The 69,071-nt window shown below is 50.4% G+C and overlaps 1 protein-coding gene across 1 annotated transcript; it reads left to right on the top strand.

The window, feature by feature from the left end:
* The first annotated feature begins 37,137 nt into the window (after positions 1-37,137).
* LOC141918942 (hydrocephalus-inducing protein homolog) lies at positions 37,138-47,164 on the top strand. Its single transcript, XM_074813909.1, has 12 exons — positions 37,138-37,227; positions 37,755-37,967; positions 38,649-38,858; positions 38,921-39,082; positions 39,854-40,061; positions 40,325-40,543; positions 41,017-41,270; positions 41,454-41,652; positions 43,327-43,607; positions 43,954-44,173; positions 45,012-45,204; positions 47,028-47,164. The coding sequence occupies exons 1-11, from the start codon at positions 37,175-37,177 to the stop codon at positions 45,108-45,110; spliced, it is 2,118 nt and encodes a 705-aa protein (XP_074670010.1). The 5' UTR covers positions 37,138-37,174; the 3' UTR covers positions 45,111-45,204; positions 47,028-47,164.
* Positions 47,165-69,071: the final 21,907 nt, after the last annotated feature.

The following is a 69,071-nucleotide window of genomic DNA, read 5'->3' as shown; positions in this document are numbered from 1 at the left end:
GCTTTACAGGAGAAAAAAAATCCTGGGTATCTTCCTTGGAGGAGTCTGGGGTTGCAACCCAGGATTAGGCCTGCCTTAAAGCTGGGGTCAAAGCACTGCAGGACATGCCTGAGAGGAGTCTTGGGTGGGTTCTGGAGCAAACCTCTTGCTTTACAGGAGAAAAAAAATCCTGGGTATCTTCCTTGGAGGAGTCTGGGGTTGCAACCCAGGATTAGGCCTGCCTTAAAGCTGGGGTCAAAGCACTGCAGGACATGCCTGAGAGAAGTCTTGGGTGGGTTCTGGAGCAAAACTCTTGCTTTACAGGAGAAAAAAAATCCTGGGTATCTTCCTTGGAGGAGTCTGGGGTTGCAACCCAGGATTAGGCCTGCCTTGAAGCTGGGGTCAAAGCACTGCAGGACATGCCTGAGAGGAGTCTTGGGTGGGTTCTGGAGCAAACCTCTTGCTTTACAGGAGAAAAAAAATCCTGGGTATCTTCCTTGGAGGAGTCTGGGGTTGCAACCCAGGATTAGGCCTGCCTTAAAGCTGGGGTCAAAGCACTGCAGGACATGCCTGAGAGGACTCTTGGGTGGGTTCTGGAGCAAAACTCTTGCTTTACAGGAGAAAAAAAATCCTGGGTATCTTCCTTGGAGGAGTCTGGGGTTGCAACCCAGGATTAGGCCTGCCTTAAAGCTGGGGTCAAAGTACTCCAGGACATGCCTGAGAGGAGTCTTGGGTGAGTCCTGGAGCAAAACTTTTCCTTTTCAGGAGAAAAGACATCCCAGGAAGCTTCCTTGGGGGAGTCTAGTGCTGCTACCTGAGACCTCAGGTCCCTAAAGCAGAGTCGGAAGATACTGGGAGCTGCCTGGGAGGAGTGTGGTGTGGATGTTGGAGGTAAGAGCTTTCCCCAATACTAAAAAATATTCCATGTGTCTTCCTTGGAGGAGTCTAAGAGTTTTACCTGGGATCTCAGGTCCCTGAAGCAGGGCTCAAGACAGTGTGGGACATGTCTGTGAGGAATCTTGGGCAGATGCCAGAGAAGAGAGCGTCCTTAGAGGGAAAAAATCCTTTTGGGTATCTTCCTTGGAGGAGTCTGGGGTTGCAACCCAGGATTAGGCCTGCCTTAAAGCTGGGGTCAAAGCACTGCAGGACATGCCTGAGAGGAGTCTTGGGTGGGTTCTGGAGCAAACCTCTTGCTTTACAGGAGAAAAAAAATCCTGGGTATCTTCCTTGGAGGAGTCTGGGTTTGCAACCCAGGATTAGGCCTGCCTTGAAGCTGGGGTCAAAGCACTGCAGGACGTGCCTGAGAGGAGTCTTGGGTGGGTTCTGGAGCAAAACTCTTGCTTTGCAGGAGAAAAAAAATCCTGGGTATCTTCCTTGGAGGAGTCTGGGGTTGCAACCCAGGATTAGGCCTGCCTTAAAGCTGGGGTCAAAGCACTGCAGGACATGCCTGAGAGGAGTCTTGGGTGGGTTCTGGAGCAAAACTCTTGCTTTACAGGAGAAAAAAAATCCTGGGTATCTTCCTTGGAGGAGTCTGGGGTTGCAACCCAGGATTAGGCCTGCCTTAAAGCTGGGGTCAAAGCACTGCAGGACATGCCTGAGAGGAGTCTTGGGTGGGTTCTGGAGCAAACCTCTTGCTTTACAGGAGAAAAAAAATCCTGGGTATCTTCCTTGGAGGAGTCTGGGGTTGCAACCCAGGATTAGGCCTGCCTTAAAGCTGGGGTCAAAGCACTGCAGGACATGCCTGAGAGGAGTCTTGGGTGGGTTCTGGAGCAAACCTCTTGCTTTACAGGAGAAAAAAAATCCTGGGTATCTTCCTTGGAGGAGTCTGGGGTTGCAACCCAGGATTAGGCCTGCCTTAAAGCTGGGGTCAAAGCACTGCAGGACATGCCTGAGAGGAGTCTTGGGTGGGTTCTGGAGCAAACCTCTTGCTTTACAGGAGAAAAAAAATCCTGGGTATCTTCCTTGGAGGAGTCTGGGGTTGCAACCCAGGATTAGGCCTGCCTTGAAGCTGGGGTCAAAGCACTGCAGGACATGCCTGAGAGGAGTCTTGGGTGGGTTCTGGAGCAAACCTCTTGCTTTACAGGAGAAAAAAAATCCTGGGTATCTTCCTTGGAGGAGTCTGGGGTTGCAACCCAGGATTAGGCCTGCCTTAAAGCTGGGGTCAAAGCACTGCAGGACATGCCTGAGAGGAGTCTTGGGTGGGTTCTGGAGCAAAACTCTTGCTTTACAGGAGAAAAAAAATCCTGGGTATCTTCCTTGGAGGAGTCTGGGGTTGCAACCCAGGATTAGGCCTGCCTTAAAGCTGGGGTCAAAGCACTGCAGGACATGCCTGAGAGGAGTCTTGGGTGGGTTCTGGAGCAAACCTCTTGCTTTACAGGAGAAAAAAAATCCTGGGTATCTTCCTTGGAGGAGTCTGGGGTTGCAACCCAGGATTAGGCCTGCCTTAAAGCTGGGGTCAAAGCACTGCAGGACATGCCTGAGAGGAGTCTTGGGTGGGTTCTGGAGCAAACCTCTTGCTTTACAGGAGAAAAAAAATCCTGGGTATCTTCCTTGGAGGAGTCTGGGGTTGCAACCCAGGATTAGGCCTGCCTTAAAGCTGGGGTCAAAGCACTGCAGGACATGCCTGAGAGGAGTCTTGGGTGGGTTCTGGAGCAAACCTCTTGCTTTACAGGAGAAAAAAAATCCTGGGTATCTTCCTTGGAGGAGTCTGGGGTTGCAACCCAGGATTAGGCCTGCCTTAAAGCTGGGGTCAAAGCACTGCAGGACATGCCTGAGAGGAGTCTTGGGTGGGTTCTGGAGCAAACCTCTTGCTTTACAGGAGAAAAAAAATCCTGGGTATCTTCCTTGGAGGAGTCTGGGGTTGCAACCCAGGATTAGGCCTGCCTTAAAGCTGGGGTCAAAGCACTGCAGGACATGCCTGAGAGGAGTCTTGGGTGGGTTCTGGAGCAAACCTCTTGCTTTACAGGAGAAAAAAAATCCTGGGTATCTTCCTTGGAGGAGTCTGGGGTTGCAACCCAGGATTAGGCCTGCCTTAAAGCTGGGGTCAAAGCACTGCAGGACATGCCTGAGAGGAGTCTTGGGTGGGTTCTGGAGCAAACCTCTTGCTTTACAGGAGAAAAAAAATCCTGGGCATCTTCCTTGGAGGAGTCTGGGGTTGCAACCCAGGATTAGGCCTGCCTTAAAGCTGGGGTCAAAGCACTGCAGGACATGCCTGAGAGGAGTCTTGGTTGGTTCTGGAGCAACAATTCTTGCTTTACAGGAGAAAAAAAATCCTGGGTATCTTCCTTGGAGGAGTCTGGGGTTGCAACCCAGGATTAGGCCTGCCTTGAAGCTGGGGTCAAAGCACTGCAGGACATGCCTGAGAGGAGTCTTGGGTGGGTTCTGGAGCAAAACTCTTGCTTTACAGGAGAAAAAAAATCCTGGGTATCTTCCTTGGAGGAGTCTGGGGTTGCAACCCAGGATTAGGCCTGCCTTAAAGCTGGGGTCAAAGCACTGCAGGACATGCCTGAGAGGAGTCTTGGGTGGGTTCTGGAGCAAAACTCTTGCTTTACAGGAGAAAAAAAATCCTGGGTATCTTCCTTGGAGGAGTCTGGGGTTGCAACCCAGGATTAGGCGTGCCTTAAAGCTGGGGTCAAAGCACTGCAGGACATGCCTGAGAGGAGTCTTGGGTGGGTTCTGGAGCAAAACTCTTGCTTTACAGGAGAAAAAAAATCCTGGGTATCTTCCTTGGAGGAGTCTGGGGTTGCAACCCAGGATTAGGCCTGCCTTAAAGCTGGGGTCAAAGCACTGCAGGACATGCCTGAGAGGAGTCTTGGGTGGGTTCTGGAGCAAAACTCTTGCTTTACAGGAGAAAAAAAATCCTGGGTATCTTCCTTGGAGGAGTCTGGGGTTGCAACCCAGGATTAGGCCTGCCTTAAAGCTGGGGTCAAAGCACTGCAGGACATGCCTGAGAGGAGTCTTGGTTGGTTCTGGAGCAACAATTCTTGCTTTACAGGAGAAAAAAAATCCTGGGTATCTTCCTTGGAGGAGTCTGGGCTTGCAACCCAGGATTAGGCCTGCCTTAAAGCTGGGGTCAAAGCACTGCAGGACATGCCTGAGAGGAGTCTTGGGTGGGTTCTGGAGCAAACCTCTTGCTTTACAGGAGAAAAAAAATCCTGGGTATCTTCCTTGGAGGAGTCTGGGGTTGCAACCCAGGATTAGGCCTGCCTTAAAGCTGGGGTCAAAGCACTGCAGGACATGCCTGAGAGAAGTCTTGGGTGGGTTCTGGAGCAAAACTCTTGCTTTACAGGAGAAAAAAAATCCTGGGTATCTTCCTTGGAGGAGTCTGGGGTTGCAACCCAGGATTAGGCCTGCCTTGAAGCTGGGGTCAAAGCACTGCAGGACATGCCTGAGAGGAGTCTTGGGTGGGTTCTGGAGCAAACCTCTTGCTTTACAGGAGAAAAAAAATCCTGGGTATCTTCCTTGGAGGAGTCTGGGGTTGCAACCCAGGATTAGGCGTGCCTTAAAGCTGGGGTCAAAGCACTGCAGGACATGCCTGAGAGGAGTCTTGGGTGGGTTCTGGAGCAAAACTCTTGCTTTACAGGAGAAAAAAAATCCTGGGTATCTTCCTTGGAGGAGTCTGGGGTTGCAACCCAGGATTAGGCCTGCCTTAAAGCTGGGGTCAAAGCACTGCAGGACATGCCTGAGAGGAGTCTTGGGTGGGTTCTGGAGCAAACCTCTTGCTTTACAGGAGAAAAAAAATCCTGGGTATCTTCCTTGGAGGAGTCTGGGGTTGCAACCCAGGATTAGGCCTGCCTTAAAGCTGGCGTCAAAGCACTGCAGGACATGCCTGAGAGGAGTCTTGGGTGGGTTCTGGAGCAAACCTATTGCTTTACAGGAGAAAAAAAATCCTGGGTATCTTCCTTGGAGGAGTCTGGGGTTGCAACCCAGGATTAGGCCTGCCTTGAAGCTGGGGTCAAAGCACTGCAGGACATGCCTGAGAGGAGTCTTGGGTGGGTTCTGGAGCAAAACTCTTGCTTTGCAGGAGAAAAAAAATCCTGGGTATCTTCCTTGGAGGAGTCTGGGGTTGCAACCCAGGATTAGGCCTGCCTTAAAGCTGGGGTCAAAGCACTGCAGGACATGCCTGAGAGGAGTCTTGGGTGGGTTCTGGAGCAAACCTCTTGCTTTACAGGAGAAAAAAAATCCTGGGTATCTTCCTTGGAGGAGTCTGGGGTTGCAACCCAGGATTAGGCCTGCCTTAAAGCTGGGGTCAAAGCACTGCAGGACATGCCTGAGAGAAGTCTTGGGTGGGTTCTGGAGCAAAACTCTTGCTTTACAGGAGAAAAAAAATCCTGGGTATCTTCCTTGGAGGAGTCTGGGGTTGCAACCCAGGATTAGGCCTGCCTTGAAGCTGGGGTCAAAGCACTGCAGGACATGCCTGAGAGGAGTCTTGGGTGGGTTCTGGAGCAAACCTCTTGCTTTACAGGAGAAAAAAAATCCTGGGTATCTTCCTTGGAGGAGTCTGGGGTTGCAACCCAGGATTAGGCCTGCCTTAAAGCTGGGGTCAAAGTACTCCAGGACATGCCTGAGAGGAGTCTTGGGTGAGTCCTGGAGCAAAACTTTTCCTTTTCAGGAGAAAAGACATCCCAGGAAGCTTCCTTGGGGGAGTCTAGTGCTGCTACCTGAGACCTCAGGTCCCTAAAGCAGAGTCGGAAGATACTGGGAGCTGCCTGGGAGGAGTGTGGTGTGGATGTTGGAGGTAAGAGCTTTCCCCAATACTAAAAAATATTCCATGTGTCTTCCTTGGAGGAGTCTAAGAGTTTTACCTGGGATCTCAGGTCCCTGAAGCAGGGCTCAAGACAGTGTGGGACATGTCTGTGAGGAATCTTGGGCAGATGCCAGAGAAGAGAGCGTCCTTAGAGGGAAAAAATCCTTTTGGGTATCTTCCTTGGAGGAGTCTGGGGTTGCAACCCAGGATTAGGCCTGCCTTAAAGCTGGGGTCAAAGCACTGCAGGACATGCCTGAGAGGAGTCTTGGGTGGGTTCTGGAGCAAACCTCTTGCTTTACAGGAGAAAAAAAATCCTGGGTATCTTCCTTGGAGGAGTCTGGGTTTGCAACCCAGGATTAGGCCTGCCTTGAAGCTGGGGTCAAAGCACTGCAGGACATGCCTGAGAGGAGTCTTGGGTGGGTTCTGGAGCAAAACTCTTGCTTTGCAGGAGAAAAAAAATCCTGGGTATCTTCCTTGGAGGAGTCTGGGGTTGCAACCCAGGATTAGGCCTGCCTTAAAGCTGGGGTCAAAGCACTGCAGGACATGCCTGAGAGGACTCTTGGGTGGGTTCTGGAGCAAAACTCTTGCTTTACAGGAGAAAAAAAATCCTGGGTATCTTCCTTGGAGGAGTCTGGGGTTGCAACCCAGGATTAGGCCTGCCTTAAAGCTGGGGTCAAAGCACTGCAGGACATGCCTGAGAGGAGTCTTGGGTGGGTTCTGGAGCAAAACTCTTGCTTTACAGGAGAAAAAAAATCCTGGGTATCTTCCTTGGAGGAGTCTGGGGTTGCAACCCAGGATTAGGCCTGCCTTAAAGCTGGGGTCAAAGCACTGCAGGACATGCCTGAGAGGAGTCTTGGGTGGGTTCTGGAGCAAAACTCTTGCTTTACAGGAGAAAAAAAATCCTGGGTATCTTCCTTGGAGGAGTCTGGGGTTGCAACCCAGGATTAGGCCTGCCTTAAAGCTGGGGTCAAAGCACTGCAGGACATGCCTGAGAGGAGTCTTGGGTGGGTTCTGGAGCAAAACTCTTGCTTTACAGGAGAAAAAAAATCCTGGGTATCTTCCTTGGAGGAGTCTGGGGTTGCAACCCAGGATTAGGCCTGCCTTAAAGCTGGCGTCAAAGCACTGCAGGACATGCCTGAGAGGAGTCTTGGGTGGGTTCTGGAGCAAAACTCTTGCTTTACAGGAGAAAAAAAATCCTGGGTATCTTCCTTGGAGGAGTCTGGGGTTGCAACCCAGGATTAGGCCTGCCTTGAAGCTGGGGTCAAAGCACTGCAGGACATGCCTGAGAGGAGTCTTGGGTGGGTTCTGGAGCAAAACTCTTGCTTTACAGGAGAAAAAAAATCCTGGGTATCTTCCTTGGAGGAGTCTGGGGTTGCAACCCAGGATTAGGCCTGCCTTGAAGCTGGGGTCAAAGCACTGCAGGACATGCCTGAGAGGAGTCTTGGGTGGGTTCTGGAGCAAACCTCTTGCTTTACAGGAGAAAAAAAATCCTGGGTATCTTCCTTGGAGGAGTCTGGGGTTGCAACCCAGGATTAGGCCTGCCTTAAAGCTGGGGTCAAAGCACTGCAGGACATGCCTGAGAGGAGTCTTGGGTGGGTTCTGGAGCAAACCTCTTGCTTTACAGGAGAAAAAAAATCCTGGGTATCTTCCTTGGAGGAGTCTGGGGTTGCAACCCAGGATTAGGCCTGCCTTAAAGCTGGGGTCAAAGCACTGCAGGACATGCCTGAGAGGAGTCTTGGGTGGGTTCTGGAGCAAACCTCTTGCTTTACAGGAGAAAAAAAATCCTGGGCATCTTCCTTGGAGGAGTCTGGGGTTGCAACCCAGGATTAGGCCTGCCTTAAAGCTGGGGTCAAAGCACTGCAGGACATGCCTGAGAGGAGTCTTGGGTGGGTTCTGGAGCAAACCTCTTGCTTTACAGGAGAAAAAAAATCCTGGGTATCTTCCTTGGAGGAGTCTGGGGTTGCAACCCAGGATTAGGCCTGCCTTAAAGCTGGGGTCAAAGCACTGCAGGACATGCCTGAGAGGAGTCTTGGGTGGGTTCTGGAGCAAAACTCTTGCTTTACAGGAGAAAAAAAATCCTGGGTATCTTCCTTGGAGGAGTCTGGGGTTGCAACCCAGGATTAGGCCTGCCTTAAAGCTGGGGTCAAAGCACTGCAGGACATGCCTGAGAGGAGTCTTGGGTGGGTTCTGGAGCAAAACTCTTGCTTTACAGGAGAAAAAAAATCCTGGGTATCTTCCTTGGAGGAGTCTGGGGTTGCAACCCAGGATTAGGCCTGCCTTAAAGCTGGGGTCAAAGCACTGCAGGACATGCCTGAGAGGAGTCTTGGGTGGGTTCTGGAGCAAAACTCTTGCTTTACAGGAGAAAAAAAATCCTGGGTATCTTCCTTGGAGGAGTCTGGGGTTGCAACCCAGGATTAGGCCTGCCTTAAAGCTGGGGTCAAAGCACTGCAGGACATGCCTGAGAGGAGTCTTGGGTGGGTTCTGGAGCAAACCTCTTGCTTTACAGGAGAAAAAAAATCCTGGGTATCTTCCTTGGAGGAGTCTGGGGTTGCAACCCAGGATTAGGCCTGCCTTAAAGCTGGCGTCAAAGCACTGCAGGACATGCCTGAGAGGAGTCTTGGGTGGGTTCTGGAGCAAACCTATTGCTTTACAGGAGAAAAAAAATCCTGGGTATCTTCCTTGGAGGAGTCTGGGGTTGCAACCCAGGATTAGGCCTGCCTTGAAGCTGGGGTCAAAGCACTGCAGGACATGCCTGAGAGGAGTCTTGGGTGGGTTCTGGAGCAAAACTCTTGCTTTGCAGGAGAAAAAAAATCCTGGGTATCTTCCTTGGAGGAGTCTGGGGTTGCAACCCAGGATTAGGCCTGCCTTAAAGCTGGGGTCAAAGCACTGCAGGACATGCCTGAGAGGAGTCTTGGGTGGGTTCTGGAGCAAACCTCTTGCTTTACAGGAGAAAAAAAATCCTGGGTATCTTCCTTGGAGGAGTCTGGGGTTGCAACCCAGGATTAGGCCTGCCTTAAAGCTGGGGTCAAAGCACTGCAGGACATGCCTGAGAGAAGTCTTAGGTGGGTTCTGGAGCAAAACTCTTGCTTTACAGGAGAAAAAAAATCCTGGGTATCTTCCTTGGAGGAGTCTGGGGTTGCAACCCAGGATTAGGCCTGCCTTGAAGCTGGGGTCAAAGCACTGCAGGACATGCCTGAGAGGAGTCTTGGGTGGGTTCTGGAGCAAACCTCTTGCTTTACAGGAGAAAAAAAATCCTGGGTATCTTCCTTGGAGGAGTCTGGGGTTGCAACCCAGGATTAGGCCTGCCTTAAAGCTGGGGTCAAAGCACTGCAGGACATGCCTGAGAGGACTCTTGGGTGGGTTCTGGAGCAAAACTCTTGCTTTACAGGAGAAAAAAAATCCTGGGTATCTTCCTTGGAGGAGTCTGGGGTTGCAACCCAGGATTAGGCCTGCCTTAAAGCTGGGGTCAAAGCACTGCAGGACATGCCTGAGAGGAGTCTTGGTTGGTTCTGGAGCAACAATTCTTGCTTTACAGGAGAAAAAAAATCCTGGGTATCTTCCTTGGAGGAGTCTGGGGTTGCAACCCAGGATTAGGCCTGCCTTGAAGCTGGGGTCAAAGCACTGCAGGACATGCCTGAGAGGAGTCTTGGGTGGGTTCTGGAGCAAAACTCTTGCTTTACAGGAGAAAAAAAATCCTGGGTATCTTCCTTGGAGGAGTCTGGGGTTGCAACCCAGGATTAGGCCTGCCTTAAAGCTGGGGTCAAAGCACTGCAGGACATGCCTGAGAGGAGTCTTGGGTGGGTTCTGGAGCAAAACTCTTGCTTTACAGGAGAAAAAAAATCCTGGGTATCTTCCTTGGAGGAGTCTGGGGTTGCAACCCAGGATTAGGCGTGCCTTAAAGCTGGGGTCAAAGCACTGCAGGACATGCCTGAGAGGAGTCTTGGGTGGGTTCTGGAGCAAAACTCTTGCTTTACAGGAGAAAAAAAATCCTGGGTATCTTCCTTGGAGGAGTCTGGGGTTGCAACCCAGGATTAGGCCTGCCTTAAAGCTGGGGTCAAAGCACTGCAGGACATGCCTGAGAGGAGTCTTGGGTGGGTTCTGGAGCAAAACTCTTGCTTTACAGGAGAAAAAAAATCCTGGGTATCTTCCTTGGAGGAGTCTGGGGTTGCAACCCAGGATTAGGCCTGCCTTAAAGCTGGGGTCAAAGCACTGCAGGACATGCCTGAGAGGAGTCTTGGTTGGTTCTGGAGCAACAATTCTTGCTTTACAGGAGAAAAAAAATCCTGGGTATCTTCCTTGGAGGAGTCTGGGCTTGCAACCCAGGATTAGGCCTGCCTTAAAGCTGGGGTCAAAGCACTGCAGGACATGCCTGAGAGGAGTCTTGGGTGGGTTCTGGAGCAAAACTCTTGCTTTACAGGAGAAAAAAAATCCTGGGTATCTTCCTTGGAGGAGTCTGGGGTTGCAACCCAGGATTAGGCCTGCCTTAAAGCTGGGGTCAAAGCACTGCAGGACATGCCTGAGAGGAGTCTTGGGTGGGTTCTGGAGCAAACCTCTTGCTTTACAGGAGAAAAAAAATCCTGGGTATCTTCCTTGGAGGAGTCTGGGGTTGCAACCCAGGATTAGGCCTGCCTTGAAGCTGGGGTCAAAGCACTGCAGGACATGCCTGAGAGGAGTCTTGGGTGGGTTCTGGAGCAAACCTCTTGCTTTACAGGAGAAAAAAAATCCTGGGTATCTTCCTTGGAGGAGTCTGGGGTTGCAACCCAGGATTAGGCCTGCCTTAAAGCTGGGGTCAAAGCACTGCAGGACATGCCTGAGAGGAGTCTTGGGTGGGTTCTGGAGCAAAACTCTTGCTTTACAGGAGAAAAAAAATCCTGGGTATCTTCCTTGGAGGAGTCTGGGTTTGCAACCCAGGATTAGGCCTGCCTTAAAGCTGGGGTCAAAGCACTGCAGGACATGCCTGAGAGGAGTCTTGGGTGGGTTCTGGAGCAAAACTCTTGCTTTACAGGAGAAAAAAAATCCTGGGTATCTTCCTTGGAGGAGTCTGGGGTTGCAACCCAGGATTAGGCCTGCCTTAAAGCTGGGGTCAAAGCACTGCAGGACATGCCTGAGAGGAGTCTTGGGTGGGTTCTGGAGCAAAACTCTTGCTTTACAGGAGAAAAAAAATCCTGGGTATCTTCCTTGGAGGAGTCTGGGGTTGCAACCCAGGATTAGGCCTGCCTTAAAGCTGGGGTCAAAGCACTGCAGGACATGCCTGAGAGGAGTCTTGGGTGGGTTCTGGAGCAAACCTCTTGCTTTACAGGAGAAAAAAAATCCTGGGTATCTTCCTTGGAGGAGTCTGGGGTTGCAACCCAGGATTAGGCCTGCCTTAAAGCTGGCGTCAAAGCACTGCAGGACATGCCTGAGAGGAGTCTTGGGTGGGTTCTGGAGCAAACCTATTGCTTTACAGGAGAAAAAAAATCCTGGGTATCTTCCTTGGAGGAGTCTGGGGTTGCAACCCAGGATTAGGCCTGCCTTGAAGCTGGGGTCAAAGCACTGCAGGACATGCCTGAGAGGAGTCTTGGGTGGGTTCTGGAGCAAAACTCTTGCTTTGCAGGAGAAAAAAAATCCTGGGTATCTTCCTTGGAGGAGTCTGGGGTTGCAACCCAGGATTAGGCCTGCCTTAAAGCTGGGGTCAAAGCACTGCAGGACATGCCTGAGAGGAGTCTTGGGTGGGTTCTGGAGCAAACCTCTTGCTTTACAGGAGAAAAAAAATCCTGGGTATCTTCCTTGGAGGAGTCTGGGGTTGCAACCCAGGATTAGGCCTGCCTTAAAGCTGGGGTCAAAGCACTGCAGGACATGCCTGAGAGAAGTCTTGGGTGGGTTCTGGAGCAAAACTCTTGCTTTACAGGAGAAAAAAAATCCTGGGTATCTTCCTTGGAGGAGTCTGGGGTTGCAACCCAGGATTAGGCCTGCCTTGAAGCTGGGGTCAAAGCACTGCAGGACATGCCTGAGAGGAGTCTTGGGTGGGTTCTGGAGCAAACCTCTTGCTTTACAGGAGAAAAAAAATCCTGGGTATCTTCCTTGGAGGAGTCTGGGGTTGCAACCCAGGATTAGGCCTGCCTTAAAGCTGGGGTCAAAGCACTGCAGGACATGCCTGAGAGGAGTCTTGGGTGGGTTCTGGAGCAAAACTCTTGCTTTACAGGAGAAAAAAAATCCTGGGTATCTTCCTTGGAGGAGTCTGGGGTTGCAACCCAGGATTAGGCCTGCCTTAAAGCTGGGGTCAAAGTACTCCAGGACATGCCTGAGAGGAGTCTTGGGTGAGTCCTGGAGCAAAACTTTTCCTTTTCAGGAGAAAAGACATCCCAGGAAGCTTCCTTGGGGGAGTCTAGTGCTGCTACCTGAGACCTCAGGTCCCTAAAGCAGAGTCGGAAGATACTGGGAGCTGCCTGGGAGGAGTGTGGTGTGGATGTTGGAGGTAAGAGCTTTCCCCAATACTAAAAAATATTCCATGTGTCTTCCTTGGAGGAGTCTAAGAGTTTTACCTGGGATCTCAGGTCCCTGAAGCAGGGCTCAAGACAGTGTGGGACATGTCTGTGAGGAATCTTGGGCAGATGCCAGAGAAGAGAGCGTCCTTAGAGGGAAAAAATCCTTTTGGGTATCTTCCTTGGAGGAGTCTGGGGTTGCAACCCAGGATTAGGCCTGCCTTAAAGCTGGGGTCAAAGCACTGCAGGACATGCCTGAGAGGAGTCTTGGGTGGGTTCTGGAGCAAACCTCTTGCTTTACAGGAGAAAAAAAATCCTGGGTATCTTCCTTGGAGGAGTCTGGGTTTGCAACCCAGGATTAGGCCTGCCTTGAAGCTGGGGTCAAAGCACTGCAGGACATGCCTGAGAGGAGTCTTGGGTGGGTTCTGGAGCAAAACTCTTGCTTTGCAGGAGAAAAAAAATCCTGGGTATCTTCCTTGGAGGAGTCTGGGGTTGCAACCCAGGATTAGGCCTGCCTTAAAGCTGGGGTCAAAGCACTGCAGGACATGCCTGAGAGGAGTCTTGGGTGGGTTCTGGAGCAAAACTCTTGCTTTACAGGAGAAAAAAAATCCTGGGTATCTTCCTTGGAGGAGTCTGGGGTTGCAACCCAGGATTAGGCCTGCCTTAAAGCTGGGGTCAAAGCACTGCAGGACATGCCTGAGAGGAGTCTTGGGTGGGTTCTGGAGCAAAACTCTTGCTTTACAGGAGAAAAAAAATCCTGGGTATCTTCCTTGGAGGAGTCTGGGGTTGCAACCCAGGATTAGGCCTGCCTTAAAGCTGGGGTCAAAGCACTGCAGGACATGCCTGAGAGGAGTCTTGGGTGGGTTCTGGAGCAAAACTCTTGCTTTACAGGAGAAAAAAAATCCTGGGTATCTTCCTTGGAGGAGTCTGGGGTTGCAACCCAGGATTAGGCCTGCCTTAAAGCTGGGGTCAAAGCACTGCAGGACATGCCTGAGAGGAGTCTTGGGTGGGTTCTGGAGCAAACCTCTTGCTTTACAGGAGAAAAAAAATCCTGGGTATCTTCCTTGGAGGAGTCTGGGCTTGCAACCCAGGATTAGGCCTGCCTTAAAGCTGGGGTCAAAGCACTGCAGGACATGCCTGAGAGGAGTCTTGGGTGGGTTCTGGAGCAAACCTCTTGCTTTACAGGAGAAAAAAAATCCTGGGTATCTTCCTTGGAGGAGTCTGGGGTTGCAACCCAGGATTAGGCCTGCCTTAAAGCTGGGGTCAAAGCACTGCAGGACATGCCTGAGAGGAGTCTTGGGTGGGTTCTGGAGCAAAACTCTTGCTTTACAGGAGAAAAAAAATCCTGGGCATCTTCCTTGGAGGAGTCTGGGGTTGCAACCCAGGATTAGGCCTGCCTTAAAGCTGGGGTCAAAGCACTGCAGGACATGCCTGAGAGGAGTCTTGGGTGGGTTCTGGAGCAAACCTCTTGCTTTACAGGAGAAAAAAAATCCTGGGTATCTTCCTTGGAGGAGTCTGGGGTTGCAACCCAGGATTAGGCCTGCCTTGAAGCTGGGGTCAAAGCACTGCAGGACATGCCTGAGAGGAGTCTTGGGTGGGTTCTGGAGCAAAACTCTTGCTTTACAGGAGAAAAAAAATCCTGGGTATCTTCCTTGGAGGAGTCTGGGGTTGCAACCCAGGATTAGGCCTGCCTTGAAGCTGGGGTCAAAGCACTGCAGGACATGCCTGAGAGGAGTCTTGGGTGGGTTCTGGAGCAAAACTCTTGCTTTACAGGAGAAAAAAAATCCTGGGTATCTTCCTTGGAGGAGTCTGGGGTTGCAACCCAGGATTAGGCCTGCCTTGAAGCTGGGGTCAAAGCACTGCAGGACATGCCTGAGAGGAGTCTTGGGTGGGTTCTGGAGCAAACCTCTTGCTTTACAGGAGAAAAAAAATCCTGGGTATCTTCCTTGGAGGAGTCTGGGGTTGCAACCCAGGATTAGGCCTGCCTTAAAGCTGGGGTCAAAGCACTGCAGGACATGCCTGAGAGGAGTCTTGGGTGGGTTCTGGAGCAAACCTCTTGCTTTACAGGAGAAAAAAAATCCTGGGTATCTTCCTTGGAGGAGTCTGGGGTTGCAACCCAGGATTAGGCCTGCCTTAAAGCTGGGGTCAAAGCACTGCAGGACATGCCTGAGAGGAGTCTTGGGTGGGTTCTGGAGCAAACCTCTTGCTTTACAGGAGAAAAAAAATCCTGGGCATCTTCCTTGGAGGAGTCTGGGGTTGCAACCCAGGATTAGGCCTGCCTTAAAGCTGGGGTCAAAGCACTGCAGGACATGCCTGAGAGGAGTCTTGGGTGGGTTCTGGAGCAAACCTCTTGCTTTACAGGAGAAAAAAAATCCTGGGTATCTTCCTTGGAGGAGTCTGGGGTTGCAACCCAGGATTAGGCCTGCCTTAAAGCTGGGGTCAAAGCACTGCAGGACATGCCTGAGAGGAGTCTTGGGTGGGTTCTGGAGCAAAACTCTTGCTTTACAGGAGAAAAAAAATCCTGGGTATCTTCCTTGGAGGAGTCTGGGTTTGCAACCCAGGATTAGGCCTGCCTTAAAGCTGGGGTCAAAGCACTGCAGGACATGCCTGAGAGGAGTCTTGGGTGGGTTCTGGAGCAAAACTCTTGCTTTACAGGAGAAAAAAAATCCTGGGTATCTTCCTTGGAGGAGTCTGGGGTTGCAACCCAGGATTAGGCCTGCCTTAAAGCTGGCGTCAAAGCACTGCAGGACATGCCTGAGAGGAGTCTTGGGTGGGTTCTGGAGCAAACCTCTTGCTTTACAGGAGAAAAAAAATCCTGGGTATCTTCCTTGGAGGAGTCTGGGGTTGCAACCCAGGATTAGGCCTGCCTTAAAGCTGGGGTCAAAGCACTGCAGGACATGCCTGAGAGAAGTCTTGGGTGGGTTCTGGAGCAAAACTCTTGCTTTACAGGAGAAAAAAAATCCTGGGTATCTTCCTTGGAGGAGTCTGGGGTTGCAACCCAGGATTAGGCCTGCCTTGAAGCTGGGGTCAAAGCACTGCAGGACATGCCTGAGAGGAGTCTTGGGTGGGTTCTGGAGCAAACCTCTTGCTTTACAGGAGAAAAAAAATCCTGGGTATCTTCCTTGGAGGAGTCTGGGGTTGCAACCCAGGATTAGGCCTGCCTTAAAGCTGGGGTCAAAGCACTGCAGGACATGCCTGAGAGGAGTCTTGGGTGGGTTCTGGAGCAAACCTCTTGCTTTACAGGAGAAAAAAAATCCTGGGTATCTTCCTTGGAGGAGTCTGGGGTTGCAACCCAGGATTAGGCCTGCCTTAAAGCTGGGGTCAAAGCACTGCAGGACATGCCTGAGAGGAGTCTTGGGTGAGTCCTGGAGCAAAACTTTTCCTTTTCAGGAGAAAAGACATCCCAGGAAGCTTCCTTGGGGGAGTCTAGTGCTGCTACCTGAGACCTCAGGTCCCTAAAGCAGAGTCGGAAGATACTGGGAGCTGCCTGGGAGGAGTGTGGTGTGGATGTTGGAGGTAAGAGCTTTCCCCAATACTAAAAAATATTCCATGTGTCTTCCTTGGAGGAGTCTAAGAGTTTTACCTGGGATCTCAGGTCCCTGAAGCAGGGCTCAAGACAGTGTGGGACATGTCTGTGAGGAATCTTGGGCAGATGCCAGAGAAGAGAGCGTCCTTTGAGGGAAAAAATCCTTTTGGGTATCTTCCTTGGAGGAGTCTGGGGTTGCAACCCAGGATTAGGCCTGCCTTAAAGCTGGGGTCAAAGCACTGCAGGACATGCCTGAGAGGAGTCTTGGGTGGGTTCTGGAGCAAACCTCTTGCTTTACAGGAGAAAAAAAATCCTGGGTATCTTCCTTGGAGGAGTCTGGGTTTGCAACCCAGGATTAGGCCTGCCTTGAAGCTGGGGTCAAAGCACTGCAGGACATGCCTGAGAGGAGTCTTGGGTGGGTTCTGGAGCAAAACTCTTGCTTTGCAGGAGAAAAGAAATCCTGGGTATCTTCCTTGGAGGAGTCTGGGGTTGCAACCCAGGATTAGGCCTGCCTTAAAGCTGGGGTCAAAGCACTGCAGGACATGCCTGAGAGGAGTCTTGGGTGGGTTCTGGAGCAAAACTCTTGCTTTACAGGAGAAAAAAAATCCTGGGTATCTTCCTTGGAGGAGTCTGGGGTTGCAACCCAGGATTAGGCCTGCCTTAAAGCTGGGGTCAAAGCACTGCAGGACATGCCTGAGAGGAGTCTTGGGTGGGTTCTGGAGCAAAACTCTTGCTTTACAGGAGAAAAAAAATCCTGGGTATCTTCCTTGGAGGAGTCTGGGGTTGCAACCCAGGATTAGGCCTGCCTTAAAGCTGGGGTCAAAGCACTGCAGGACATGCCTGAGAGGAGTCTTGGGTGGGTTCTGGAGCAAAACTCTTGCTTTACAGGAGAAAAAAAATCCTGGGTATCTTCCTTGGAGGAGTCTGGGGTTGCAACCCAGGATTAGGCCTGCCTTAAAGCTGGGGTCAAAGCACTGCAGGACATGCCTGAGAGGAGTCTTGGGTGGGTTCTGGAGCAAACCTCTTGCTTTACAGGAGAAAAAAAATCCTGGGTATCTTCCTTGGAGGAGTCGGGTTGCAACCCAGGATTAGGCCTGCCTTAAAGCTGGGGTCAAAGCACTGCAGGACATGCCTGAGAGGAGTCTTGGGTGGGTTCTGGAGCAAACCTCTTGCTTTACAGGAGAAAAAAAATCCTGGGTATCTTCCTTGGAGGAGTCTGGGGTTGCAACCCAGGATTAGGCCTGCCTTAAAGCTGGGGTCAAAGCACTGCAGGACATGCCTGAGAGGAGTCTTGGGTGGGTTCTGGAGCAAAACTCTTGCTTTACAGGAGAAAAAAAATCCTGGGCATCTTCCTTGGAGGAGTCTGGGGTTGCAACCCAGGATTAGGCCTGCCTTAAAGCTGGGGTCAAAGCACTGCAGGACATGCCTGAGAGGAGTCTTGGGTGGGTTCTGGAGCAAACCTCTTGCTTTACAGGAGAAAAAAAATCCTGGGTATCTTCCTTGGAGGAGTCTGGGGTTGCAACCCAGGATTAGGCCTGCCTTAAAGCTGGGGTCAAAGCACTGCAGGACATGCCTGAGAGGAGTCTTGGGTGGGTTCTGGAGCAAACCTCTTGCTTTACAGGAGAAAAAAAATCCTGGGTATCTTCCTTGGAGGAGTCTGGGGTTGCAACCCAGGATTAGGCCTGCCTTAAAGCTGGGGTCAAAGCACTGCAGGACATGCCTGAGAGGAGTCTTGGGTGGGTTCTGGAGCAAAACTCTTGCTTTACAGGAGAAAAAAAATCCTGGGTATCTTCCTTGGAGGAGTCTGGGTTTGCAACCCAGGATTAGGCCTGCCTTAAAGCTGGGGTCAAAGCACTGCAGGACATGCCTGAGAGGAGTCTTGGGTGGGTTCTGGAGCAAACCTCTTGCTTTACAGGAGAAAAAAAATCCTGGGTATCTTCCTTGGAGGAGTCTGGGGTTGCAACCCAGGATTAGGCGTGCCTTAAAGCTGGGGTCAAAGCACTGCAGGACATGCCTGAGAGGAGTCTTGGGTGGGTTCTGGAGCAAACCTCTTGCTTTACAGGAGAAAAAAAATCCTGGGTATCTTCCTTGGAGGAGTCTGGGGTTGCAACCCAGGATTAGGCCTGCCTTAAAGCTGGGGTCAAAGCACTGCAGGACATGCCTTAAGAGGAGTCTTGGGTGGGTTCTGGAGCAAACCTCTTGCTTTACAGGAGAAAAAAAATCCTGGGTATCTTCCTTGGAGGAGTCTGGGGTTGCAACCCAGGATTAGGCCTGCCTTAAAGCTGGGGTCAAAGCACTGCAGGACATGCCTGAGAGGAGTCTTGGGTGGGTTCTGGAGCAAAACTCTTGCTTTACAGGAGAAAAAAAATCCTGGGTATCTTCCTTGGAGGAGTCTGGGGTTGCAACCCAGGATTAGGCCTGCCTTAAAGCTGGGGTCAAAGCACTGCAGGACATGCCTGAGAGGAGTCTTGGGTGGGTTCTGGAGCAAAACTCTTGCTTTACAGGAGAAAAAAAATCCTGGGTATCTTCCTTGGAGGAGTCGGGTTGCAACCCAGGATTAGGCCTGCCTTAAAGCTGGGGTCAAAGCACTGCAGGACATGCCTGAGAGGAGTCTTGGGTGGGTTCTGGAGCAAACCTCTTGCTTTACAGGAGAAAAAAAATCCTGGGTATCTTCCTTGGAGGAGTCTGGGGTTGCAACCCAGGATTAGGCCTGCCTTAAAGCTGGGGTCAAAGCACTGCAGGACATGCCTGAGAGGAGTCTTGGGTGGGTTCTGGAGCAAAACTCTTGCTTTACAGGAGAAAAAAAATCCTGGGCATCTTCCTTGGAGGAGTCTGGGGTTGCAACCCAGGATTAGGCGTGCCTTAAAGCTGGGGTCAAAGCACTGCAGGACATGCCTGAGAGGAGTCTTGGGTGGGTTCTGGAGCAAAACTCTTGCTTTACAGGAGAAAAAAAATCCTGGGTATCTTCCTTGGAGGAGTCTGGGGTTGCAACCCAGGATTAGGCCTGCCTTAAAGCTGGGGTCAAAGCACTGCAGGACATGCCTGAGAGGAGTCTTGGGTGGGTTCTGGAGCAAACCTCTTGCTTTACAGGAGAAAAAAAATCCTGGGTATCTTCCTTGGAGGAGTCTGGGGTTGCAACCCAGGATTAGGCCTGCCTTAAAGCTGGGGTCAAAGCACTGCAGGACATGCCTGAGAGGAGTCTTGGGTGGGTTCTGGAGCAAAACCTCTTGCTTTACAGGAGAAAAAAAATCCTGGGTATCTTCCTTGGAGGAGTCTGGGGTTGCAACCCAGGATTAGGCCTGCCTTAAAGCTGGGGTCAAAGCACTGCAGGACATGCCTGAGAGGAGTCTTGGGTGGGTTCTGGAGCAAACCTCTTGCTTTACAGGAGAAAAAAAATCCTGGGTATCTTCCTTGGAGGAGTCTGGGGTTGCAACCCAGGATTAGGCCTGCCTTAAAGCTGGGGTCAAAGCACTGCAGGACATGCCTGAGAGGAGTCTTGGGTGGGTTCTGGAGCAAACCTCTTGCTTTACAGGAGAAAAAAAATCCTGGGTATCTTCCTTGGAGGAGTCTGGGGTTGCAACCCAGGATTAGGCCTGCCTTAAAGCTGGGGTCAAAGCACTGCAGGACATGCCTGAGAGGAGTCTTGGGTGGGTTCTGGAGCAAACCTCTTGCTTTACAGGAGAAAAAAAATCCTGGGTATCTTCCTTGGAGGAGTCTGGGGTTGCAACCCAGGATTAGGCCTGCCTTAAAGCTGGGGTCAAAGCACTGCAGGACATGCCTGAGAGGAGTCTTGGGTGGGTTCTGGAGCAAAACTCTTGCTTTACAGGAGAAAAAAAATCCTGGGTATCTTCCTTGGAGGAGTCTGGGGTTGCAACCCAGGATTAGGCCTGCCTTAAAGCTGGGGTCAAAGCACTGCAGGACATGCCTGAGAGGAGTCTTGGGTGGGTTCTGGAGCAAAACTCTTGCTTTACAGGAGAAAAAAAATCCTGGGTATCTTCCTTGGAGGAGTCTGGGGTTGCAACCCAGGATTAGGCCTGCCTTAAAGCTGGGGTCAAAGCACTGCAGGACATGCCTGAGAGGAGTCTTGGGTGGGTTCTGGAGCAAAACTCTTGCTTTACAGGAGAAAAAAAATCCTGGGTATCTTCCTTGGAGGAGTCTGGGGTTGCAACCCAGGATTAGGCCTGCCTTAAAGCTGGGGTCAAAGCACTGCAGGACATGCCTGAGAGGAGTCTTGGGTGGGTTCTGGAGCAAACCTCTTGCTTTACAGGAGAAAAAAAATCCTGGGTATCTTCCTTGGAGGAGTCTGGGGTTGCAACCCAGGATTAGGCCTGCCTTAAAGCTGGGGTCAAAGCACTGCAGGACATGCCTGAGAGGAGTCTTGGGTGGGTTCTGGAGCAAAACTCTTGCTTTACAGGAGAAAAAAAATCCTGGGTATCTTCCTTGGAGGAGTCTGGGGTTGCAACCCAGGATTAGGCCTGCCTTAAAGCTGGGGTCAAAGCACTGCAGGACATGCCTGAGAGGAGTCTTGGGTGGGTTCTGGAGCAAACCTCTTGCTTTACAGGAGAAAAAAAATCCTGGGTATCTTCCTTGGAGGAGTCTGGGGTTGCAACCCAGGATTAGGCCTGCCTTAAAGCTGGGGTCAAAGCACTGCAGGACATGCCTGAGAGGAGTCTTGGGTGGGTTCTGGAGCAAACCTCTTGCTTTACAGGAGAAAAAAAATCCTGGGTATCTTCCTTGGAGGAGTCTGGGGTTGCAACCCAGGATTAGGCCTGCCTTAAAGCTGGGGTCAAAGCACTGCAGGACATGCCTGAGAGGAGTCTTGGGTGGGTTCTGGAGCAAACCTCTTGCTTTACAGGAGAAAAAAAATCCTGGGTATCTTCCTTGGAGGAGTCTGGGGTTGCAACCCAGGATTAGGCCTGCCTTAAAGCTGGGGTCAAAGCACTGCAGGACATGCCTGAGAGGAGTCTTGGGTGGGTTCTGGAGCAAAACTCTTGCTTTACAGGAGAAAAAAAATCCTGGGTATCTTCCTTGGAGGAGTCTGGGGTTGCAACCCAGGATTAGGCCTGCCTTAAAGCTGGGGTCAAAGCACTGCAGGACATGCCTGAGAGGAGTCTTGGGTGGGTTCTGGAGCAAACCTCTTGCTTTACAGGAGAAAAAAAATCCTGGGTATCTTCCTTGGAGGAGTCTGGGGTTGCAACCCAGGATTAGGCCTGCCTTAAAGCTGGGGTCAAAGCACTGCAGGACATGCCTGAGAGGAGTCTTGGGTGGGTTCTGGAGCAAACCTCTTGCTTTACAGGAGAAAAAAAATCCTGGGTATCTTCCTTGGAGGAGTCTGGGGTTGCAACCCAGGATTAGGCCTGCCTTAAAGCTGGGGTCAAAGCACTGCAGGACATGCCTGAGAGGAGTCTTGGGTGGGTTCTGGAGCAAAACTCTTGCTTTACAGGAGAAAAAAAATCCTGGGTATCTTCCTTGGAGGAGTCTGGGGTTGCAACCCAGGATTAGGCCTGCCTTAAAGCTGGGGTCAAAGCACTGCAGGACATGCCTGAGAGGAGTCTTGGGTGGGTTCTGGAGCAAACCTCTTGCTTTACAGGAGAAAAAAAATCCTGGGTATCTTCCTTGGAGGAGTCTGGGGTTGCAACCCAGGATTAGGCCTGCCTTAAAGCTGGGGTCAAAGCACTGCAGGACATGCCTGAGACGAGTCTTGGGTGGGTTCTGGAGCAAAACTCTTGCTTTACAGGAGAAAAAAATCCTGGGCATCTTCCTTGGAGGAGTCTGGGGTTGCAACCCAGGATTAGGCCTGCCTTAAAGCTGGGGTCAAAGCACTGCAGGACATGCCTGAGAGGAGTCTTGGGTGGGTTCTAGAGCAAACCTCTTGCTTTACAGGAGAAAAAAAATCCTGGGTATCTTCCTTGGAGGAGTCTGGGGTTGCAACCCAGGATTAGGCCTGCCTTAAAGCTGGGGTCAAAGCACTGCAGGACATGCCTGAGAGGAGTCTTGGGTGGGTTCTGGAGCAAAACTCTTGCTTTACAGGAGAAAAAAATCCTGGGTATCTTCCTTGGAGGAGTCTGGGGTTGCAACCCAGGATTAGGCCTGCCTTAAAGCTGGGGTCAAAGCACTGCAGGACATGCCTGAGAGGAGTCTTGGGTGGGTTCTGGAGCAAACTCTTGCTTTACAGGAGAAAAAAAATCCTGGGTATCTTCCTTGGAGGAGTCTGGGGTTGCAACCCAGGATTAGGCCTGCCTTAAAGCTGGGGTCAAAGCACTGCAGGACATGCCTGAGAGGAGTCTTGGGTGGGTTCTGGAGCAAAACTCTTGCTTTACAGGAGAAAAAAAATCCTGGGTATCTTCCTTGGAGGAGTCTGGGGTTGCAACCCAGGATTAGGCCTGCCTTAAAGCTGGGGTCAAAGCACTGCAGGACATGCCTGAGAGGAGTCTTGGGTGGGTTCTGGAGCAAACCTCTTGCTTTACAGGAGAAAAAAAATCCTGGGTATCTTCCTTGGAGGAGTCTGGGGTTGCAACCCAGGATTAGGCCTGCCTTAAAGCTGGGGTCAAAGCACTGCAGGACATGCCTGAGAGGAGTCTTGGGTGGGTTCTGGAGCAAAACTCTTGCTTTACAGGAGAAAAAAAATCCTGGGTATCTTCCTTGGAGGAGTCTGGGGTTGCAACCCAGGATTAGGCCTGCCTTAAAGCTGGGGTCAAAGCACTGCAGGACATGCCTGAGAGGAGTCTTGGGTGGGTTCTGGAGCAAAACTCTTGCTTTGCAGGAGAAAAAAAATCCTGGGTATCTTCCTTGGAGGAGTCTGGGGTTGCAACCCAGGATTAGGCCTGCCTTAAAGCTGGGGTCAAAGCACTGCAGGACATGCCTGAGAGGAGTCTTGGGTGGGTTCTGGAGCAAAACTCTTGCTTTACAGGAGAAAAAAAATCCTGGGCATCTTCCTTGGAGGAGTCTGGGGTTGCAACCAGGATTAGGCCTGCCTTAAAGCTGGGGTCAAAGCACTGCAGGACATGCCTGAGAGGAGTCTTGGGTGGGTTCTGGAGCAAACCTCTTGCTTTACAGGAGAAAAAAAATCCTGGGTATCTTCCTTGGAGGAGTCTGGGGTTGCAACCCAGGATTAGGCCTGCCTTAAAGCTGGGGTCAAAGCACTGCAGGACATGCCTGAGAGGAGTCTTGGGTGGGTTCTGGAGCAAAACTCTTGCTTTACAGGAGAAAAAAAATCCTGGCATCTTCCTTGGAGGAGTCTGGGGGTGCAACCCAGGATTAGGCCTGCCTTAAAGCTGGGGTCAAAGCACTGCAGGACATGCCTGAGAGGAGTCTTGGGTGGATTCTGGAGCAAAACTCTTGCTTTGCAGGAGAAAAAAAATCCTGGGTATCTTCCTTGGAGGAGTCTGGGGTTGCAACCCAGGATTAGGCCTGCCTTAAAGCTGGCGTCAAAGCACTGCAGGACATGCCTGAGAGGAGTCTTGGGTGGGTTCTGGAGCAAACCTCTTGCTTTACAGGAGAAAAAAAATCCTGGGCATCTTCCTTGGAGGAGTCTGGGGTTGCAACCCAGGATTAGGCCTGCCTTAAAGCTGGGGTCAAAGCACTGCAGGACATGCCTGAGACGAGTCTTGGGTGGGTTCTGGAGCAAAACTCTTGCTTTACAGGAGAAAAAAAATCCTGGGCATCGTCCTTGGAGGAGTCTGGGGTTGCAACCCAGGATTAGGCCTGCCTTAAAGCTGGGGTCAAAGCACTGCAGGACATGCCTGAGAGGAGTCTTGGGTGGGTTCTGGAGCAAACCTCTTGCTTTACAGGAGAAAAAAAATCCTGGGTATCTTCCTTGGAGGAGTCTGGGGTTGCAACCCAGGATTAGGCCTGCCTTAAAGCTGGGGTCAAAGCACTGCAGGACATGCCTGAGAGGAGTCTTGGGTGGGTTCTGGAGCAAAACTCTTGCTTTACAGGAGAAAAAAAATCCTGGGCATCTTCCTTGGAGGAGTCTGGGGTTGCAACCCAGGATTAGGCCTGCCTTAAAGCTGGCGTCAAAGCACTGCAGGACATGCCTGAGAGGAGTCTTGGGTGGGTTCTGGAGCAAACCTCTTGCTTTACAGGAGAAAAAAAATCCTGGGTATCTTCCTTGGAGGAGTCTGGGGTTGCAACCCAGGATTAGGCCTGCCTTGAAGCTGGGGTCAAAGCACTGCAGGACATGCCTGAGAGGAGTCTTGGGTGGGTTCTGGAGCAAACCTCTTGCTTTACAGGAGAAAAAAAATCCTGGGTATCTTCCTTGGAGGAGTCTGGGGTTGCAACCCAGGATTAGGCCTGCCTTAAAGCTGGGGTCAAAGCACTGCAGGACATGCCTGAGAGGAGTCTTGGGTGGGTTCTGGAGCAAACCTCTTGCTTTACAGGAGAAAAAAAATCCTGGGTATCTTCCTTGGAGGAGTCTGGGGTTGCAACCCAGGATTAGGCCTGCCTTAAAGCTGGGGTCAAAGCACTGCAGGACATGCCTGAGAGGAGTCTTGGGTGGGTTCTGGAGCAAACCTCTTGCTTTACAGGAGAAAAAAAATCCTGGGTATCTTCCTTGGAGGAGTCTGGGGTTGCAACCCAGGATTAGGCCTGCCTTAAAGCTGGGGTCAAAGCACTGCAGGACATGCCTGAGAGGAGTCTTGGGTGGGTTCTGGAGCAAAACTCTTGCTTTACAGGAGAAAAAAAATCCTGGGTATCTTCCTTGGAGGAGTCTGGGGTTGCAACCCAGGATTAGGCCTGCCTTGAAGCTGGGGTCAAAGCACTGCAGGACATGCCTGAGAGGAGTCTTGGGTGGATTCTGGAGCAAAACTCTTGCTTTACAGGAGAAAAAAAATCCTGGGTATCTTCCTTGGAGGAGTCTGGGGTTGCAACCCAGGATTAGGCCTGCCTTAAAGCTGGGGTCAAAGCACTGCAGGACATGCCTGAGAGGAGTCTTGGGTGGGTTCTGGAGCAAACCTCTTGCTTTACAGGAGAAAAAAAATCCTGGGTATCTTCCTTGGAGGAGTCTGGGGTTGCAACCCAGGATTAGGCCTGCCTTAAAGCTGGGGTCAAAGCACTGCAGGACATGCCTGAGAGGAGTCTTGGGTGGGTTCTGGAGCAAACCTCTTGCTTTACAGGAGAAAAAAAATCCTGGGTATCTTCCTTGGAGGAGTCTGGGGTTGCAACCCAGGATTAGGCCTGCCTTAAAGCTGGGGTCAAAGCACTGCAGGACATGCCTGAGAGGAGTCTTGGGTGGGTTCTGGAGCAAACCTCTTGCTTTACAGGAGAAAAAAAATCCTGGGTATCTTCCTTGGAGGAGTCTGGGGTTGCAACCCAGGATTAGGCCTGCCTTAAAGCTGGGGTCAAAGCACTGCAGGACATGCCTGAGAGGAGTCTTGGGTGGGTTCTGGAGCAAAACTCTTGCTTTACAGGAGAAAAAAAATCCTGGGTATCTTCCTTGGAGGAGTCTGGGGTTGCAACCCAGGATTAGGCCTGCCTTGAAGCTGGGGTCAAAGCACTGCAGGACATGCCTGAGAGGAGTCTTGGGTGGATTCTGGAGCAAAACTCTTGCTTTACAGGAGAAAAAAAATCCTGGGTATCTTCCTTGGAGGAGTCTGGGGTTGCAACCCAGGATTAGGCCTGCCTTAAAGCTGGCGTCAAAGCACTGCAGGACATGCCTGAGAGGAGTCTTGGGTGGGTTCTGGAGCAAAACTCTTGCTTTACAGGAGAAAAAAAATCCTGGGTATCTTCCTTGGAGGAGTCTGGGGTTGCAACCCAGGATTAGGCCTGCCTTAAAGCTGGGGTCAAAGCACTGCAGGACATGCCTGAGAGGAGTCTTGGGTGGGTTCTGGAGCAAAACTCTTGCTTTACAGGAGAAAAAAAATCCTGGGTATCTTCCTTGGAGGAGTCTGGGGTTGCAACCCAGGATTAGGCCTGCCTTAAAGCTGGGGTCAAAGCACTGCAGGACATGCCTGAGAGGAGTCTTGGGTGGGTTCTGGAGCAAACCTCTTGCTTTACAGGAGAAAAAAAATCCTGGGTATCTTCCTTGGAGGAGTCTGGGGTTGCAACCCAGGATTAGGCCTGCCTTAAAGCTGGGGTCAAAGCACTGCAGGACATGCCTGAGAGGAGTCTTGGGTGGGTTCTGGAGCAAACCTCTTGCTTTACAGGAGAAAAAAAATCCTGGGTATCTTCCTTGGAGGAGTCTGGGGTTGCAACCCAGGATTAGGCCTGCCTTAAAGCTGGGGTCAAAGCACTGCAGGACATGCCTGAGAGGAGTCTTGGGTGGGTTCTGGAGCAAAACTCTTGCTTTACAGGAGAAAAAAAATCCTGGGTATCTTCCTTGGAGGAGTCTGGGGTTGCAACCCAGGATTAGGCCTGCCTTAAAGCTGGGGTCAAAGCACTGCAGGACATGCCTGAGAGGAGTCTTGGGTGGGTTCTGGAGCAAAACTCTTGCTTTGCAGGAGAAAAAAAATCCTGGGTATCTTCCTTGGAGGAGTCTGGGGTTGCAACCCAGGATTAGGCCTGCCTTAAAGCTGGGGTCAAAGCACTGCAGGACATGCCTGAGAGGAGTCTTGGGTGGGTTCTGGAGCAAACCTCTTGCTTTACAGGAGAAAAAAAATCCTGGGTATCTTCCTTGGAGGAGTCTGGGGTTGCAACCCAGGATTAGGCCTGCCTTAAAGCTGGCGTCAAAGCACTGCAGGACATGCCTGAGAGGAGTCTTGGGTGGGTTCTGGAGCAAACCTCTTGCTTTACAGGAGAAAAAAAATCCTGGGTATCTTCCTTGGAGGAGTCTGGGGTTGCAACCCAGGATTAGGCCTGCCTTAAAGCTGGGGTCAAAGCACTGCAGGACATGCCTGAGAGGAGTCTTGGGTGGGTTCTGGAGCAAAACTCTTGCTTTTACAGGAGAAAAAAAATCCTGGGCATCTTCCTTGGAGGAGTCTGGGGTTGCAACCCAGGATTAGGCCTGCCTTAAAGCTGGCGTCAAAGCACTGCAGGACATGCCTGAGAGGAGTCTTGGGTGGGTTCTGGAGCAAAACTCTTGCTTTACAGGAGAAAAAAAATCCTGGGCATCTTCCTTGGAGGAGTCTGGGGTTGCAACCCAGGATTAGGCCTGCCTTAAAGCTGGGGTCAAAGCACTGCAGGACATGCCTGAGAGGAGTCTTGGGTGGGTTCTGGAGCAAACCTCTTGCTTTACAGGAGAAAAAAAATCCTGGGTATCTTCCTTGGAGGAGTCTGGGGTTGCAACCCAGGATTAGGCCTGCCTTAAAGCTGGGGTCAAAGCACTGCAGGACATGCCTGAGAGGAGTCTTGGGTGGGTTCTGGAGCAAAACTCTTGCTTTACAGGAGAAAAAAAATCCTGGGTATCTTCCTTGGAGGAGTCTGGGGTTGCAACCCAGGATTAGGCCTGCCTTAAAGCTGGGGTCAAAGCACTGCAGGACATGCCTGAGAGGAGTCTTGGGTGGGTTCTGGAGCAAACCTCTTGCTTTACAGTAGAAAAAAAATCCTGGGTATCTTCCTTGGAGGAGTCTGGGGTTGCAACCCAGGATTAGGCCTGCCTTAAAGCTGGGGTCAAAGCACTGCAGGACATGCCTGAGAGGAGTCTTGGGTGGGTTCTGGAGCAAACCTCTTGCTTTACAGGAGAAAAAAAATCCTGGGTATCTTCCTTGGAGGAGTCTGGGGTTGCAACCCAGGATTAGGCCTGCCTTAAAGCTGGCGTCAAAGCACTGCAGGACATGCCTGAGAGGAGTCTTGGGTGGGTTCTGGAGCAAACCTCTTGCTTTACAGGAGAAAAAAAATCCTGGGTATCTTCCTTGGAGGAGTCTGGGGTTGCAACCCAGGATTAGGCCTGCCTTAAAGCTGGGGTCAAAGCACTGCAGGACATGCCTGAGAGGAGTCTTGGGTGGGTTCTGGAGCAAAACTCTTGCTTTTACAGGAGAAAAAAAATCCTGGGCATCTTCCTTGGAGGAGTCTGGGGTTGCAACCCAGGATTAGGCCTGCCTTAAAGCTGGGGTCAAAGCACTGCAGGACATGCCTGAGAGGAGTCTTGGGTGGGTTCTGGAGCAAAACTCTTGCTTTACAGGAGAAAAAAAATCCTGGGCATCTTCCTTGGAGGAGTCTGGGGTTGCAACCCAGGATTAGGCCTGCCTTAAAGCTGGGGTCAAAGCACTGCAGGACATGCCTGAGAGGAGTCTTGGGTGGGTTCTGGAGCAAACCTCTTGCTTTACAGGAGAAAAAAAATCCTGGGTATCTTCCTTGGAGGAGTCTGGGGTTGCAACCCAGGATTAGGCCTGCCTTAAAGCTGGGGTCAAAGCACTGCAGGACATGCCTGAGAGGAGTCTTGGGTGGGTTCTGGAGCAAAACTCTTGCTTTACAGGAGAAAAAAAATCCTGGGTATCTTCCTTGGAGGAGTCTGGGGTTGCAACCCAGGATTAGGCCTGCCTTAAAGCTGGGGTCAAAGCACTGCAGGACATGCCTGAGAGGAGTCTTGGGTGGGTTCTGGAGCAAACCTCTTGCTTTACAGGAGAAAAAAAATCCTGGGTATCTTCCTTGGAGGAGTCTGGGGTTGCAACCCAGGATTAGGCCTGCCTTAAAGCTGGGGTCAAAGCACTGCAGGACATGCCTGAGAGGAGTCTTGGGTGGGTTCTGGAGCAAACCTCTTGCTTTACAGGAGAAAAAAAATCCTGGGCATCTTCCTTGGAGGAGTCTGGGGTTGCAACCCAGGATTAGGCCTGCCTTAAAGCTGGGGTCAAAGCACTGCAGGACATGCCTGAGAGGAGTCTTGGGTGGGTTCTGGAGCAAAACTCTTGCTTTACAGGAGAAAAAAAATCCTGGGTATCTTCCTTGGAGGAGTCTGGGGTTGCAACCCAGGATTAGGCCTGCCTTAAAGCTGGGGTCAAAGCACTGCAGGACATGCCTGAGAGGAGTCTTGGGTGGGTTCTGGAGCAAAACTCTTGCTTTTACAGGAGAAAATAAATCCTGGGCATCTTCCTTGGAGGAGTCTGGGGTTGCAACCCAGGATTAGGCCTGCCTTGAAGCTGGGGTCAAAGCACTGCAGGACATGCCTGAGAGGAGTCTTGGGTGGGTTCTGGAGCAAAACTCTTGCTTTACAGGAGAAAAAAAATCCTGGGTATCTTCCTTGGAGGAGTCTGGGGTTGCAACCCAGGATTAGGCCTGCCTTGAAGCTGGGGTCAAAGCACTGCAGGACATGCCTGAGAGGAGTCTTGGGTGGGTTCTGGAGCAAACCTCTTGCTTTACAGGAGAAAAAAAATCCTGGGTATCTTCCTTGGAGGAGTCTGGGGTTGCAACCCAGGATTAGGCCTGCCTTAAAGCTGGGGTCAAAGCACTGCAGGACATGCCTGAGAGGAGTCTTGGGTGGGTTCTGGAGCAAACCTCTTGCTTTACAGGAGAAAAAAAATCCTGGGTATCTTCCTTGGAGGAGTCTGGGGTTGCAACCCAGGATTAGGCCTGCCTTAAAGCTGGGGTCAAAGCACTGCAGGACATGCCTGAGAGGAGTCTTGGGTGGGTTCTGGAGCAAACCTCTTGCTTTACAGGAGAAAAAAAATCCTGGGTATCTTCCTTGGAGGAGTCTGGGGTTGCAACCCAGGATTAGGCCTGCCTTAAAGCTGGGGTCAAAGCACTGCAGGACATGCCTGAGAGGAGTCTTGGGTGCGTTCTGGAGCAAACCTCTTGCTTTACAGGAGAAAAAAAATCCTGGGTATCTTCCTTGGAGGAGTCTGGGGTTGCAACCCAGGATTAGGCCTGCCTTAAAGCTGGCGTCAAAGCACTGCAGGACATGCCTGAGAGGAGTCTTGGGTGGGTTCTGGAGCAAACCTCTTGCTTTACAGGAGAAAAAAAATCCTGGGCATCTTCCTTGGAGGAGTCTGGGGTTGCAACCCAGGATTAGGCCTGCCTTAAAGCTGGGGTCAAAGCACTGCAGGACATGCCTGAGAGGAGTCTTGGGTGGGTTCTGGAGCAAAACTCTTGCTTTACAGGAGAAAAAAAATCCTGGGCATCTTCCTTGGAGGAGTCTGGGGTTGCAACCCAGGATTAGGCCTGCCTTAAAGCTGGGGTCAAAGTACTCCTGTACTCCCATTTTACTACATTTCAATTAAACTCTATTGTAGTTTAATTACATTCTGCTCCTTTTAGTATTTTCTGTACTGTTTGGTTGTATTTTAATTACATTCCAATGCCTCTGAACAGTTTTTTTTCCTGTCTGATTTTACTTAAACTTTGTGCTAACAGCTGTGTTTGAAGCAGGGTAGCATGCTGGGTTCTCCATGCTGGACCAGCAGCAGTGCGTTGTCAATCCACATGCCACCCTGTACCCACACCAGTGGGGTTGTGTTCTGTGTTCCCTTTTCTTAGTTGATGATAGACCTGTTGGATGAAGGGGGAGTTTTCTTCTTGAAAGCCAGGCCCGCCACACACTGCATCTACCAAGCTGCAGGCATGGAGGAGGACGCTCCTGGAGAAGGTAAATTCAATAACCATCAAGTGTGGTCAGTCATTGGGAAGATGTGTGCCCTGCTCTTGGCTTGGCCAAGCAGCAGCCAGATGTTAGACACAGTTTCTTTCCTGGGGCTCTCTGTACCCCTAGTTTTTCATGTGGATGCTTTGTAGGGTTTCCTCCTAACAAGTTGTAGGAAGTTTTTCTGTTCTTCTGGACATGGTGGGGTTGAGTTGTGGGGGACTATCACCACTTCAGTGAGGTCTTCGCTGCATTTGGGAAGTTACCAGCCTGAATGGAGGCAGCCCTTGAGCCCACAGCCAGCCAACAGAAATCAAAACCACCCTTTGACTCAGCTTTATGTATAGCAGGAGCTGGCTGGGTGCAGTTTGAGTGAGAGCTGGGTGTTACCCTGAGGTTAAGACACTTTAGCAGTGATATGCACAGTGGTGTCATAGTCTTGTGACCATAGGAGGAGGGTCTGGAACCATCGGTGGGAGAACCTGTGCTTAGAGACAGCTGGGTTTCAACCTCTTACTCCTCCTATACCCCATGGAAATATTTTTCTCTCTACAGCTGTATCACTTTTCTCTGATTTCCATTGTTGTGCAGAGAGGAGGCCTCACACCGCTTCCTTGGTCCTGCATCACGGGGAATCAGCAGAGTTTGATGTGCTTTTCAAACCCACCCTGGCCCAATGTGTGGAAGCGAGGATCCACCTATCAGTGGTGGACAACCCCTACGAAGAAACCAACATTCAGCTGGTGGGTGAAGGCTACGAGGATGACTTCATGCTAGATAACATCCATGAACTAATGGCAAACAGCGAGGAGAACACTGAGGGCAATATGGAGGAAGACATAATTGAGGGTAAGAGAGGAGAGACTGACAAGATGGAGCAAGGAATAGGAAAATCCACATTTCTGCTCACCTTGTGCTGGTGCAGGTGTGGTCCAACCTTAGGAGACAGATCCTGTTGCCTTTTGTAGCCTGGAGAGCAGCCACACTTGAGAACAAAGGGAAGATCCTCTGTCAAGGGAGAAGCTTACAGGCTAGTAGGGTGGGGTCAGAGATACCAGCATTCAGCTGAGTATCTCTAAAAGGAGGTCTGCTCGCCCGTGGGATATTGTGGAGATGAAGACCGTGTATGATAATCTGTGTCCTCTATATGAGCAGGCCTGTGCTGTCACCCAGCGGAGCTGGCGGTCTGTGAGCGTGCCAGCCGTGTGCACAGAGGCAGTGCAGGCTGTACTGCATGTCTCTGCACAGCTGCAACCACATGTTTAGGGATGTGTCAGGGCGTTTCCCTGAAAGTGGTAGGATGGGGAGCAGCTGCATCTCCCAGGGGGAGGAAGGTTTGGAGCAAGGAAGAGTTGGACATAACGTGTCTGTAGATGGGGGGGGGGCAGATGGACCTCACCACACACTGAGATCCCTTGCTCTCATTGTTAACAGCTGCCAGAGGTGGATCACATGCAGTTCGGGGACTGTCACATCGGGACACCCTACACCGTGAGCTTCACAATCACCAATCGCAGCAGGACGGAGGCGATGTGGTTTGAGTGGCTGGCAGGCGCCCTGTTTCACTTCTCCCCCCAGGTGAGCTTGGACAGCTCTGCCTTTCCCCGCTGCTCAAGCAGTGCCCGGCGGGTTCCCGGGAGCTCGCAGGGAGTCCCCACAGACCAGTGAGAGCCCGGCTCAGAGCCATGTAGGAGCTGCGATCCCTGGCTTTGCTGGGGCAGGGCTGTCTGCCCCACAGAAAAGGCTCCATGTTACGGGAGGTGGCATCTTTTGTTTGTACTTTATCAAACTTCAGATAGATACACAGTAAGACGCAGATTCCTGGCACAGCTGCTCAGCACATCAGTCCCTTTGCTGTCAGTCCTGCCCTTGCCAAGGATTCCAGTTTGGTCTTCGGTCTCTGGTTCTGCCTAGGTGGGACACCTCCATGCTGGCTGTGCTAAGAACATCACAGTGACCCTGAGATCGGACATTGCAGTCGCCTTCAAAAAGCACCCTGTGAGGTGTAAGGTGGCTCGGATCGCTTTGCAGCTGCTGCCAGAGCAGGTTCCCGACTGGGACGACTGCCTGCACACCGTCAAGTGGGTGGATGCCATGAGGGGCCCGGCAGCCACATGGCCTGTCAAGAAGAAGGTAAGAAGCACAATAGCAAAAGCTAACTGAGCATCCACAAGAAGAACAGCCAACGGCAGCAGGCTGCCATCTCTGCTGGCTAAGCAGTTCCTGCCTCCTCCTGACATTTAATCCACCTGTGCGGTTAACCAGCAGTGCATTTCAGGAGAGGTGGATGCACGGTGGCCTGATACACCCCCACAAGATGGGGAAGTCTTTTTGACAAGAGACATTTTGCCACTTGCAAACTATTGGTCTCTGCCAAAAGCAGAAGTGTTGCAGCCTGTGTTGAATGCCACATTTTATGATAATACATTTTATGGTGTTAAAATCTCTTCACCTGATTCAGTACCTTTTCACCAACAAGGAGTTAAATCCACTGTGCTCTGTCTCTTGTTCTGAAGTGGAGAGCAACACTAGTGCTCTTCTGTGTGTGCTGGCTAGCCCACCAGCACGCTGTGGGCGAGCTCTGAGCTCTGCCTACACTGGTACCAGAGGTTCTGGTTGTGGTCTCTGTATGGTGTAGGATGTCTCATTATGGAGCAGCCCAGGTACTGTATGGCAGTCACGCAGGAGTCTGGAGAAGTGTCATCTCCAGAAACTCTTGCTTTTACTATTGTTGTTGCCAGACACATTTATCTTGGGTGATGGTTCTTCCCCAGTTTCTGAACCATTTTAAGACCTGTAAACCGAACTTCTTCCCCATCAGAGCATCAGCAGTCGGAGACTTTCCTAGTGAGTTCACTCCCATCCCAAAATGCCCATCCCCAGCCACCACCAGTGTGGCTGTTGCCCCGCACATGACATCTGGAAAGCACTTTCTCCTGAGACAAGAAGGAAAAGGTGCTTTCTAGGTTTGTTCAGTCTTGGGGTTCTCCATCCACAGAGCTCCAGCAGGGGAACTTAATCCTGATTTGGAAGCCTGCTGGACTTGTAGGAGGCCAGGAAAAAGGTCAGACACTACAGGGTTGAAACACAGAGGCTGATACCCGGTCATAGTCCCCATGGGTGTATTCACAGTCGTGGTGACTGCTGTGATCAGTAGGTAGAAACAAATACTATAGCGGAAGGGTCAAATTTGGTTATCTTTCGAGGGAAATAAATGGGAATGGTCCTTTCTAGCCCTTATATGTGGCTGATTTTAGAGGCCAAAAGATTCCCTGCTCAGCCTGGCTTTCTGGGCTCTGGTCAGTGATTCTTCCCTCTCCTGTTTGGAGGTGATCGAGACCGACCCAGAACCAGCTCACACTGTCCTGGAGAAGAGCATCCGTGAGGTGGAACTTCGCCTCAGTGCTGTCGTTGACTATGCCAAGTTCAAGCTGAAGACGGACATGATTGAGTTCAAGGAGACCTTGCTCTTCCAGACGAGGATGTTCACATGAGTGCCAGACAGGGACCTACAAGTGGGGACTGCCTTTGCCCAGGGCTGACCCATGTCTGCTTCCCCAGAGCTGCGCTGTGCTCTCCGGTGGCCACTGCTTTTCCTTCTACTCATGGTCCTGTGCCCGCTAAAGTTACACTGACATGTTTATTGCTCAGCCACTTAATAAACCTCTTCTGATTTCTAACAGGCTGATCAGCCTTAGAGGGGGGTGCTCCTGCCTGCTGAGTCTGAGGTTTCAGCTTCCACACATAATCTGGCACATCCCAGGGCCTGGAGATCTCCCACATGTGGACCTGAGTCCCTTCTCGGGCTTTACATTCAGTCTCACCTGCTGTTCATCCTTTTAAACAAATCCTTTATTGTTTCATCCTTTCCAAGTCCTGGCTGGGTGCTGGGGCCCATATATATGCACAGAAAGCCAAGCAGGAGATGGTGGCTGCCATTGCACCAAGGCGTGCCAGCAGAGGTTCAATTCTGCTGTGCCTTTCTGCTGAGAACAGCCGTGGTTTTGCTTTCATTGCATGGTGCCTGTCCTTATCTGCTCAAGGACGGGTTTGCAGTCAAAATAATGTGAAACGGAGACGTAAGACCAGAATAAGTCTCCTGGGCACCATGTCTGCCCTTTCCTCTGTAACTTCCAAACTCGGAAATACTTCTGGGGCAGCCCAGGGCAGCAATCTAGATGTGGCAGAGTTGTCTGGGAAAGAAGATGCTACTCAGCATAAAGAAAGGGGTGTCAGGAGCCCACCACACAGTGTTACTTCTCTACTCACTTTGTATTTATTAGGCTTTTTCTTTTTTTTTTTTTTTAAACTCCTCCTTGCTTTCCAGTTTCCAGCTGTCCAATACAGGGAATGTGGCCCTGGAATACACCTGGATGGCGGCCATGGAGGATGAAAGTGCAGTGAGCCATGCTGGGGAGCCGCTCCCACCCAGTCTGGATGGTAAGGGACTGGCTCTGTGTGACAGCTCAGGGTGCCCAGGGCATTTTGGCTGGCAGCTGAGGGCTTGGGGAGATGACCATGCCGCTTCCCCCCAAAACATGAATTTCTTTTTTGTCCCTGTCTGGTTGTCCACTTTCATCAGCATCTTCCCAGCTGCAGCTGGAGACTTTTTCCCTGCCCCTTCTCTACCTTTCAGAGCCTCCTGTGAGTGTTCTGACACTTGTGCTCTGCACGGGAGCTGAGCCTGGCTCGGGGGAGAGCCACGTGGTGGGTCAGGTCTGGGAAGGGGGAGATTCGGGCACCTCTTTGGGAAGTCTCTGAGACTGGGGAAAATTCATGGTGTAACGACGAGTTAGCTGACCTGCAGTCACTGTCCGTGTGCAATTCCCTGATCCAGGGAAAATGCGACGTCACTGTCGAAAACTAACCCTCTTAACTCGGGCAGGGGAGTGTTTGCTGCAGGCAGAGCCCCTGCTCACAGCAGCCATTGGAGCTCAATGGCGGGGCCGTGACTCACCAACCCGCAGTAACGCGGTTGTGTCTGAGCGCACAGTCTGCTTGGGAGCAGCGTGGTTCTACAGGGAAACAGGGCTGTGTGTCCAAGAGGTCTCATCAGAAACAGGAGTGAGGAGAGCTGGCAACCCATGTGTTTCCTAGCACAGGCAGCTTGCCTGATGGTCAAGATGGGACAACTCAGCCCAAGTCCTTGATGCCCTGAACATGCTTATCTCCCTCCTCTGTGCGTCCTGGCATTGGCTCTTCCCCGGCACAGGGCACACTTGTGCTGAAGCCAGTCTGCTGGGCTGTGCCATCAGCTCTCTGGTCATTGGTTATGAAAGCCCGACAAAGAGGAAGGGGGGAAAGGGTGTGAAGGTCAGAGCAGCGCTGTTCCCCAAAGCCTTCTCTCCACCACATGTAACAAACAAAACTCAATTCTGCAGGCGACAGGGGAGCAGGACTTAATGCTGTCCTTAATGAACATATCCTTAATGCTAAGCACTGAGGCTTGTATCGGCAGTAGCGTGGCCAGCAGGGACAGGGAAGTGATCTTCCCCCTGTGCTCGGCACTTGTGAGGCCGCACCTCAATTACTGTGTTCAGTTTTGGGCCCCTCACTACAAAAAGGACATTGAATTACTCGAGCATTGTGGCATTGCTGGAGAACAACGGACATGTTGTGAGCGATCCAGACCGAGGGGCCTCACTGTAACAGCAAGCTGCAGCTGTGTTCAAGGACATAAACAAGGCCGAGATGGCCTGAGAAACTACATTCCTGGCCAAGAGATAAAGATGTTGGAATGTCGAAAACAGGGGGTCTACCTGGGGGGAGAGCAGCGCATGGACACCACACCGGGACCAATCATAGAGGGCAGAAGGGCGAGTGAACAAGTAGCTTTAGCCTATTAACAAGAAGATAGCGCTGCGTGAAGCTTCTGATAGTGTATAAATTGATGTGTATCCTGTAATAAAGTGGCATCAACTTGATCAAATTGGTCGTATAAGTTGTGTCCGGGACTTCCACGTCAGCAGAGCGTGTCCAGAGAAGGGCAACGAAGCTGGTGAAGGGTCTGGAGCACATGTCGTACGAGGAGCGGCTGAGGGAACTGGGGTTGTTTAGTCTGGAGAAGAGGAGGCTGAGGGGAGACCTCATCACCCTCTACAACTCCCTGAAAGAAGGTTGCAGAGAACTGGGGATGAGTCTCTTTAACCAAGTCATAGACAATAGGACAAGAGGGAATGGCCTCAAGTTGCACCAGGGAAGGTTTAGACTAGATATTAGGAAGTATTTCTTTCCAGAAGGGGTTGTTGGGCGTTGGAATGGGCTGCCAGGGAGGTGGTGGAGTTCCCATCCCTGGAGGTGTTTAAGAGTAGAGTCGACATAGCGCTTAGGAATATGATGTAGTTGGGAACTGTCAGTGCTAGGTTAACGGTTGGACTGGATGATCTTCAAGGTCTTTTCCAATCTAGATGATTCTGTGATTCTGAGGCTGGCTGTACTGGGACATGAAATGATGCCCAGAAATTTATCCAGGTGCTGTAACACACACACATCTCTACTGTTAGTTCCTGGACATGATTCGGGAATGAAAGCTGGCCAGAAACCATTCTGCAGAAGTTTGCATTAGGTCCCCAGTCCTGGAGATGGAGAGAGTTTAACAGACTGGAGTGAAGCAGTTGACTTCAGTCCTGGGCCTGTTGAATTTGCTAACATACACTTTCCCTTTGCTTCACTGGGAGTCCTGCTGAAAACCCTTGGCCAGAGGTGCTCCAAGTGCATCCCAGCTCCCTTCTGTCCACCTGCAGCAGGAGGCAGAGTTGCTGGGAACAAAGGATTTTCTCCTTGAAAGAAGATGTCATGCTATAACCTCTTCCTTTACTGCAGGGGGTTTCCTCGCCTCCACTTCTGGTGCCTCTGTGAAGCTCCAGTCTAGCCGCTGTTCGAGCCAGCTGGGCCGCGCTCTGGAGCAGGTCTCTTCCTCCCTGAGCTCGTCTCTGAACACCGTCAGTGCCTCCTCACTGTTCTCTGTCAAGCCCCGCAGCAGCACCATCCCTGCAGGACAGGAGCAGCTCTTGTAGATGAAGTTCTCTCCGGTGTACGTGGGGGACTTTGAGAGCCGTATGCTCTGCAGGTAGGAAGCATCCAGGCACTTTTCAACTCGTGCTACTGCTGGGTAGTTGTGGTATTGCCTGTGATTGGGGTGGGTGGGAGTGCAGACCTGGGGACAGCCAGCCCCAGTGAGGCAGCAGAAACAACCAACATACAGGAGCAAAGGCAAATTATCATCCAGCCTTGGTAGAAGCAGGTATGGAGACACTGGGACAAGACACTGTATGAAATACTAAGCTTCCGGAGGGTTCCAAAATCTGGAACGAGAGATCCAGAAAGGCTGTCAAGGGGCCAGCTAGTCCCTAGCTATGCTTTCTTATCAGACAAGCATGGCCACCTTATCTACCTAGAAACCTGTGTGCTGCAGTCAGTCTCTGTGTTTCTGCCATTTCACCTCCACTGCCTCTGGTGGGGAGTGCAGTTCTGTTTGATTTGCTGATCGGTGCTTGCATGGAGAGAGGATGCAACACTGTGCTGCACAAGGAGATAAACAAGCAGCTGGCTGGCTGGAAATGTTAGTCTGGCTAATACTGGTCCCTTTCTTTCTAGTATTCCTAACCTGAGGCCAAATCAGAAGGGCCCGGAGGTGGCTGTGAAGGGGAGAAGCCTGATGTCACTTTGCCACTTTGAGCTGGAAGACTCTGACTACATCACTGCAAAAAGGCGTGTACCAGAGTTGCAGGGACCAAAGGGGGCAACGTTAGATCTCAACACAAGAGTGATTGAGTTTGAGGCAATTGGAGTGCGTGGCAGGCACAGCAGGTAAGTGTGTGGACATGGCTTCTCCTGATGACCGTCTCCTGGTCACCCTTCTTAACCAGAGACCTCTCCAGCTGCTCTTCCAAGCCTCAGGGCACATTTGTGCCTTGTCTCTGATCTGCTGACCCTTGGCCATGAGTCTGTTTTGGACCTGGCACAAGGTGGTCACTGAAGTCCAACTGGCCCATTTTTTGTTCTCTTTGTCCCTTTCTTCAATAAGGTATGGGTCAGTCTGGGACGACCACGTAACCCCAGCTTGTGCAATAGGGCCAGTACAACCTTCGTCCCTTTGAAGAGCATCCTTGGGACATTCTTGCTCTTTTGAGATACCAGTCAGACATGGTCAATGAAGGCTGCAACCACAACCAAGAGTACCATCTTCCAAAGGAGTCTGACTGGACTTGATTTTACCATTTTCGCTTGATCTTATCGTTTTAGCATGCAAGACTTTGGCTATATCCTTGCGAATTTCTTTGTCAATAGACGTTAATCTGTAGCCACCCAGGAAACAGACAGGGCCCTTATAAAGCAGATGAAATGTTTGTGCTCCCAATCTTGTTCCACTGTACCAAATAACTCCTTCCGGGTAGTGTCGAGGACGGGCAGTGCCTGATGTCTGCTGCAGGACAGAGTCACTAATGTCCCAGCACCACCTTAGTAGTCCTTTTTGCTTTGTGTTCCCAGGACCTTCATGGTTATGAACCCATCCAGTTCCACGTATTCCTTCCAGTGGACTTGCCAAGACCCTGAAGCCCCACCAGAACAGGTGGCCGCCTTCTGCCACACAGAGAGAGGTCGCATCCAGCCAGGGAAGCAAGCAGAGGTGGGTGCAGAAATTCAGGCTTTGGATCTTCTAGTTTTGGTGACAAAAGCATGTTTGGGGGTATTACCCCTGTGACCCCTGAGCCAGCAGCTCTAAGTGGGCAAGGTCTCCTCTCTTCCCTGTGTTCCTTTAGCGAGAAAGCCCACCATGCGCGGTCGGTGCAGGGCCAAAAACAACAAAGCACAGAAGCAGCACTGCAGGCAGCATTTGAGCCCGTCATGGGGGACAGCAACAGGCTTAGGCGACTAGCTGTGTTTTGCAGGATCACCTGTCAGAAAGCAGATGCTCTTTTCTTGTAAACTGCAGCCATGATTTGTGCTCAGACGTGATCGTGAGTTCAAGCGGTATAAGCAGTCACCAACTCATTTGCTGATCCATCATGGATGTCCCTGTGCCCACTCCCAGCCTGCCAGGGTGTAAGGAGAACACATTAGCTCCAGGCAGCTTTGCTGTGTCTTAAAAGATGCTGAATTTTGGCTTGCCACAGAGTGCAAGAAAGCATCCTGCATCAGTTACTGTGGCTCACCTGAGAAGTGGTAATTCCTTAAATCTCTGTAGTTTGTTTGGTTTTGATCACATACCCAGAAATTACCCACAAAAATTACAAAGAGGCAGTTTGGTGGCACCCACGCTGTGCTGCTGTCACGGGAGCTGGACGACTCCTCTTGGCAAAGAGGATGTTACTTACCCTTGTCATATAGATCAGAGAGACTGGGGGTCTCCAGGAGTGCCCTCCTTTGTGTCTGGGACAGAAGCGGGGTCTCGACCCGGTGGTGCCCTGTAGCACGTGGACAGGGCAGTAAGGTCAGCGTTAGCTCAGGGTTTGATGCCTTGTTGTTGTATCCTCTGGCATTTCATTGCATGGGATCATCGTACCCTAAGCAGGGCTGACCAGGGCTTGCTCCATAGTGGAAGGCCCTGGAAAGGCAGAGTGCTGCTCCTGCTTTCTCCCAGGCCTGGGGCCTCACCAGGGCCATTGCACAGCTGCTCTCCCATAGAGCAGGCAACGTGTGGCCAGGAAAGCCAAGAGATGGCAAATGGAGCAAAAAGGGTCTTCTCTCGCCAGGTTTCCCATTACAGTCTTCTTCACACCAACGCTAGAAGGAGAGGCGGTCTTCAGCCTCAAGTGCGATGTCAAGAGGAAGACCCAGCCCCTCTCCTTGAATATCAAGGCCACCGGCTATAGCGTGCACACGTCTGTCAGGTGTGAGGACAGCGACGGCTGTGTCACGGAGCTCAGTGCACAGGAGATCAACGTCATTGATTTCAAGGAGGTGAGCAGCACTGCTTCCCTGAACCATTTGCCCCACAAAGGCCTGCAACGTTGGGCCTGAACCAGGAGCTTCACAGAGATGTTTGAACACAAGGGAATGTTTTTCTTCATTTATGGGTCTCTGGAGGGAGGGAGATTGATCTTTCATACAGGTCATTAGCTGAATATGAAAAATGCAGGAGCACATTAGGGAGGAGCACTTGCTGGGCCAGCTGACACTTTGCATGTGCTCTAACCCCCAGTCCTCACTGCTTTTCCCTGCAGGTACAGCTGAACAAGAATGTCCAGCATCTCTTTAGCATCCACAATAACAGCAAGTTCAGCTTCACCTTCTCGTGGGAACTGAGTGGCCCCGCAGCCTGTAAGCAGGTCCTTACTGTCACCCCTCAGACAGTCTTGCAGGCGAAGGGGAAAGCAGAGACCCAGCTGGCTTTTCACCCACAGAGGATGTGCTCTTTAAAAGACGTAGAGCTGACGCTTCAGGTGAGGCACGAGGGTTTAATACGGGACCTTCACCTCCTACGCAGCAGCTTGGCAGCAGGAGCCCAGAGCTAGGGGTGAGCTCTGTCACTGAAGAGCCTGAACAAGGCAAAGAGGCTCCTGTTGCAGAAATAAAGAGCCTGACAGCTTCTGAATGGAGTATTTTAATAAGTGCTTACCCAGGATGACTTTGGGCAGCACTTTTGTGGCAGGGCATATCCCCCAGGCCCCCTCTGCCCCTAATCTGGGGGGGTCCTAGATGTGTGTGGAGATGGAGCTGTTTCTCCTTGCCAGGCCTCTGCTGCGCTGGTCCCACCGTGCAGAAAGGTCCTGCCAGCATGTGGCCGCACAGCTCAGCATGTGGCTGCACAAAGCAGGGCCACGACTCTCCAAAAACCCATTCCCTCTTGGACCAAGCCTTCTACCTTCTATTGCCATTCTGGAGTCTTTTGGCACTTGCTTTTCCTTATTGTCAGTGCAGCCAGCTGCCCCCCATCCTCTTCCTCGGTGTTTGCAGTTGTAGTTCCCATCTCTTCAGTGGGCTTATGCTGTCTTTCTCCTCGCCAGATCAACAAGGGTTTACCTGCGTGTTCCTGGCCACTGTGGTAGTGCCCACTGTCCACTTCTCCACTACCAGACTCAACTTTGGAACCTGCTTCATCTACTATGCTGGAATGGCACCTTCCCATCAGAGCCTCATCATCACGAACCAGCCAGATAAGGATGTGAGGTAGGCCTTCTCCACACACTCCTTCGGCCCTTGCTTAGCATGTGCCTGCTCCATGTCTTCATGAGCACTGTGGGTGACATCCTGAGGACGCAGGGAGAGGAGACAGGAGAGCCCTAAGTAGCCCTGATGTTGCACACACAGCCTTGTGACACCTCTGCTCCTCTCAGCTGTGCTTTCTGCCAGTCTGAGCTGCTTGTTCACCAGCACCTCACACCTCCATGTGGACTTCCCAGGGTACGTCCTACGCCCAGGAGGGACAGTGGCGGTGCCCATCACTTTCTATCCCAGAGAGATTGCGTCTTACCATGAGCTCATCCCTTTTGAAATCAACGGTCTTTGCCAGCAAACTATTGAGGTCCGAGGAAGGGGCACGGAAATGAAGGTGAGATGAAATCCAAATCTTAAAACCCCAGGTGGCACAGGCCGCGGGCACAGCTTTCTCGCTCGTTTTCCTCGTCTCTTCCCCAGCCTACCATGTTTTAGTTTTCTGCCACAAGGGTGTCAGAAAACCTTTTCTCCTTCTTTCCTTTTGCTTTATATTAATTTCTCCTGCCTTAGGTTGACGTTGTGGTGTTTTGCTGATTAGGGATATCAATTAAACTCAGACACCAGAGTGAAAAGAGCAGGCATATTTTACTAGAAATAACTAAATAATATAACAGAATAATACAGAAAACATACAGTAAGAAAAGACAGAATAGTGCATTTAAACAAATAGGAAAATACAGGGTAATGCATGAAATCATTACTACCTGAGAGAGAGAATAGTGATTAAGAAAGATCCATCACCACTTGCACCCGTTCCCACCATCCAGACCTGCAGGCGCTGGGCAGCCCCGGGTGCAGCGAGGATTTGTTGAGCCTGTCCCGGCGAGTGGGAAATCCTACGCAGTGCGTCCACCCATAGGTGAGGGACCCAAAGTCACTGTGAGCGGGTCCAGCCTTATATACCTAAAAATCAGCAAGCCAGAATAGCTGGCACCTTTGTTTTAAGTGGAAATATCTGGTTTAAATTTCACATTAGGTTCCCCCCAGAGCCTGGCCAGGGCTCAAGGAAGAAACTAAGGGAATTTCTCTGCTTATCGGATCGGATTATGCACAAGGTCTCACATCAGGCCTCGAGGACAGGCACCTGCCTCCATGACTCTGTTATTCTATTCATATACAAAGGAAGGGAAAGATACATCCAAGATAGCTCCATCCTCCATGCATATTTCATTAATGATTACATACTGAGTTAACAGTTTTGGTTCAGGGCCTGTTGCTCAGGCTTCAACACTTCCACCCTTTATATCAGAATAGGTGGTTTGTTATAACTTAGTATAATACCTGTTAGCACAATGGTTATAAAATATACAGGATTCATCTATAGGTCAACTCTGGCTTGGGCCTATGGTCCAAGCCTTAGCACTTCATGTGGAACCACAAGGAAAGGTGGTGAAGCTGGGAGCCCTCTCCATCGGACAGATGGTGAAGAAGATTGTCACCATAGCCAACAACAGTGCTGCTCCTCTCACTTTTAAGCTCAGTCTCAAGTCAACCATGCCAGAGCTGCAGGAAGGCCCCTTTCTTCACTGGAGAGCGCTTTGCTGTGCCTCCAGGGATGCCTGCAGGTAGCTGTGAGCTGCTCTGGGGGGAGCTAGTAGCTAATTACAGTTGTGTGCTGTCCTGTCCTCCCTGCTGGGCAGTGTGAGTGCCTCATCTGAGCCAGGTGTCAGGACTCCCCTCATAGCCAGAAGTGAGAAGAAGGTACCATTCCTCACCTGTTTCAGACACATATGTTAGGATGTATTAGGTATGGAAATGTAATCTTTAAAGACCAAGAGTTATGGCTCTCCTGGAGCTCAAGTGAAATTACTTTGGAAGACGTAGTCCAGCTCACCGTGGCTGGATGCACACATCACAGGAAAATTCCTTTGGTAGCTGAGGATGTGTACCTGGGAATGAGTAGGACTGGGGCAATGTTGATGGGAACAGAACAGGAATGGGAAGACTCTATGGAGGATTCACAGCTCGGTTGCCCGATGAAGTAGTCTCCACTCATTTCTTTGGGCAGGTTCTCTGCTTGAAGCCCACCAATGAACTAAGCCTGAAGCCCAAAGGAGAGACCTGTAAAGTGGAAGTGATCTTCTCCCCAAAGTGCTGCATCCAGCCGTTCACCGAAGAAGTGATGTTGGAGTGCAGTGGCCTGGTGCGTTCCCTCTTCATGGTGTGGGGCTCCTGCCAGGGCACCCACGTGAGCTTGGACCAGGAACACCTCAGCTTCGGAGTGGTGGTGCAGCAGAGCTACACATCCTGGCACCTCACCATGCAGAACACGGGCGACATAGGAGTCAAGTAATGCAAAGCCCTGTCCTCTCTGGTGGCCGAGAGCTTGGGTGAGGGTTGGATGGAGCTGTAGCTTGCCCAGAGAGTTGTCGTCTGCTTTTCCATTCCAGTGGGGAGTTGTGCAGCCAAGGCTGTGCAGTCAGGCCCTGGAACTTAGCAAGGGGTACAACCAAAAGCTTGTTTACGGATGGGTGCAGCTGAGTCCTGCCCAACCTGAAGCCTTAGTGCCAGGTGGCTCAGCACCCTGCCTGAGATGCTGTGGAAAAGCCCACAAGAGAATTAGAAATGGCACGTTGTGTTCGCAGCCTCCCGGTTGTTAATCGTTCCTTTCTGTCCTTGTGCTTTCCTTGGCAAGGTTTAAGTGGGACATCAAGAGCTTCAAGCCAGATTTCTGCATCAGCCCCACAAAGGGTTACATCTTCCCAGGAATGGACGTTCCCTTCGTTGTGACCTTCTGCCCCTCTAAGCTGAGCTGTGCTATCCAGTGCGAGGGCCTGCAGTGCTTCATCGAGGGCAGTGAGCCGCTCCAGCTTACGCTGGCAGGATGCTGCATGGAGACCCCTGTGTCCAAAGAGGTAACTGGAACAGAGACAGGACAGGTGCCCCCTTACCCCACCATTTGCACCACATCTCTCCCAGGGCAGGAACTAGAGGAATCTTACAGGCATAGAGTCACTCCTGCCTGTCATCCTGCCTGGGTGTCCTAGAGAGCTGAGAAAACCCCTGGGCAGGGTTCCCAAAATCTGTGAGCCCTGTAGTTGCCTTCCTCACCTATTAAAGGTGCTGTTCCTCCAGCGAGTACCTCAGCTGTCCTGGCTCTGCCCTGCAGCACCTTTGCCGTGGGGACACCCTGCAGGGCTTTTCTGAGACCCCCCCCACGTCCCCCAGAGCCACCCATCTATAGCCACAATATGGCACCGGCACCCACATTTTTCCTCCCTGTCGGGGCGGGGGAGGGCATTCAGCACTAGGAGCGGACAAGGCATCTGCATCCAGCTCCTGGGGAACAGGGATGCCACGTGAAGGACTCCTGGCCCTTACAGGCCTTGCAGGAGCATGCAGCTGGGAGGTGTTGGCTCTTGCTCCCAAGAGAGAATCAGGAACTGCTCGTCAGCCTGCCCACGAAGGGACTGCGCGGCTGCAGGACTTGTCCTTGCACAGGAGAGAGATCCTTCCAGGGCTTTCAGTTTTCTTTCTCCCCTCCTAGGGAGGCAGCAGCCCCCTTCACCCAGCATGCAAAAGACTCATTCCTCTTCCTTCTCTAAGAACCAACAATTTGATTTACGCCAAGATCTATGCTCAAATGGAAATTTGGTATACGACAAGGAAAAGCCTCTCCCTGTGCATAAAGCTAGTCAGAGTGGAAAGGGTTCCTCGCTGTGACCAAGCAGCCTCTGTGCTCCTCTGTTGCAGACGCTGACTTTCACGTGTGCCATGCGCGAGAAGCACAGTCAGACCATCCTCCTGTCCAACCCGAACAATAAGGACTTGCACTGTGCAAGGCGTCATTGAGGGGCAACACTGGAAGGGGCCTGAATTTTTCCACAAGCCCTACACGATCACTTACGAACCCCTAACCATGAGCTCTGAGAACAAGAAGCATCAGGTATGTGAGCTGTGCCAGCACGCTGACCCTCAGAGCATGACCCTCATTGCTTTGGGCAGGAGGTTGGACGAGATGACCTTCAGAGGTCCCCTATGAACAGAAATTATCCTGAGATCCTATGTTGGAAACTGGATTTCTTGGTGGCTAGAGGCCAGGTGTAAGGGAAGTTCAGGTGGGAGGTCTGGACTGACCACTAAACGTACTGGAGCAGCTAACCTAAAAAGCCAGGCTGTCTGATGGTCCAGGAAATGAAGTTTGTTTTGTGCAGCTCCTGGTCGTTGCCTGTGCAGCCCAGGGGGGCTCAGAGACCCCTGTGCTCAGCCCTATGGGCTGCACAGGCTCCCCACGCCCTGGGCATGACCACTTCTGCCTGCACTGCCCTGCTGGGGCCCTTTTGCAGCACACAGGGAACTAGAGGGGAGAAGCTGCCTTGCCATTTCTCAGTGCCCCCCCCGGCCATGAGCAGCCAGGTGGGAAATGACACTGAGATCTCTCTTGACATCTCCTTCAGGAGCTTTGGAAAGAGCCCTTCCTGCAGGTCTGGGACTGGGCAGATGGGGGTGACTGGCCCCTCTGGTCGCATGGGCAGACCAGGGGCAAGCTCTTAAATCAAGGGGGTCAGTGCAGAAGGGCTCTGGGGTGCTGGAGCTGCTGGGGTCCTTGTCCCACTCCAGCTGACCTTCTCCCACACCAGAATTTAGGCCTGAGTGGAGGCTGGAGACTTGTGGGCACAATCTCCAGGGTGCTCAGCAGATCCGTGCCCTGTGGGGTTGGACATGCTCAGCATCTCTTTAACATACAGCCCTGCATGAAGAGTCCCACAGTTTTCAGCTGCTCTGGAGGCAGAGGAGATGCCCCAGGGTAGGTGGCTGTGACCCACTGGCACCCCAGATGAGGACTGGATATGAACTTTCCATGGCTCACCCTGGCTGGTGGGACCCTGCCGTGCCAGCTGACAGGCAGTAATGCTGGGGCAGTCGAGCTTAGCAGGGACTGCCACCCCCTTAGCACAGCTGTCCCTGCACGAGCACAGGGCTGGCAGCTGATGTGCCCAGGGAAAGGGGTGTTAGGATGGTCAGAGCAGCTCTGCTGCAGGGCCGCTGTGAGCTTGCTCTGCCCAGACATGCTGCCCGTGTCCTGTCACTGCGCCAGCCCCAGTGGGTACGACGATGCCATCTCCACCGGCGAAAGACACGGGGCTGCGGTCACAGGTCTGCCAGCTGGACCTGCCCAAAGCTGCTCAGGTGGCAGCCTGAGACATGGGACTGTCCAGGTGTGCTGAAGAGCCAGTAACTGGTCCAGGCAGAGAGCAGGCGAGCTCACTTACCCTATTTCTTGTCTCTAGGACTCCCTCTATTTCCCATTGCCAGATGGGACAGGCTTGTACTATCTCCTGCAAGGGACTGCTGAGACCCCAAAGTGTTCAGGGACCATTTCCAGCAGGTGCCATGTAGGACTTCCTACACTGAGCTCATCCCTGTCTCCAACTGGCTGAACAGGCCACACAGTGGTGACTCTAGCCCAGGAAGTCTCATCCCATCAGCAATCCCTGCAGTGGTGCAAGGAAGAGCTTCCCACTGCCTGGAAGCTCCTTCCTGCAAGCTTTTCACTCTCCTTGGCTATTTCTGCCTGTAGGTGTCTGGGATCACACTGGCCATGTTCTGCCTACGCAGACCCGTCCTGGAGGGCTTTCCTCCCAGGCAGATGAGAGCTGGCTCCCTCGGGGGCATTGAGGAAGAGAGGGGCTGGGTTGTACCCCACCATGAGGGGTGTCCTGTGGGAGTCCTTCCTGTTGACCTTCACTGCATTCTTCTCACCCACAGGTTCCTCGTGGTGGTAGACATGCTCAAACCAGAAAACCTGGAAAGCAGTTCTGTGCTGCAGGGGCTGGAATACATTGATGTGCCAGGCTCTGCCAAGAAGGACTACAAGCTCACCTTCCTCTCCTACAAGGAAGCAGTCTTTAACGCAATGGTAAGTGTGGACATGGGGCTGTGGGGCCTTCCAAGGAGCTGTTGACTTCCTGAGAAGCTACACGCCTGCTCTCATACCTCCCCGTGCTCACTGGTGGGACTGTAGGTGTCCTGGGTGGGTACTGAACAGCAGGCATCTCTCCACACCCCCCACTCACCTGTCAGTCTCTGTGAGGGTCCCACCGGGGGCTGCTAAGCACAGGTGGACCAGGACACTGGTGAGCTGGAATCAATGGGCAGTCGGGAGAGTATCAAGTAGAAATACCTCACACGCTTTCCCCAGCCTCGCACTCTTCCTCGGTGGCTGCTTACAGCCGTTCTTGGAAGCAGGGTGCTGAGCTTGGTGCTCTTGAGGCTGGCTTCAGCACAGCTGGTATATTTTTATGTGCAGAATGACCAGCGCTGCCCTTTTTCTCCGATTCAGGTGACCTTCCTCAACAAGGTGACCAAGGAGTACTTGTTCTACATGGTGACTTTCAAGGCCACTGCTTCAGGACCCATCAGCACTCTTGAAGTGACCGGTGCTGTTGGGCAGAGAGTGTCTGCCACCGTCAAGGTGGACAACCCTCTGCCTGTCCCGGTGACGTTTGCTGTACGTTGCAAAGTGCCCGACATCAGTGTTCCCCCACATTTCACTGTTCCTGCGCAGTCGGAGGTAGGAGCAAAGCTCATGCAGTGTGCTCTCCTCTCCTGCAGCCTTTCTGGGAGTGGGTGGTCCTGAGGGGTGACGCCCTGCATGAACCATCTGGGGCTTCTTCCCAAGGGTGACAGCTCCCACCTACTAATAATCTGGAGGGGAAGCAGAGTGTAAGAAGATGCCTAGTGGGAATCGCCCTGCGCTGGTGGAGTCTGCCATGCTACCCCTTCTGAGATGTTTCCATCAGGCCTCACAGGGCGGGTCCTTGTGCCACAGGCTCTGTATTTAGTGTGGGTATTTTCAGTTTAGAGTGGCTGCAGGGCATGCCTCACCCCACTGGCAGGGAGTTTGCAGCCTCGATCGATAGGTGTTTTTTGCCCTGGGGGAGTAGAGGGGCATTTTAGGGTGGGAAGCTTCTGGGATAGTGCTGGAGGGCTCTGAGCTGTTGGGGACGGTCCCCCGAGTGAACTGTCCCCCAGATGTAGCAAGGCTCTGTCCCAGAGAGAGGGACCTGGAGCAAGGGAGGGTGCTGGGCTGCCTTCCAGCACTGCTGGAGCACACCAGGGACCGATTTCCCCTGTTGCAGGCCCTGCTTTCCCCATCTCTGCCTGACTCAGTGGCTTCTCCTTTGGTTCCTCCCAGGATGATCTTGTCTTTGAGTATCAGCCTGTGAAAGTGGGTGAGAGCACCGGGTGCCTGGTGCTCCGGAGCAGCAGCTTGGGCTCTTTCTATTACAATCTGCACCTGAAAGCCACCATGAGTGGGCCGGAGAAGCCCCTCTACTTCTGCACCACACTGGGCTCTAGTCAGACCATGACCACCAAAATAATGAATTACGCCCAGCAGAAGACCAACTACCACTCCAGGTGACCCCAGCCTGCCCTGGGCCCTTGCTGGGAGGCAGCTTGTCTGGCCAGCATCAGCCCTCTCTGTCAAGGGATCCTACCCCTCTAGCTTGGCCTGGCTGAGCTGGGGTGGCCACATGAGCCTGCGGGTCTCCCCACCAATGCTGGGCTTGTCCCCAGCCGGCCTGTCTTCACTTGCAGATGTTCTCTGCTGCCCTTTCTGGAGCTGCTCTTGCAGGTTCCGTGGCCCATGCAAGACTTCCCCGTTACTGCCAGGGCTGGGGTTTAAGGTCCTCCAGAACTTGGGTGCAGGGTTGTCCCTGCTGGGCACGTTTGGACACTCCTGATGGCCATTCCTCACTGGCAAGTGGTGGGGGGGACAGGCGCAGTGACAGGCAAGGGACAGGGACCCTAGACAATGTGACGGTGGGGACCTTCTGTTTCTTCCTGAGGTGCTGGATCTGCTTTTGTGACCCGCCCCCTCCATGGTCTCTTCTCTCCCCTGTGCAGACCAACTGCGCCGGCTTCCTGACGGAGAAAACCATCGGCGTGTCCCCTGCCAACCCGGGAGGCTCGGAGGTGAGCATGGATGTGACCTTCGAGCCCTGCCAGCTGGGTGAAGCCAGGGCCACACTGCAGCTCTCCTCCCTGCTTGGTGGGGAATACAGCATCCCCCTCTTGGGCCTGGCCCTCCCCCCAAGTCCCAGGGCCCCTCCCCCATCCAGGCTGATGACAGCACCTCCATCCCCTTCAAGAACATCTTCCTGCAGCCCATGGCCTTCCAGTACCGGGTGGAGCACCTGGCCTTCACCCTCAGGGCCCCCGAGAGCTTGCGCTCCAAGCAGACCACCTCCCTCTCCATCTCCTTCGAGGGTGGCCTGACCCCTGGCACAGCCCCCGTCACCCGCAAGATGGTGGTGTCCTGCACTGGGGCAGGGGGTGTCTCCTGGGTCTACTACCTCCGGGGCCTTCCCCCTCACAGGTGAGCTGTGCCCCCCCAGGAGCCCCTTGGGCTCAAGGCCGCAGCTGTTGGGGCGTGACCTGAGGGCGCAGTTACTGCTACAGCGGTTGCTCTGGACTAACCCCCTTCCCTTTGCAATAACCACGCTAGTTTTGGACTAAACCGCTGGTTTTGGACTAAACCTGCTTGCTTTGGAGTAAACCCAGAGCAGACCAGGGTGCGGGGCCGGTGGCGCCGGGGCTGGGGCAAGTGCAGGAGTCCTCCACACTGCGCAGGGGTGCTCTGCAGCATGGCGGAGGGGTCCAGTGGTGGCTGAGCGGGAGGCAGCGGTCGGGTGCTGAAATACGAGCTCTGCAGGGGGTGGAAGGCGGTGGCCTACAAGGCTGAGGAGATGGATGGGGGTGGCGGGAGCCGGCCCGTGCTGCTCGGCTCACACTGCTGGCTCACACTGAGCCTGCTGTCAGCCAGCGCCCCTGCATCCCTTTCTGCAGGGATGCTCTCCAGCCACTCCTCTCCCCATTATGCTTGTGCCTGACATAGTGCCCTCCCAAGTGCAGAAGCCGGTATTTTCATTTCTTAAATTTCATCCCATTAATGATTGCCCAGTGCTCCAATCTATCTAGATCCCTCTGCAAGGCCTCCTGTCCTTCAAGAGAGTCATCAGCACCTCCCAGTTTGGTATCACTGGCAAACTTGCCAGTGGTACATTCAACTCCTCCAGTGAGATCATTGATAAAATACTGAACAGAGCTGGCCCTAGGACTGAATCCTGAGGAACGCCGATGGTGGCTTGTCTCCAACCAGATGTAGCCTCAGTCACTACAAGGCTTTGAGCTCTGCCCTTCAGCCAGTTCTTCACCCAGTGCACCATCAACCTGCTCATCCCACAGTCGGACAACTTGTCCAGAAGGATGCTATGAGGGACACTATCAAAAACCTTTACTAGAATCCAGAAGAACTACATCCACTGCCATCCCTTCACCACTAGGTGGGTGAAATGTCAAAACTTAGAAACTTTCTCAAGTCTCAAAAACATCTAAGAAGGAAATACAAAAAAAATTCTGAGATAAGAATCCACATTAGTATATTTGTGATAAGCTTTCTTCCCAGTCCTCCTGAGTTCAGTGTAACACAGTGAAGCCGGTAATATAGAAGGGGTTTTTTAACATGATGGCTAAGGATTTCAAAGTAAAACATATTTTTAACACATACAGTTAAATTAGAGAACATTTGCCAAATGACTTGTATGTGATCCTTTAAAGCGACTCGAGTTGCTGGATGATGCTGGCATCACCCCTGTGAAATCAGAGTTTCTGCTGTCACAAGCGTGATTTAACATTACCATGTCACCAATCCCTTCTTCAAAAACACTGATAATATTGTGCATGCTGACATCATTCACTGAACGAAACCCATTAATTCTCCTTACTAGAAATTAGGTTTGACCCTGTAAAACATTTCAATAAATAAAGTTATTAAAACGTAGATTTAACTAGGATGGTCTGATGCAGTTTTAAATGGTGACGCATAAATACATTCTTTCGAGTGAAGGAAGGCCTGGAACAACTGCAAAATTCATTTTGAAAAACTCATGGCTAAATGCTTCTGCAAGAATTTGAGAAAATGAGAATGCATCACATCTAGAAAACCACATTCTAGCCCCAAAAGAACGCTTAATGCGTCTAAACTAAGAGTTTAGTAATTCACAGTTTTCAGCATAATTAAAAAGGTCAAATACGTCTTTCTCTAAGTACCAAGTCAGAGAGAGAGAGAGACGGGGCTTTGCGAACAAGGCAGCCTGGCTCCCCGCAGGAGCGTCTGACCTTGTGTCTGCCGAGACGACCTCGTGTGACAGCGGGGAGGGAGTCAGACCTGTGTCACTGCAGGTGGCTTCTGGTTGCGTGGCTTGATCAGCGTCAATCCTAGCGGGGGGGGGGGGGCGGGGGGGGGCGGGCGGCGCGTGGTGTGATCACCGTCAATCGTATGGGCATCCTCTCTATTCCAAAGACTGACAACTCATTGACACCAACACGCCTCCCGTCAACCAACTCAAGCCCCTGCTGGTAATCACGGCTCACCTCTCAGGAGGGGCAGAAGAAACCTTTCCCACCAGGAAAGCTGCTACTGCGCCAGTGCTCAAAATGCTCTTGCCAGAAATCATTCCCACATACACAACGCCTGGACCCAGAGGAGCCGGCCAGGATTCTCATTCCGCAGCAGCAATACTAAGCAACATTTGTCAAAGTGGAAGAATACAGCGACAGCTACATCCTCCACATCATCTGCAGTTCTCAGGACAGATGGAAAGAAGGAATAAATGACAAGTGCTAAAAAGATTAAAATAAAAGGTCTTAAAACATGGAGTAAGGTAGATCTGAAGTTTTATCTGAATTGGAGTTTGAATCTGAAATTTTAGGGATAGCGCTTTGGGATATTCCAAGTACCCCTAGCCAACCTCTGGGCTTCTCACCAGCAGAAAGAGCGTTTGGCAGGCACTGAGCTCCACCTGGGACCTTCGTCCCTGCTAGGACCAGCCTCCTCGATGGAGATGAACGGTTGAGCCAAGACGTCCTGTTATTAGGAAGCATTTGTTTGCCAAGAGGGAGGTCAAACACTGGAACAAAATTCCTGGAGAGGTGGTTGATGCCCCAAGCTTGTCAGTGTTTAAGAGGCATCTGGACAACGCCCTTAACAACAGGTTTTAACTTTTGGTCAGCCCTGAATTGATCAAGCAGTTGGACTGGATGGTCGCTGTACGTCCCTTCCACATGAAACAGTCTATTCTAGTCTGTTCTAAACGATATGACCTGTCTTTTTGGATGTGGCAGTCAGTGCAGTGATCGATTGATACTGAGCACTGTCTGGGAATGCAGTTAGTACTGCCAGAGTTAAATTCTTTCAGGATGTGCTATTTCAGCACCTCCTGGCCTTGCAGGGCCCTTGCAAAGAGGAAAGCATGCTCTTAAGATGCACTGCCTTGGAAACTGGTTCGTTTCCAAGTGTGACTCAAAGTGCAGGTTTTAGCTGATAAAGTAGATGTGGTTTGAAGTCCTGGCTCCTGACAGGCTGTCTTCTTCCTAACAGCCCTCTGCAGAGGGGGCACTCCTGGCAAGGGAACTCATCTCTAGCCTCACTCTGCCTGCTGCTCCATCAGAGCCATGTCTGGACAGGGGCGAGGGCCTGTCTCTTCACACCTGGCTGGCATCAAAATGTTGTGATTCTTTAACTGAGTCAACATAGCCTGGCAGCTTTCCGCCCTCATTTCACTAGTTTTGCAGACTGATTCATTACCAGGCATGTGCTAGAGGATTGGTTTATATCGTTGCTTTTATTAATTTAAAAGAAAACCAAAAAAAGCAGCTCCTTTGCATCTGAATAACCTCATCAGTAACTTCATCCCCCCACCATTCCAGGCGGTTTCAGCTGTGCCCAGTGCATGGCCACCAAGGGCAGGGACAGCCCCTGGGCCTCCTGGGCACAGCGACTGCCTCGGGGCCAGCACCCCAAAGGCTTCCTCTGAAGGGTGCTGGGCGGAGGGGGCGGGCGGGGCTGTGCGTGGGGGGCCCTGTCAGTCACCCCCACGTCACAATGCCGCCCCCACGTCACAATGTCACCCCCGGCAACGCAGCAGTCGCAGTGCCCCGGGGCAGTATAAAAGGGGGCACCTGCCAGTGTCCAGCTGTGCCAGAGCTGCCCCAGGGGCAGCCCAAAGACATCTGAGAGGAAGCCCTTGAGGAGAGGGTGGGATTACTGGGAGGGGGCTGAGGGAGGAAGGCTGGAACCTGCTCGAGGATGCTGGAGGTTCTCTGCTGCAAGGCCAGCTCCTGGCAGGGCCACCTTCAAATCTCATCTGACGGATGGAAATCCTGCTTCAAGCCTTCCGGGAACAGATGCAAACCCCTCAGGAGATGAGAAGAGCCACCAAGCGCTGGATGTGCCCTAGGCTATCAGGCCGTTTCTGCTGGAGAGCCATGGCCAGCCGAAGGGAATGAATGCCTTCTTGAGGAGCACTGCAGAGCTCGCCGTCCTCACCCCTGCGGAGCCAGGGGCAGCAGCCGTAAGAAATGGGATGCAGGGATGTTGTCAGGGGTCCCAGTGCTTTGGAGCACCCGCTAGACAGGCACAGGAAAGATTCTTGCCCCCAAGGTCAATCTGACCAGGGGCATTTGGCCACTCTCGGAAGCCCCTGAGATGGCTCCAAGGTGAGGGAGAACAGGGCTTGGGCATCTCCTGGGAGGCGTGACCAGCCTGTGGGATGAGGAGGCAGGTCTTGCTCACCTGCTCAGGGAATAGCCGATCGCCAGCACTCTGGGGTCAGGAAGGAATTTTCCCCCAGGGCACATTGGCACTGGTCCCCGGGGGTTTTTTGCCTTCCTCTGCAGCACTGAGCAGGACCACTTGCCAGGGCTCCTCCGGTCCCTTTTGGCTGGCTTACTGCCTGCTGCTCGTGCACCACGAAGATGGCCTCTCATGACCTTCAGCTGCGGGGAGGAAGGCTTTTTTCCCCCCACGGTGCGCTAGCAGGTGTCCCCTGGGGTTTTTTGCCTTCCTCTGCAGTGCTGAGCACGGCCCCTGGCCAGGGGTCCTTTGGGCCATGCTGGCCAGTTGCCTGCTGCTCTTGCTCCATGAAGGTGGCCCTCGTGCCCCGCATCCGGGGGGAGGAAGCTTTCTAGACTCCCAGGGTGGGCCCCAAGGGTGGCCCCCGGGGGTTGCTGCTTGTCCTCTGTAGCACTGAGCACAGCCCCTTGTCAGGGCTCCTCTGAGTCCTTTTGGCTCCGTCCTTGCCTGCGGCTCTGGCACCACCAAGCCAGAAACACCCCTCGTGCCCTGGCTCTCCTTCCCATGCCTGGCCCAGAAGCACAGCAGAGCAGGTTTTGGAGGGCCGAAAGTACGACTGGCGTTGGCAAGTGTAATACTTTGGAAAATACCACGTACCTCCTTCTTGCTCCTCCTCTTTTCAAAGTGTGTCATTGGTCCTGGTCCTCATTCTGCAGATTCTCGCTGCTTGCTTGCTGCCACTTTATCATCCTAAGTCAAATGTGGCATTGATGATAGCCCTTTCTTACAGTCTGAAACAAAGTATTTAGAAACACGAGAGCAAAACTAAGGATAAAAATAGTAAAAAAAGCCCAATTAAAAGAATAAAAAGAGCAAAATTAATAATAAAAATAGCCATTCAAATAGTTATAAAATAGTTATAGGAATAGCTATAAAAAATATAAAAAGCTATAAAATCGAATTATCAAAATGAAACAAAGAATTTAGAAACACGAGAGCAAAACTACGGATAAAAATAATTTAAAAAGACCAATTAAAAGAATAAAAGTAAAGAGCAAAATTAATAAAAAAATAGCCATTCAAATAGTTATAAAATAGTTATAGGAATAGCTATAAAAACATATAAAAAGCTATAAAATCGAAATATCAAAATAGAATTCTAGAAATTATATAAATCAAAGGTAGCATTGATGATAGTCCTTTCTTACAGACTGAAACAATTTAGAAACACGAGACCAAAACTAAGGATAAAAATAATATAAAAAAAGCCCAATTAAAGAATAAAAAGTAAAGAGCAAAAATAATAATAAAAATAGCCATTCAAATAGTTATAAAATAGTTATAGGAATAGCTATAAAAACAAATATAAAAATCTATAAAATCGAATTATCAAAATAGAATTCTAGAAATTATTTACGTCAAACGTGGCATTGATGATCATCCTTTCTTACAGTCTGAAACAAAGGATTTAGAAACACGAGAGCAAAACTAAGGATAAAAATAGTAAAAAAAGCCCAATTAAAAGAATAAAAGTAAAGAGGAAAATTAATAAAAAAATAGCCATTCAAATAGTTATAAAATAGTTATAGGAATAGCTATAAAAACAAATCTAAAAAGCTATAAAATCGAAATATCAAAATAGAATTCTAAAAATTATATAAATCAAACGTGGCATTGATGATAGTCCTTTCTTAGAGTCTGAAACAAAGAATTTAGAAACACAAGAGCAAAACTAAGGATAAAAATAATTTAAAAAGCCCAATTAAAAGAATAAAAAGTAAAGAGGAAAATTAATAATAAAAATAGCCATTCAAATAGTTATAAAATAGTTATGGGAATAGCTATAAAAACAAATATAAACAGTTATGAAATCGAATTATCAGAATTCTAAAAATTATATAAATCAAACGTGGCATTGATGATAGTCCTTTTTACTGACTGAAACAAAGAATTTAGAAACACGAGAGCAAAACTAAGGATAAAAATAATTTTAAAAGCCCAATTAAAAGAATAAAAGTAAAGAGCAAAATTAATAATACAAACAGCCAAATAGTTATAAAATAGTTATAGGAAAAGCTATAAAAACAAATGTAAAAAGCTATAAAATCGAATTACCTTAATAGAATTCTAAAAAATTATATAAATCAAACAAGGCATTGATGATCATCCTTTCTTAGAATCTGAAACAAAGAATTTAGAAACACGAGAGCAAAATTAAGGATAAAAATAATTTTAAAAGCCTAATTAAAAGAATAAAAGTAAAGAGCAAAATTAATAATAAAAATAGCCATTCAAATAGTTATAAAATAATTATAGGAATAGCTATAAAAACAAATCTAAAAAGCTATAAAATCGAATTATCAAAATAGAATTCTAGAAATTATATAAATCAAAGGTGGCATTGATGATAGTCCTTTCTTACAGTCTGAAACAAAGAATTTAGAAACATGAGAGCAAAACTAAGGATAAAAATAATAAAAATAGCCCAATTAAAAGAATATAAAGTAAAGAGTAAAAATAATATTAAAAATAACCATTCAAATAGTTATAAAAATAGTTATAGGAATAGCTATAGAAACAAATATAAAAAGATATAAAATCGAATTATCAAAATAGAATTCTAGAAATTATTTAAGTCAAACGTGGCATTGATGATCGTCCTTTCTTACAGTCTGAAACAAAGAATTTAGAAACACGAGAGCAAAACAGGATAAAAATAATTAAAAAAGCCCAATTAAAAAAAAATAAAGAGCAAAATTAATAATAAAAATAGCCATTCAAATAGTTATAAAATCGTTATAGGAATACCTATAAAAACAAATATAAACAGTTATGAAATCGAATTATAAAAATAGAATTCTAAAAATTATATAAATCAAACGTGGCATTGATGATCGTCCTTTCTTACAGTCTGAAACAAAGGATTTAGAAACACAAGAGCAAAACTAAGGATAAAAATAATTTAAAAAGCCCAATTAAAAGAATAACAAGTAAAGAGCAAAAATGATAATAAAAATAGCCATTCAAATAGTTATAAAAATAGTTATAGGAATACCTATAAAAACAAATATAAAAAGCTATAAAATCGAAATATCAAAATAGAATTCTAGAAATTATTTAAGTCAAATGTGGCATTGATGATCGTCCTTTCTTAGAGTCCGAAACAAAGGATTTACAAACACGAGAGCAAAACTAAGGATAAAAATAATTTTAAAAAGCCCAATTAAAAGAATAAAAAGTAAAGAGGAAAATTAATAATAAAAATAGCCATTCAAATAGTTATAAAATAGTTATGGGAATAGCTTTTAAAACAAATATAAACAGTTAAAACATCGAATTATAAAATATAATTCTAAAACTTATATAAATCAAATGTGGCATTGATGATCGTCCTTTCTTACAGTCTGAAAGAAAGGATGTAGAAACACGAGAGCAAAACTAAGGATAAAAATAATTTTAAAAGCCCAATCAAAAGAATAAAAAGTAAAGAGCAAAAAAATATAATAATAAAAAATAAAATTATAATAATATAAATATTATTAAAATGTAATTATAAAAATATAAAAATAATTATAAACTAGGTGCAGGAATGTTTAGGTGGTTTTTGGATGCCAGGATGGAAATTCATGTGAAAATAGTTCATTCCCAAAAAAAGGGAGAAAGGTCACATTCTTAAAACTTTTCAGTTTGCTCTCAAGAGCACCTTCTCTGTGCATCAGTCAGTTATCTGCTTTCCTTTTTCCGGCAAAGATTAATATTTTCTTAACCATAATATCCACGCATCTGTCCCTCCACACGACGCAGGGCATTTGTGACTTTCTGTGGCTCTCACTTGCCTTTGCCAGGCTTCAAGTGATGTTTTTTTCAAGCTAAACCGAGGACTGCATCAGCCTGCTCCTGGCTACACATCTGCACCATGTTAATGCTTGTGAGCATCTGCTCTGAAACAGCTTGAGAAAAAGACAATAAAATCCTGTTAGCCCTTGTAACCTTTGTGATGCGTGTCCTTGAATGTGGTTTTGGAGCTCAAAAAGCCCTGACATTTCAGGCAAGCGACAGCCTCCTTGCTGTTCGTCTCACTGGGAGGGAAGTGGAAGTGGGGAAGGGAAATGGGAAATGGGGAAGGGAATGTATAGTTCAGCTGGAAGAAACCTACTAGGATTGTCCAGTCCCACTGCGTGACCACTTCAGTGCTGACCAAAAGTTAAAGCCTGTTGTTAAGGGCATTGTCCAGAGCCCTCTTAAACACTGACAGGCTTGGGGCATCAACCACCTCTGCAGGAATTTTGTTCCAGTGTTTGACCTCCCTCTTGGCAAACAAATGCTTCCTAATGTCCGCCCTAAACCTCCCCTGGCGCAGCTTTGAACCTTTCCCACACACCCTCGCCCTGGATACCAGGGAAAAGAGATCAGCACCTCCCCCTCCCCTTCCCCCTCCTCAGGAAGCTCTAGAGAACAATGAGGTCACACCTCAGCCTCCTTCTCACCAAGCCAAACAAACCCAAAGTCCCCCACTGCTCCTCACAGGATAGTCCTTCCAGCCCTTTCACCAGCTTGCTTGCCCTTCTCGGGACACATTCCAGGACCTTCACAGCCTTCTCAAATGGTGGGGCCCAGAACTACCACAGCACTTGTGAGGCCGCAACAACGCTGAACACAGCAGGATAATCCCCTCTTTTGCCCGGCTGCTTATGCTGTGGCTGATGCACCCCAGGGTGCGGTTTCCGCTCTTGGCTGCCAGGGCGCACGCTGCTGGCTCACACTGAGCCTGCTGTCAGCCAGTGCCCCTGGATCCCTTTCTGCAGGGATGCTCTCCAGCCACTCCTCTCCCTATTATAATTGTGCCTGCCGTAGCGCCCTCCCAAGTGCAGAAGCCGGTATTTTCATTTCTTAAATTTCATCCCATTAACGATTGCCCAGTGCTCCAATCTATCTAGATCCCTCTGCAATGCCTCCTGTCCTTCAAGAGAGTCATCAGCACCTCACAGTTTGGTATCACTTGCACAAAAGCGATTCTGCAAAGCAATGGGAACACTTCTCCTTCGCAGGCACAGAGAAGATGCTAGCAGGGAATTCTCTGCCTGCCTTTCCCCAGTGCTCTGCAAGCTCTCCAGGACAACAGCAAATCTGGGGCTCTGTGCTTTCTTTCGTTCTGAACAAGTGTTAGTGTTTTCTGCACAAAAGCGATTCTGCGAAGCAATGTGAACACTTCTGCTTCCCAGGCACAGAGAAGGTGCTAGCAGGGAATTCTCTGCCTGCCTTTCCCCAGTGCTCTGCAAGCTCTCCAGGACAACATAAAATCTGGGGCTCTGTGCTTTCTTTCCTTCTGAACAAGTGTTACTGTTTTCTGCACAAAAGCCATTCTGCGAAGCAATGTGAACACTTCTGCTTCCCAGGCACAGAGAAGGTGCTAGCAGGGAATTCTCTGCCTGCCTTTCCCCAGTGCTCTGCAAGCTCTCCAGGACAACAGCAAATCTGGGGCTCTGTGCTTTCTTTCGTTCTGAACAAGTGTTACTGTTTTCTGCACTAAAGCGATTCTGCGAAGCAATGTGAACAGGCACAGAGAAGGTGCTAGCAGGGAATTCTCTGCCTGCCTTTCCCCAGTGCTCTGCAAGCTCTCCAGGACAACATAAAATCTGGGGCTCTGTGCTTTCTTTCCTTCTGAACAAGTGTTACTGTTTTCTGCACAAAAGCGATTCTGCGAAGCAATGTGAACACTTCTGCTTCCCAGGCACAGAGAAGGTGCTAGCAGGGAATTCTCTGCCTGCCTTTCCCCAGTGCTCTGCAAGCTCTCCAGGACAACATAAAATCTGGGGCTCATGCTTTCTTTCGTTCTGAACAAGTGTTACTGTTTTCTGCACAAAAGCGATTCTGCGAAGCAATGTGAACAGGCACAGAGAAGGTGCTAGCAGGGAATTCTCTGCCTGCCTTTCCCCAGTGCTCTGCAAGCTCTCCAGGACAACATAAAATCTGGGGCTCATGCTTTCTTTCGTTCTGAACAAGTGTTACTGTTTTCTGCACAAAAGCGATTCTGCGAAGCAATGTGAACAGGCACAGAGAAGGTGCTAGCAGGGAATTCTCTGCCTGCCTTTCCCCAGTGCTCTGCAAGCTCTCCAGGACAACATAAAATCTGGGGCTCTGTGCTTTCTTTCGTTCTGAACAAGTGTTAGTGTTTTCTGCACAAAAGCGATTCTGCGAAGCAATGTGAACACTTCTGCTTCCCAGGCACAGAGAAGGTGCTAGCAGGGAATTCTCTGCCTGCCTTTCCCCAGTGCTCTGCAAGCTCTCCAGGACAACATAGAATCTGGGGCTCATGCTTTCTTTCGTTCTGAACAAGTGTTACTGTTTTCTGCACAAAAGCGATTCTGCGAAGCAATGTGAACACTTCTGCTTCCCAGGCACAGAGAAGGTGCTATCAGGGAATTCTCTGCCTGCCTTTCCCCAGTGCTCTGCAAGCTCTCCCGGACAACATAAAATCTGGGGCTCTGTGCTTCCTTTCGTTCTGAACAAGTGTTACTGTTTTCTGCACAAAAGCGATTCTTGCGAAGCAATGTGAACACTTCTGCTTCCCAGGCACAGAGAAGGTGCTAGCAGGGAATTCTCTGCCTGCCTTTCCCCAGTGCTCTGCAAGCTCTCCAGGACAACATAAAATCTGGGGCTCTGTGCTTTCTTTCGTTCTGAACAAGTGTTACTGTTTTCTGCACAAAAGCGATTCTGCGAAGCAATGTGAACACTTCTGCTTCCCAGGCACAGAGAAGGTGCTAGCAAGGAATTCTCTGCCTGCCTTTCCCCAGTGCTCTGCAAGCTCTCCAGGACAACATAGAATCTGGGGCTCTGTGCTTTCTTTCCTTCTGAACAAGTGTTACTGTTTTCTGCACAAAAGCGATTCTGCGAAGCAATGTGAACAGGCACAGAGAAGGTGCCAGCAGGGAATTCTCTGCCTGCCTTTCCCCAGTGCTCTGCAAGCTCTCCAGGACAACATAAAATCTGGGGCTCTGTGCTTTCTTTCGTTCTGAACAAGTGTTACTGTTTTCCGCACAAAAGCGATTCTGCGAAGCAATGTGAACACTTCTGCTTCCCAGGCACAGAGAAGGTGCTAGCAGGGAATTCTCTGCCTGCCTTTTCCCAGTGCTCTGCAAGCTCTCCAGGACAACATAAAATCTGGGGCTCTGTGCTTTCTTTCGTTCTGAACAAGTGTTACTTTTTTCTGCACAAAAGCGATTCTGCGAAGCAATGTGAACAGGCACAGAGAAGGTGCTAGCAGGGAATTCTCTGCCTGCCTTTCCCCAGTGCTCTGCAAGCTCTCCAGGACAACAGCAAATCTGGGGCTCTGTGCTTTCTTTCGTTCTGAACAAGTGTTACTGTTTTCTGCACAAAAGCGATTCTGCGAAGCAATGTGAACACTTCTGCTTCCCAGGCACAGAGAAGGTGCTAGCAAGGAATTCTCTGCCTGCCTTTCCCCAGTGCTCTGCAAGCTCTCCAGGACAACAGCAAATCTGGGGCTCTGTGCTTTCTTTCGTTCTGAACAAGTGTTAGTGTTTTCTGCACAAAAGCGATTCTGCGAAGCAATGTGAACACTTCTGCTTCCCAGGCACAGAGAAGGTGCTAGCAGGGAATTCTCTGCCTGCCTTTCCCCAGTGCTCTGCAAGCTCTCCAGGACAATAGCAAATCTGGGGCTCATGCTTTCTTTCGTTCTGAACAAGTGTTAGTGTTTTCTGCACAAAAGCGATTCTGCGAAGCAATGTGAACAGGCACAGAGAAGGTGCTAGCAGGGAATTCTCTGCCTGCCTTTCCCCAGTGCTCTGCAAGCTCTCCAGGACAACATAAAATCTGGGGCTCTGTTCTTTCTTTCGTTCTGAACGAGTGTTAGTGTTTTCTGCACAAAAGCGATTCTGCGAAACAATGTGAACAGGCACAGAGAAGGTGCTAGCAGGGAATTCTCTGCCTGCCTTTCCCCAGTGCTCTGCAAGCTCTCCAGGACAACATAAAATCTGGGGCTCTGTGCCTTCTTTCGTTCTGTACAAGTGTTACTGTTTTCTGCACAAAAGCGATTCTGCGAAGCAATGTGCACACTTCTGCTTCCCAGGCACAGAGAAGGTGCTAGCAGGGAATTCTCTGCCTGCCTTTCCCCAGTGCTCTGCAAGCTCTCCAGGACAACATCAAATCTGGGGCTCTGTGCTTTCTTTCGTTCTGAACAAGTGTTAGTGTTTTCTGCACAAAAGCGATTCTGCGAAGCAATGTGAACAGGCACAGAGAAGGTGCTAGCAGGGAATTCTCTGCCTGCGTTTCCCCAGTGCTCTGCAAGCTCTCCAGGACAACATAAAATCTGGGGCTCATGCTTTCTTTCGTTCTGAACAAGTGTTACTGTTTTCTGCACAAAAGCGATTCTGCGAAGCAATGTGAACAGGCACAGAGAAGGTGCTAGCAGGGAATTCTCTGCCTGCCTTTCCCCAGTGCTCTGCAAGCTCTCCAGGACAACATAAGATCTGGGGCTCTGTGCTTTCTTTCGTTCTGAACAAGTGTTACTGTTTTCTGCACAAAAGCGATTCTGCGAAGCAATGTGAACACTTCTGCTTCCCAGGCACAGAGAAGGTGCTAGCAGGGAATTCTCTGCCTGCCTTTCCCCAGTGCTCTGCAAGCTCTCCAGGACAACATAAAATCTGGGGCTCTGTGCTTTCTTTCGTTCTGAACAAGTGTTAGTGTTTTCTGCACAAAAGCGATTCTGCCAAGCAATGTGAACACTTCTGCTTCCCAGGCACAGAGAAGGTGCTAGCAAGGAATTCTCTGCCTGCCTTTCCCCAGTGCTCTTCAAGCTCCCCAGGACAACATAAAATCTGGGGCTCATGCTTTCTTTCGTTCTGAACAAGTGTTACTGTTTTCTGCACAAAAGCGATTCTGCGAAGCAATGTGAACAGGCACAGAGAAGGTGCTAGCAGGGAATTCTCTGCCTGCCTTTCCCCAGTGCTCTGCAAGCTCCCCAGGACAACATAAAATCTGGGGATCATGCTTTCTTTCGTTCTGAACAAGTGTTAGTGTTTTCTGCACAAAAGCGATTCTGCGAAGCAATGTGAACAGGCACAGAGAAGGTGCTAGCAGGGAATTCTCTGCCTGCCTTTCCCCAGTGCTCTGCAAGCTCTCCAGGACAACAGCAAATCTGGGGCTCTGTGCTTTCTTTCGTTCTGAACAAGTGTTACTGTTTTCTGCACAAAAGCGATTCTGCGAAGCAATGTGAACACTTCTGCTTCCCAGGCACAGAGAAGGTGCTAGCAAGGAATTCTCTGCCTGCCTTTCCCCAGTGCTCTGCAAGCTCTCCAGGACAACAGCAAATCTGGGGCTCTGTGCTTTCTTTCGTTCTGAACAAGTGTTAGTGTTTTCTGCACAAAAGCGATTCTGCGAAGCAATGTGAACACTTCTGCTTCCCAGGCACAGAGAAGGTGCTAGCAGGGAATTCTCTGCCTGCCTTTCCCCAGTGCTCTGCAAGCTCTCCAGGACAACAGCAAATCTGGGGCTCATGCTTTCTTTCGTTCTGAACAAGTGTTACTGTTTTCTGCACAAAAGCGATTCTGCGAAGCAATGTGAACAGGCACAGAGAAGGTGCTATCAGGGAATTCTCTGCCTGCCTTTCCCCAGTGCTCTGCAAGCTCTCCAGGACAACATAAGATCTGGGGCTCTGTGCTTTCTTTCGTTCTGAACAAGTGTTACTGTTTTCTGCACAAAAGCGATTCTGCGAAGCAATGTGAACACTTCTGCTTCCCAGGCACAGAGAAGGTGCTAGCAGGGAATTCTCTGCCTGCCTTTCCCCAGTGCTCTGCAAGCTCTCCAGGACAACATAAAATCTGGGGCTCTGTGCTTTCTTTCCTTCTGAACAAGTGTTACTGTTTTCTGCACAAAAGCGATTCTGCGAAGCAATGTGAACACTTCTGCTTCCCAGGCACAGAGAAGGTGCTAGCAGGGAATTCTCTGCCTGCCTTTCCCCAGTGCTCTGCAAGCTCTGCAGGACAACATAAAATCTGGGGCTCTGTGCTTTCTTTCGTTCTGAACAAGTGTTAGTGTTTTCTGCACAAAAGCGATTCTGCCAAGGAATGTGAACACTTCTGCTTCCCAGGCACAGAGAACGCGCTAGCAAGGAATTCTCTGCCTGCCTTTCCCCAGTGCTCTGCAAGCTCCCCAGGACAACATAAAATCTGGGGATCATGCTTTCTTTCGTTCTGAACAAGTGTTAGTGTTTTCTGCACAAAAGCGATTCTGCGAAGCAATGTGAACAGGCACAGAGAAGGTGCTAGCAGGGAATTCTCTGCCTGCCTTTCCCCAGTGCTCTGCAAGCTCTCCAGGACAACATAAAATCTGGGGCTCTGTGCTTTCTTTCGTTCTGAACGAGTGTTAGTGTTTTCTGCACAAAAGCGATTCTGCGAAACAATGTGAACAGGCACAGAGAAGGTGCTAGCAGGGAATTCTCTGCCTGCATTTCCCCAGTGATCTGCAAGCTCTCCAGGACAACATAAAATCTGGGGCTCTGTGCTTTCTTTCGTTCTGTACAAGTGTTACTGTTTTCTGCACAAAAGCGATTCTGCGAAGCAATGTGCACACTTCTGCTTCCCAGGCACAGAGAAGGTGCTAGCAGGGAATTCTCTGCCTGCCTTTCCCCAGTGCTCTGCAAGCTCTCCAGGACAACATAGAATCTGGGGCTCTGTGCTTTCTTTCCTTCTGAACAAGTGTTACTGTTTTCTGCACAAAAGCGATTCTGCGAAGCAATGTGAACAGGCACAGAGAAGGTGCTAGCAGGGAATTCTCTGCCTGCCTTTCCCCAGTGCTCTGCAAGCTCTCCAGGACAACAGCAAATCTGGGGCTCTGTGCTTCCTTTCGTTCTGAACAAGTGTTAGTGTTTTCTGCACAAAAGCGATTCTGCGAAGCAATGTGAACACTTCTGCTTCCCAGGCACAGAGAAGGTGCTAGCAGGGAATTCTCTGCCTGCCTTTCCCCAGTGCTCTGCAAGCTCTCCAGGACAACATAAAATCTGGGGCTCTGTGCTTTCTTTCGTTCTGAACAAGTGTTACTGTTTTCTGCACAAAAGCGATTCTGCGAAGCAATGTGAACACTTCTGCTTCCCAGGCACAGAGAAGGTGCTAGCAAGGAATTCTCTGCCTGCCTTTCCCCAGTGCTCTGCAAGCTCTCCAGGACAACATAGAATCTGGGGCTCTGTGCTTTCTTTCGTTCTGAACAAGTGTTAGTGTTTTCTGCACAAAAGCGATTCTGCGAAGCAATGTGAACACTTCTGCTTCCCAGGCACAGAGAAGGTGCTAGCAGGGAATTCTCTGCCTGCCTTTCCCCAGTGCTCTGCAAGCTCTCCAGGACAACATAGAATCTGGGGCTCTGTGCTTTCTTTCGTTCTGAACAAGTGTTAGTGTTTTCTACACAAAAGCGATTCTGCGAAGCAATATGAACAGGCACAGAGAAGGTGCTAGAAGAGAATTCTCTGCCTGCCTTTCCCCAGTGCTCTGCAAGCTCTCCAGGACAACATAGAATCTGGGGCTCTGTGCTTTCTTTCCTTCTGAACAAGTGTTACTGTTTTCTGCACAAAAGCGATTCTGCGAAGCAATATGAACAGGCACAGAGAAGGTGCTAGCAGGGAATTCTCTGCCTGCCTTTCCCCAGTGCTCTGCAAGCTCTCCAGGACAACATAAAATCTGGGGCTCTGTGCTTTCTTTCATTCTGAACAAGTGTTAGTGTTTTCTGCACAAAAGCGATTCTGCGAAGCAATGTGAACACTTCTGCTTCCCAGGCACAGAGAAGGTGCTAGCAGGGAATTCTCTGCCTGCCATTCCCCAGTGCTCTGCAAGCTCTCCAGGACAACATAAAATCTGGGGCTCTGTGCTTTCTTTCCTTCTGAACAAGTGTTACTGTTTTCTGCACAAAAGCGATTCTGCGAAGCAATGTGAACACTTCTGCTTCCCAGGCACAGAGAAGGTGCTAGCAGGGAATTCTCTGCCTGCCTTTCCCCAGTGCTCTGCAAGCTCTCCAGGACAACATAAAATCTGGGGCTCTGTGCTTTCTTTCCTTCTGAACAAGTGTTACTGTTTTCTGCACAAAAGCGATTCTGCGAAGCAATGTGAACACTTCTGCTTCCCAGGCACAGAGAAGGTGCTAGCAGGGAATTCTCTGCCTGCCTTTCCCCAGTGCTCTGCAAGCTCTCCAGGACAACAGCAAATCTGGGGCTCTGTGCTTTCTTTCCTTCTGAACAAGTGTTACTGTTTTCTGCACAAAAGCGATTCTGCGAAGCAATGTGAACACTTCTGCTTCCCAGGCACAGAGAAGGTGCTAGCAAGGAATTCTCTGCCTGCCTTTCCCCAGTGCTCTGCAAGCTCTCCAGGACAACAGCAAATCTGGGGCTCTGTGCTTTCTTTCGTTCTGAACAAGTGTTAGTGTTTTCTGCACAAAAGCGATTCTGCGAAGCAATGTGAACACTTCTGCTTCCCAGGCACAGAGAAGGTGCTAGCAGGGAATTCTCTGCCTGCCTTTCCCCAGTGCTCTGCAAGCTCTCCAGGACAATAGCAAATCTGGGGCTCATGCTTTCTTTCGTTCTGAACAAGTGTTAGTGTTTTCTGCACAAAAGCGATTCTGCGAAGCAATGTGAACAGGCACAGAGAAGGTGCTAGCAGGGAATTCTCTGCCTGCCTTTCCCCAGTGCTCTGCAAGCTCTCCAGGACAACATAAAATCTGGGGCTCTGTTCTTTCTTTCGTTCTGAACGAGTGTTAGTGTTTTCTGCACAAAAGCGATTCTGCGAAACAATGTGAACAGGCACAGAGAAGGTGCTAGCAGGGAATTCTCTGCCTGCCTTTCCCCAGTGCTCTGCAAGCTCTCCAGGACAACATAAAATCTGGGGCTCTGTGCCTTCTTTCGTTCTGTACAAGTGTTACTGTTTTCTGCACAAAAGCGATTCTGCGAAGCAATGTGCACACTTCTGCTTCCCAGGCACAGAGAAGGTGCTAGCAGGGAATTCTCTGCCTGCCTTTCCCCAGTGCTCTGCAAGCTCTCCAGGACAACATCAAATCTGGGGCTCTGTGCTTTCTTTCGTTCTGAACAAGTGTTAGTGTTTTCTGCACAAAAGCGATTCTGCGAAGCAATGTGAACAGGCACAGAGAAGGTGCTAGCAGGGAATTCTCTGCCTGCGTTTCCCCAGTGCTCTGCAAGCTCTCCAGGACAACATAAAATCTGGGGCTCATGCTTTCTTTCGTTCTGAACAAGTGTTACTGTTTTCTGCACAAAAGCGATTCTGCGAAGCAATGTGAACAGGCACAGAGAAGGTGCTAGCAGGGAATTCTCTGCCTGCCTTTCCCCAGTGCTCTGCAAGCTCTCCAGGACAACATAAGATCTGGGGCTCTGTGCTTTCTTTCGTTCTGAACAAGTGTTACTGTTTTCTGCACAAAAGCGATTCTGCGAAGCAATGTGAACACTTCTGCTTCCCAGGCACAGAGAAGGTGCTAGCAGGGAATTCTCTGCCTGCCTTTCCCCAGTGCTCTGCAAGCTCTCCAGGACAACATAAAATCTGGGGCTCTGTGCTTTCTTTCGTTCTGAACAAGTGTTACTGTTTTCTGCACAAAAGCGATTCTGCGAAGCAATGTGAACACTTCTGCTTCCCAGGCACAGAGAAGGTGCTAGCAGGGAATTCTCTGCCTGCCTTTCCCCAGTGCTCTGCAAGCTCTCCAGGACAACATAAAATCTGGGGCTCTGTGCTTTCTTTCGTTCTGAACAAGTGTTAGTGTTTTCTGCACAAAAGCGATTCTGCCAAGCAATGTGAACACTTCTGCTTCCCAGGCACAGAGAAGGTGCTAGCAAGGAATTCTCTACCTGCCTTTCCCCAGTGCTCTTCAAGCTCCCCAGGACAACATAAAATCTGGGGCTCATGCTTTCTTTCGTTCTGAACAAGTGTTACTGTTTTCTGCACAAAAGCGATTCTGCGAAGCAATGTGAACAGGCACAGAGAAGGTGCTAGCAGGGAATTCTCTGCCTGCCTTTCCCCAGTGCTCTGCAAGCTCCCCAGGACAACATAAAATCTGGGGATCATGCTTTCTTTCGTTCTGAACAAGTGTTAGTGTTTTCTGCACAAAAGCGATTCTGCGAAGCAATGTGAACAGGCACAGAGAAGGTGCTAGCAGGGAATTCTCTGCCTGCCTTTCCCCAGTGCTCTGCAAGCTCTCCAGGACAACAGCAAATCTGGGGCTCTGTGCTTTCTTTCGTTCTGAACAAGTGTTACTGTTTTCTGCACAAAAGCGATTCTGCGAAGCAATGTGAACACTTCTGCTTCCCAGGCACAGAGAAGGTGCTAGCAAGGAATTCTCTGCCTGCCTTTCCCCAGTGCTCTGCAAGCTCTCCAGGACAACATAGAATCTGGGGCTCTGTGCTTTCTTTCGTTCTGAACAAGTGTTAGTGTTTTCTGCACAAAAGCGATTCTGCGAAGCAATGTGAACACTTCTGCTTCCCAGGCACAGAGAAGGTGCTAGCAGGGAATTCTCTGCCTGCCTTTCCCCAGTGCTCTGCAAGCTCTCCAGGACAACAGCAAATCTGGGGCTCATGCTTTCTTTCGTTCTGAACAAGTGTTACTGTTTTCTGCACAAAAGCGATTCTGCGAAGCAATGTGAACAGGCACAGAGAAGGTGCTAGCAGGGAATTCTCTGCCTGCCTTTCCCCAGTGCTCTGCAAGCTCTCCAGGACAACATAAGATCTGGGGCTCTGTGCTTTCTTTCGTTCTGAACAAGTGTTACTGTTTTCCGCACAAAAGCGATTCTGCGAAGCAATGTGAACACTTCTGCTTCCCAGGCACAGAGAAGGTGCTAGCAGGGAATTCTCTGCCTGCCTTTCCCCAGTGCTCTGCAAGCTCTCCAGGACAACATAAAATCTGGGGCTCTGTGCTTTCTTTCCTTCTGAACAAGTGTTACTGTTTTCTGCACAAAAGCGATTCTGCGAAGCAATGTGAACACTTCTGCTTCCCAGGCACAGAGAAGGTGCTAGCAGGGAATTCTCTGCCTGCCTTTCCCCAGTGCTCTGCAAGCTCTGCAGGACAACATAAAATCTGGGGCTCTGTGCTTTCTTTCGTTCTGAACAAGTGTTAGTGTTTTCTGCACAAAAGCGATTCTGCCAAGCAATGTGAACACTTCTGCTTCCAAGGCACAGAGAA

This window comes from Strix aluco, unplaced genomic scaffold, assembly GCF_031877795.1.
Source record: "Strix aluco isolate bStrAlu1 unplaced genomic scaffold, bStrAlu1.hap1 HAP1_SCAFFOLD_37, whole genome shotgun sequence".
NCBI lineage: Eukaryota > Metazoa > Chordata > Aves > Strigiformes > Strigidae > Strix > Strix aluco.
Note: the sequence above shows the minus strand (reverse complement) of the source record. Positions and strands in the feature narration are given on the sequence as shown.

Coding starts and splice junctions, on each gene's coding strand:
- LOC141918942 (XM_074813909.1), top strand. CDS start 37,175: ATGAAGTTCTCTCCGGTGTACGTGGGGGACTTTGAGAGCCGTATGCTC. Junction 40,062..40,324: donor ACGTCATTGATTTCAAGGAG/GTGAGCAGCACT, acceptor TTTTCCCTGCAG/GTACAGCTGAACAAGAATGT. Junction 41,271..41,453: donor CAGCCAGATAAGGATGTGAG/GTAGGCCTTCTC, acceptor GCTTTCTGCCAG/TCTGAGCTGCTTGTTCACCA.